At 33.1% G+C, this 71,133-nt stretch overlaps 8 protein-coding genes, 1 long non-coding RNA gene and 2 pseudogenes across 14 annotated transcripts; 7 read left to right on the plus strand and 4 right to left on the minus strand.

Annotated features, from left to right (window-relative positions):
• Positions 1-1,024: 1,024 nt before the first annotated feature.
• LOC128034822 (LEAF RUST 10 DISEASE-RESISTANCE LOCUS RECEPTOR-LIKE PROTEIN KINASE-like 2.7) lies at positions 1,025-1,875 on the plus strand. The gene is made up of 2 exons (XM_052623669.1): positions 1,025-1,781; positions 1,835-1,875. Exons 1-2 carry the CDS (start codon positions 1,025-1,027, stop codon positions 1,873-1,875), a joined length of 798 nt encoding a protein of 265 aa, XP_052479629.1.
• Positions 1,876-3,669: 1,794 nt separating this feature from the next.
• On the minus strand, positions 3,670-8,554 carry LOC128034921 (uncharacterized). 3 transcript variants are annotated; one of them, XR_008191209.1, is made up of 3 exons: positions 8,415-8,498; positions 4,119-8,273; positions 3,670-3,951 (listed from the first exon to the last, which is right to left on the minus strand). It is a non-coding gene; the product is annotated as an uncharacterized LOC128034921 (long non-coding RNA). The 3 variants fall into 3 exon arrangements; XR_008191210.1 differs by having other exon boundaries at positions 8,423-8,494; XR_008191208.1 differs by having other exon boundaries at positions 4,119-8,554.
• A 1,496-nt stretch (positions 8,555-10,050) lies between these two features.
• Positions 10,051-11,775, plus strand: LOC105803598 (PR5-like receptor kinase). The gene is made up of 4 exons (XM_052623670.1): positions 10,051-10,155; positions 10,221-10,293; positions 10,335-10,370; positions 10,652-11,775. The coding sequence occupies exons 1-4, from the start codon at positions 10,051-10,053 to the stop codon at positions 11,740-11,742; spliced, it is 1,305 nt and encodes a 434-aa protein (XP_052479630.1). The 3' UTR covers positions 11,743-11,775.
• Positions 11,776-17,939: 6,164 nt separating this feature from the next.
• Positions 17,940-18,647, plus strand: LOC128034823 (PR5-like receptor kinase; annotated as a pseudogene).
• Positions 18,648-21,805: 3,158 nt separating this feature from the next.
• LOC128034824 (PR5-like receptor kinase) lies at positions 21,806-23,720 on the plus strand (annotated as a pseudogene).
• A 1,560-nt stretch (positions 23,721-25,280) lies between these two features.
• LOC105803589 (chloroplastic group IIA intron splicing facilitator CRS1, chloroplastic) lies at positions 25,281-31,466 on the minus strand. The gene is made up of 8 exons (XM_052624163.1): positions 30,685-31,466; positions 29,869-30,316; positions 29,388-29,518; positions 27,823-28,173; positions 27,402-27,558; positions 26,949-27,241; positions 26,759-26,818; positions 25,281-26,465 (listed from the first exon to the last, which is right to left on the minus strand). The coding sequence occupies exons 1-8, from the start codon at positions 31,405-31,407 to the stop codon at positions 26,424-26,426; spliced, it is 2,205 nt and encodes a 734-aa protein (XP_052480123.1). The 5' UTR covers positions 31,408-31,466; the 3' UTR covers positions 25,281-26,423.
• Positions 31,467-32,179: 713 nt separating this feature from the next.
• Positions 32,180-34,717, plus strand: LOC105803592 (uncharacterized). The gene is made up of 4 exons (XM_012635848.2): positions 32,180-32,399; positions 33,331-33,391; positions 33,734-33,923; positions 34,429-34,717. Exons 1-4 carry the CDS (start codon positions 32,277-32,279, stop codon positions 34,469-34,471), a joined length of 417 nt encoding a protein of 138 aa, XP_012491302.1. The 5' UTR covers positions 32,180-32,276; the 3' UTR covers positions 34,472-34,717.
• Positions 34,718-34,819: 102 nt separating this feature from the next.
• Positions 34,820-41,818, minus strand: LOC105803591 (plastidic glucose transporter 4). Of its 4 annotated transcripts, none has more exons than XM_012635845.2 (14): positions 41,553-41,818; positions 41,150-41,409; positions 40,270-40,384; positions 39,756-39,823; positions 39,211-39,343; positions 39,026-39,125; positions 38,824-38,936; positions 37,835-37,928; positions 37,570-37,723; positions 36,791-36,937; positions 36,554-36,627; positions 36,079-36,167; positions 35,836-35,950; positions 34,820-35,540 (listed from the first exon to the last, which is right to left on the minus strand). In XM_012635845.2, the coding sequence occupies exons 2-14, from the start codon at positions 41,406-41,408 to the stop codon at positions 35,358-35,360; spliced, it is 1,644 nt and encodes a 547-aa protein (XP_012491299.1). In that variant the 5' UTR covers position 41,409; positions 41,553-41,818; the 3' UTR covers positions 34,820-35,357. The 4 variants fall into 4 exon arrangements, with proteins under 4 accessions (XP_012491299.1, XP_012491298.1, XP_012491297.1 ...); XM_012635844.2 differs by having other exon boundaries at positions 41,150-41,418; XM_012635843.2 differs by having other exon boundaries at positions 41,150-41,440.
• Positions 41,819-43,638: 1,820 nt separating this feature from the next.
• On the plus strand, positions 43,639-44,136 carry LOC105801013 (uncharacterized). The gene has a single exon (XM_012632361.1). The coding sequence runs from the start codon at positions 43,639-43,641 to the stop codon at positions 44,134-44,136; it is 498 nt and encodes a 165-aa protein (XP_012487815.1).
• A 1,203-nt stretch (positions 44,137-45,339) lies between these two features.
• Positions 45,340-46,119, plus strand: LOC105803588 (uncharacterized). The gene has a single exon (XM_012635841.2). It carries the CDS (start codon positions 45,340-45,342, stop codon positions 46,117-46,119), a length of 780 nt encoding a protein of 259 aa, XP_012491295.1.
• Positions 46,120-46,421: 302 nt separating this feature from the next.
• Positions 46,422-51,637, minus strand: LOC105803587 (uncharacterized). Its single transcript, XM_012635840.2, has 5 exons — positions 50,835-51,637; positions 50,694-50,758; positions 48,729-50,579; positions 47,697-47,826; positions 46,422-47,433 (listed from the first exon to the last, which is right to left on the minus strand). Exons 1-5 carry the CDS (start codon positions 50,989-50,991, stop codon positions 46,718-46,720), a joined length of 2,919 nt encoding a protein of 972 aa, XP_012491294.1. The 5' UTR covers positions 50,992-51,637; the 3' UTR covers positions 46,422-46,717.
• Between the last annotated feature and the right edge of the window lie 19,496 nt (positions 51,638-71,133).

A 71,133-nucleotide genomic window follows, 5' to 3' on the forward strand; every position in this document is an offset into this window, starting at 1 on the left:
AGTGTGCTCTTTATTCAATTGCAAATCCTAAAGAAATTAGTGGTAATGATGAGTTCAGACCCTAGGATACTTTTGTACTAACTACATTAGGTGACTATCCTTGCTGGTTTATGATAATATTCTTATGCAATAACCCAGTTAACCTAAAGAAAGATACAACAGGTGCTCTTCATGGAATTTTTTTTTTTTTCATTTGAAGCAAAAGATATTCAAAGAAGAGACACCCTTTTAACTCTTCCATTTACGTCTTTATTGAGCATATTATACTTGATTATGATTATTTTGGAAATTTAAATTTTTATAATTATTTTTGGATTTTTTAAAATTAACTCGAATAAACATATTTGATTCGATTCGATTAAAATTTTATATATTTGAAAAAAATTAAATTGAGTTTATTGATAAAATAAGATTCGTTAACTTGACTAATTCGAACTTTTTCAAGCGTTTTGTCTCACCTCAGTCGAACTTTTACCTCTACGGATAAGGTTCTAGGGGAAGGTTGAGGTTTGGCTAAATAAAAGTAATTAAGACTAGAGTAAACATAAGAAAGGAAATTTTAGGAATGCAATTGGAGTTCTAGTTTGTATAATTATTTTTAAAATTTTAGTCAAGTTCCATTTCATTGCTTTGATCTTCATTTAGTCCAACATAAAGAAAATTCTTAATAGAAGTGGGGACTTGGCACCCAATTTCCAAATTATTTTGGTTTAAGTCTCCACGGATTCTTAATTTTAGTTCTTCGATTTGGAATTAGGGTGTTTTTAGTGTTGTCAATTTATGTAATATCCAAAGCATTTCCTGCCAGTTTCCTTCAAATTCTGCCATCGAAGCTTTGGTCTTCTTCCCCGTAATAGATGCCTCCATAGACTTCTGCAGCACTCTAGAACCAATTTTCCAACTCCTGACGTAATTTCCAGATTAGAAAAGGATTAAACGTGTATACTAATATTGTAGAATTCAACGTTGACCATTCCATAATTCATAAATATATTCAACCCATCATCCTTGTAACGTCAACAAGATGTCTTCGCTTTCTCTTCCGATATCTTCCCTTCTGGCCCTCTTCTTTCTCGTTTTCTTAACCAGAGTTCCGACGATTTTATTCGCTGACGATCCGCGGGCCTGCAGGGAAACGCTAACATGCGGAAGCGTATCAAGTATCGGTTACCCTTTCTGGGGAATGAACCGTCCGAGTTATTGTGGCCAACCAGGATTTGAACTGAGGTGCGAGAATAATGTAACGGAAATCCTGATGAATGAAAACACCTTACGAGTTCTTGACATAGACCCTGAACGACAGATTCTTAAGGTAGCTAGGGAGGATTACTGGAATGGTTATTGTTCCACGGAATTTATCAACACCTCAATCGACTTCAACCACTTCAATTACGGCTCAAACTTTAGGAACCTCACCCTATTCTACGGATGCTACCCGCTGGCAACCTCGACATCTCTTCCTAACTGCACCATAAATAGTACACTTACTGATGTGTCATATGCTGTTAGAAACATGTTGGGTGATCCTCGCTATAGCATATGCCGTGAAATTGTGGTAGTTCCGGTTTATGAAGCTGCAGCAAAGGAGCTGGAGGTGAACCCTATGAGTATGCAGGCTGCTTTAAGTGGAGGTTTCGAATTGCAATGGGAAGCGGTTAATGATCAGTGCAGAAGATGCAGAGATTCAGATGGGATTTGTGTATATAAACAAACTTCATATAGTTTCACTTGCTTTTGCAGCGATAAACTTAGTTTAACCACATGTTTTCCAACAACTGAAGGTACGTTATAGTTCTTCTTCCGTATAAGTTTGCTCAGCTGTTTGTTGTTGCAGAACTTACTGTTTCATTGAATATCTCGAACCGTAACTCTTAGTAACCTTCACGGTTTGACTCATTCTGATGTCCAATCTTCATTAGCAGTAGCAGCAAATTGGCCTTTGTTACTTCAGATCGAATCCTAATCTAAATCTCCCCAAGAAGCCAATGACTTCATTAACTCTAACCATTTTGATTGGTTAATACCAGTTCATCTTCAAATTCCATGGTCGCTTGTTCTCTTTCCCATCACAACTGCATCAGCTAGCAGATAAAACGTAGGGTCTTACCAGTTGCTTATAGATTCGACCTAGAAATACTTTCAGCCAAAGTAGTACTATTATTGATTTATTCAATCATTAAAATCAGATGACCTTTTCCAATTACAGCTATCTTCAAGTTTTCACCGAACTCGAACTGAGTTTATACCTTTATGAGTTCCGAGTCCTGAGAGCACTATTATAATGAACTGGGCTATTCACACTTAATAATATATTATTGCCATGGTAGGCTACCTAAATTTCCTTTGACTGGCACTTAATGGTGGCATATAACTGAAGTTGAGAAATTTCAACTTTGAATTAGCCAAATACCGACTATTTTTTTTGGTAAATAAAGTCCCAAAAAGATTACATTGTTGTTTCAGTGTCATCATCCATAAACCTACTATCAAACGTAAATGATCAACTATCGCTTCCGGGGTTCTTGGAAAACTATCGGGGGGGTCGGGACATAAGAGAACGCTTTCATCTTTCCAGTCAATGTATGTGCAGTTGCATTAACTTCTCTTAGAATCTTCCTAATGGTCACCCTCCATGATGGGTGTCGAATCCACCAATATAAACCTACGCCTAATTTGCGATTTCAGCAGTATAGGAAGTAGGGTCGATCCCTCAGAGACTGGGTTTACTGTAAATTGTTCTTCTCTTGACCAGATTTATGTCGGGGCAGTTGTCGTGCCTAAGATATTATGGGGGAGGATAAAGTCGAAAATCTGGAGCCTGAAATAAATAAATAAAAATCGTAAAAAGTAAAAGTTGAAGACAGAATAATAAAAACAGTTAAATAAAATATGTAAAAGAATTAATTAAGATAAGCTCAACCTTAGGCACGGATTTTCCCTCGTCTTTGAACCGATCCTCGAAATTAAATGAACTCCTCTTCTCCAATAAGCTAGTTATAGCTACCAAGGACGCCTCGGACACCAACTCTTCCTTCTGTAAATTAGTTATGGAACGTCCAATAACTAACCCTTACCGATCGAACAACCACGAAACGTTCGTGATTTAGAACTCCGGCAGCTTTGCTTTCTAGAAGAGCCTAGCTCGAACCAGTGCCCTCAACCGCGTGGGGCATTTAAATCCGGTTACTACTTCCCTTGACGGAACCAAACAGCAATCTCCACTTGGCACGCCAATGTGTTCACAGAAAACCGATTAGAAACGTTCCTTTCGGAATTCCAACTGTACGTCTAACCACACTAAATCAAACGACGTCTTTTTTGACTTAATGTTGATCTGACTTTGTGAGTTGACAAAATCATACTCTTAATCCGGAGAAATAATAAGTACTGGAATTTAGGAGTTAAATTGTTCGGGTTCGTAACTCACGGGTTTTGACGAGGTTAATTCCGACCTAAAGCTGAAAATGAGTTTAGTTAACTAAGGTTTGGGGCATGTTGACTATTGGATAAATTAAATAAGATAAATGAGTGGTTGGCTACTGGAAATAAAAAGGGAATTTGAAAAAGGAATTGCAAATTATTTAATTGGGTGGCTAACTAGGAATTAATAAATTGAAGAAAAAGAAACTATGAACAACAGATGCTACGTGAGAAAAAATGGAGAAAAGATTGAATTCAAAGATGAAAATTGATTTATGAATTGATGATTAAAATGAACAAATGTAGTCTCTATTTATACTAGTGGCCTTGCTAAATTAAGAGCCAACTAGTATAGAAAATCAAGGAAAATATTTCATAATATAAAAAATATCCCAAAATAATCTCCCACTAAGTCAACAATATCAGCTAATTAATATTGGAAAAATTCTACTTTGGCCCTCCTTCTTTGCTTCTTTCTTCAATCTAGCCCAATTGTTTCCTTTTTCTTCTATTTAGCCCAAAATTGCATTCCTGCACAAAATTCAATAAATATGGCAAAATTAGTGGTGCATTCTAATAAATCAACCAATTTAAGTTACATAAAATATGTAACTTTAGCATTTAATCACTCCATTGCCTTCTACAAAGCTCTTGAATTCTTGAAATTAGGTCCTTGTACAATTGCCCACAAGACCTACCTAAAATGACTTCCACAGCTTGCGCACAGTTTGTTTCAACTATAATATTGATCCAATTATTATCCCACGCCAAATGGAGTCCACCATAGATTGCCCAAAGTTCTGACTGCATAACACTGCATTTCTCAATGTTTCTTCCAACTCCACACCATAAACCAATATCATCTCTAGCCACAGTCGCTGCTGAAGCATCCCCCGAAGCAGGATCCCTTGCTCCATCTGTATTTAACTTAATGAACCCCACTGGAGGAGGATTCCAAGCTTGATCGCTTCGTTGCTTCATAATACCACCCACGGATATTGCAGGATGATACTTAATGGAATTCACTCAACACCACGTTAAATGAATAATGTGGGAGCTATTTGAGCTTACCCCTTAAAACACCCACAAATTTCTTTGCTTCCAAAGATTCTAGCAAATAATTCCAAAGAAAGACTGCCATTTAACTTTCATAAAAGCCAAGCCAAAGTCATTTTTTAAATTCAACAAGATCCACTCCACCAATGGAGCAGAAAGAAAATCTCCCCAAATCCTTGAAGGGATTACCTGCCTCCACACTTCTCGTGCAAAGACACAATCTCACAGGACATGAATAATAGACTCTTCAACCTTTCCTTAAGAACCAACCAAAGAAATCGTCTTACTCTTTGGGGACCAGTAAAGGACCAAGCGAGCTTCCATATGTTGTCTTCTGGATTGAGACTCATGCGTAAGAAAGTGATAAGCAGATTTGATAGTAAGTTGACCATGGTCAGACCATCTAGAGATCAGTTCCTCATTGCCTAATAAATGATTAGGAGGTGGAATGACCGCAATATAGGACAATATGCTATTATCCACAAAAAAGCTTAGAAAATTCCAATCCCAACTACAGTCAGTTAATGGAATCTCGTTTAAGGTTGTATTCAAATCAATATTCTCCATATGGTGACGAAAGTTTATTAATGGCCCAATCTCTGCGACACAATTATCAGCGCAAATCCTTATAAGACTTTCATCCTCAACTGACCAAGCCAGGTTTGACGAAGGATTGACCATACTTTGGACAAAGATATCCAAACAAAAGAGCACGATCTTCTCGAAATATCTTCAGGGCAAACCTCCATAACCTTTTATTTGGCTCTAAGGATCTTAACCCACAATGCTTGCTTACTAGTAAGAAGATTAAATCCCAGCTTAAGCAAAAAGGATTCATTTTGCTCCTTAAGATTCCGAATGCCAAGACCACCGTTGATGAAAGGTTGACAGTAGTCTGACCATTTAACAAAAGATATCCCATGCCTTCCTGTGTCTCTTACCCAAATAAAATCCTGTGCAATTCTTTCAATCTCGGCACAAATACTAACAGGAATTTTGACAGTTTGCATAAAGTAATTTGGTATCGCCATAAGAACCAAATGTGCCAGAGTAACTCTCCCTGCCGTGGACAACATTTTAACATTCCAACTGTCCAACTTCCTCCTGATTTTTTCCACTATAAACTTGAACTTGCTAGTTGTAACCCTTTGATGCAACAATGGCATGCCCAAAAAAAGCCAAAATCATTCGTCTCAATAAATCTCAGGATACTACAAATACCATCTTTTTCAAGTGGCCGAACATTTTTAGAGAAAAAAACCTCCATCTTGTTAGCATTCACTTTGTGACCTGAAACCGCTCCGAAAACATCAAGAACTTTCCTCACCATCCGTGTTTGATTCACATCCACTTTCATAAACAAGAAAAGGTCATTAGCAAAGAACAGATGCGATAAGGATGGGCCATTTTTTGTATTCAATATAGGCCTCTAAGAATTATCCTCGACTTCTTTGTGAACAAGCTGACCCAATCTCTCCATGCATAGAACAAAAAGATATGGGGAGAGGGGGCACCCTTGACGGATTCCTCTCCTCGGCTTAAACCCCTCTGTAAGGCTTTCATTCCAAACAATCTACATAGATACAATAGAAATGCATTCCATGATGATTCTAGCAAAAGAGAAAGGGATACCTGCATCAACCAATGTGTCTTCGATGAAGTCCCATCTCAGTCTATCGTAAGCCTTTTCTAAATCCACTTTGATTGCCATCCACCCTTTCCTGCCCCTCTTGGTTCTCATTGAATGATTGACCTCTTGGGCAATAATAATATTGTTAGTAATTTGCCTCCCTACAACAAAACTGACTTGGTTCCGAGCAATGAGTCTAGGACACACAAGCTTAAAACGGTTTGCAATGATCTTTGTAATAATCTTATACAAAATATTGCAATGGGTCAAAATTGGGATAAGGACTTCGGACTTTTGACTTTAGGGATAAAGACCAACAAGGTTTTGTTGACATTACAATCAACCGAACCACCTGCAACTATTTCCTGAATCCAAGGGCACACATCCTGGCCAACCGTCTTCCACTGGTTCTGGTAGAATAAGGCATGAAAACCATCTGATCTCAGGGCCTTTAGTGGACCCATACTAAAAAAAGGAATATGAATCTCATCAACGGTTACAACCCTAGCCATATCCTCCAACCCCTCCATATCTAACCTTGGAAAAATCCCACGCAAAGGAAACAACACATGCCTTTGGTCATTCAGAGAGTACAATGATTTGAAAAATGAAATTGCTTCATGTTGAAGAACTTCGTCATCAAAACACCAATCACCATCAACCTTTAAAGCATAAATTTTATTGAAGTTCCTCCTTCTCAAAGTCTTGGTGTGAAAATATTTCATATTACAATCCCTTTGTTGGATCCATTCTATTCTAGATTTCTGTCAACATAAAGATTCTTCTTCATCAAGGACCTTTTCATACTCAATTCTTAGCTTCAATTCTAGATCCAAAAGAAATCTAGAACACTTTCTATTAAGCGCGGCTTGGATTTTTCCAATATGACGGGCTAGGCTTGCTTCCTTCTGCCAATGTGCCCATACACTTCCTTATTCCATTTTTGAAGCTCCACGGAAAGATTGCTGACACAGGTAGAGATCTCCTGTCCACAATTCCAATTCTCACGAACAAAATTTCTGAATGATGAGTGTTGAACCCAAGAGGCCAAAAAGCGGAAAGGCCGACTTGGTCTATTGACCATAGAGGAATCCTTTGAAAGCAAAAGCGACCTGTGGTCTGATTTCAAACGAGGAAGGTGAAAGACTAAAACATCTGGAAAAATTTGAAGCCAATCAAAGTTTCCAAAAGCCATATCCAATCTCTCAAATGTAGTCCCCCTTCTCCAAGTAAATTGAGGCCCCTTAAATCCAAGATCTTAAAGACCATCCACCTGGATAAAACTTTGGAACATTTACGTCCCGACGACACTGATCGTCCCCCTCTTTTTTCACCCGAAGATAAGTAGGCATTAAAGTCTTCCACCAATAACCAAGGCCCATTAACAGGACGAGCAATTAAAATTAAACAATTCTACAAATCCCTACGCTTTCGCTTATCCGGACTACCATATACGAAAGTCACAAAAGCACCCTGAACCTCCATTTCATTCTTAATGTAACTATGAATAAATTGGGGGTTATTATTCAGCACTTGAATCTGAATTCCACTCCTCCAGCAGACCCAAACTCCCCCAGAAAATCCCTGTGCTTCGACTCTATAGGAAAAGTCAATACCAAGCTTGGCAATAATTTTTTCCGCCTTAGGACCACTAACCCAAGTTTCAAGGAAAACTGCTATCACAACTTCATGTTCCACAAAATAGTCATTAACCACCTTGATGAATTTGGGACTTGCACAACCTTGGCAGTTCCAAACAAAAATCTTAGGCAATAACATAGACAAAAATGGTAAGAAAAGCAACCCCACCTCACAGAGTGGTTATATACCATCCATTACCAGCTTGCTACCCTCCTTTGCCTCCGAAATGGAATTGGTAGCCACTCTTTCAATATCATCAACAATACGGCTCATTGCCTCCGAAATAGGTAGTCGCCTAGACCCTCGGCTCTTAAATTTGTTGCTCTTGCCCCTTAAGGAGATTGATTTTTTTTACCACGTTTGGGTATCCCCTTCGTATTAAGAGTTATCCCAGACACCCTCCCCGACACCACCTCCAGCTTTTTATTATTCCTCCATGCATCTTCTAGTCAGTTACGGTCTTGATTTTCAACAAAAATCACAGCCAAATGATTATCCTTGTTGAGCTTGGTTTTCAAAGCTTTTTCTATCACCAAATTAGAAGCAGGTGAATTTAGATGGACAGTACGCTTATCAATTAGTGTAAAAATAATGGTAATTATAAAATTACATATTATAATAATATTATAATATGAGATAAAAATAAACTAAATACATTATATCGCACCTATTTACCTATCCAAACTCATCTTTAATGTCGATGGATTGCGCTGGTCGGTAGACTTTTCCTATGGAAGTTCAATAGCAGCAGGTTGTGTGAACGATTCCAAGTTACTTATGGGAATCGAGTCATTCCTGTTAGAACCCATTTCACCCCCTAAACTTGAGGCTCTTATGGGCCCGCCAGAATTAGTTGAAGAAATACCCATGACCTAGCCTCCCAAATTGACAAAGCCTGACCCTTTAACTATTCCACGCGGCCCAGCATCTTTCCCAGTCCCCATGGTCCAAAATTAAATTATCAACACCTAAAGGTTCATCGTAAATGGACAGTCCTTTTCCCTTTGATTTAGCATTAAAACCAGATAATATTTTGCACAGCATCTATCCCATTGTTCCTTAAATTAAGCAGAACATTAAAATGAGATCCCATAAGGTTAGCACTTTCCTTAACATCCTTGCCAGAACCTTTACTCCGATCAACCTTCCTTAACCGTCGGTCAACTAACATCCAAGGGCCAAATTCCTTAGCTTCTTCATGATTAACCTTAGAACCACTGGAGCGTGTACCCAAATTCAAGTCAACATCATCTCCTATTCTTTCCTAAACATGCAATGTCGGGCATGACTCTTTCATATGTCCATAGTGGCCACACGTAAAGCAAACATTTGTAAGGGATTCATACTCTACCCTCTACACCCAACCATCCACTTTAATTTTAGAGACTAAAGGTTTATACAAGTCAACCATAATAGCCAGGCGAACAAACTTACCCCGCAGTGCACTTCCTGTGTTATCATCCAACTTGATGACTCTACCCACCATCTCCCCAATGGTTTTGATAACACTTTTCCTATACATAGACCCCGGCACACTTGGGAATCGAATCTAAACGAAAACACTCGACGGGAACGGTTGGCTTGTGGAGAAATATCTAGACCAAGTTTGCACAATAAGATAATACCCAAACACTATGCATAGATTTTATTAAATTTTTAATTAAGAGTAGCATAGATTTTATGCATAATTTTATTATCTAATTAATATAAATAAAATAAATTCAGAATATTGATTTAGGGCTTAAACAAAATATTTGTACTTGAATTTGGTTTTATTATTGTTGACTCAACTCAAACTTAAACACAGATAATTCAAAGCTTGACTTCAAACATGAATTTAAGTTATTCTTTACTTGGTAAACGAGTTTAATAAGTAAATTTGAGCAGTTCAATTTTTATCTTTTTTTTTAATAGACTGGTTGGATTTTATTAAAAATAAAACAGAGCCCAAAGATCTGTAAAGGTCCAAAACACACAACAATAAACTTTAGATATTAAATTTTAATCTTAGTTTGAGTTTTTCGATTTGGAATTAGGGTGTTTTTAGTGTTGTCAATTTATGTTATATCCAAAGCATTTCCTGCCAGTTTCCTTCAAATTCTGCCATTGAAGCTTTGATCTTCTTCCCCATAATAGATGCCTCCATAGAGTTGTGCAGCAGTCTAGAACCAATTTTCCAACTCCTGATGTAATTTCCAGATTAGAAAAGGATTAAACGTGTATACTAATATTGTAGAATTCAACCTTGACCATTCAATATTTCATAAATATATTCAACCCTTCATCCTTGTAACATCAACAAGATGTCTTCGCATTCTCTTCCGATATCTTCCCTTCTGGCCCTCTTCTTTCTCGTTGTCTTAACTAGAGTTCCGACGATTTTATCCATCGACGATCTGCAGTTCTTGGTATGCAGGAACCTCACCCTATGCTACGGAATAACTAAATGTTTATTTATTTTTATTTGTTTTAGGGTAATGTATATATTCTTCTTCCAAACCTCATAATCTTGGTTTCTGTTGAATATTTAATGTTGGAATTGAAGAGTATCCTCTTTATTGATTTTTGCTGTATATTGTATTCACAGGGTCGAATTCCAAGTTGCAGCTGAATCTAATCATAGGTATGAAACAATTTAATGGGTCATAATTAACAAAAGTTTTATTATTCCTTGCAAAATTCTGTTTATTAATTAATATTCGATGTCTATTGAAAACAAGATAATTTTTTAGGAAATTTTCAAAAATTGCAAGTAATGGGGCGATTATATAATTTATTAACAACGTGCGAATTTTATTCACTAACAACATATGAAATATAAATATAAATTATATTAATTGATTTTGTTTTTGTGAAATTAATTGATGTGGAGACTGTATTAATCTTCATTCATATATATAACAGGATTGACAGTTGGTGTAACCGTTGTTACTATTGTATTAGTAAGCTTCATTGTCTTGAGGTTCAAAAGAAAATCATGGTCAAATCATCCCCGCCAAGGAGACAAAGCAACAATTGAAGCCTTTATAAAAAATTTTGGTTCATCTGCACCAAAGCGATATTCTTATAGAGAAATCAAGAAAATAACAAATAAATTTCAGGATAATTTAGGTCAAGGAGGATTTGGCAAAGTATACAAAGGAAAAATGTCTGATGGTCGTTTCGTGGCGGTTAAAGTCCTAAATGAATCTAAGGGAAATGGAGAAGATTTCATGAATGAAGTAGCTAGTATTAGTAGAACTTCTCACGTTAATATTGTGACTTTACTTGGTTTTTGTTTCGAGAGATCGAAGAGAGCTTTGATTTATGAATTCATGCCTCATGGATCTTTGGACAAGTTCATTTATAGTCAAGGATCAAATAATCAAAGTCGTCGATCGGAGTGGAAAACTTTGTACGACATTGCACTCGGCATTGCTAGAGGACTCGAATACTTGCATCAAGGTTGCAACACAAGGATCTTGCACTTCGACATAAAACCTCACAATATCCTTTTAGACAAGAAATTTTGTCCCAAAATATCAGATTTCGGTCTATCTAAATTATGTGAAAGAAAGGAGAGTATAATTTCCATGGCTTGCGCAAGGGGAACAGTTGGATATATTGCTCCAAAAGTGTTTTGTCGAAACTTTGGCGGAGTTTCTTATAAATCTGATGTCTATAGCTATGGAATGATGGTCCTTGAAATGGTGGGAGGAAAAAAAAATATTGATGTTGGAGTGTCTCAAACTAGTGAAGTGTATTTTCCGTCATGGATTTATGAGCATATTGATCAATCTATGAACTTGAATCTCAAAAGAGTAATAGCTGAAGAGGAAGAAGAAATAACAAGGAAGTTGATTATAGTGAGCCTTTGGTGCATTCAACATGACCCATGTGATCGGGCTTCAATGACTAAAGTGCTAGAAATGTTGCAAGGAAGCCTTCAATCATTGGTAATTCCACCTAAACCTTTTGTATCTTCTCTTTTACGATCCCCTGTAATCAATGAATAAAAAGAGACTTGGACTAGATTGGTTGAATCAAAATCTAATGATTAGTATGATGGGTATAGAAAAGTGACTGTTAGGATCATCCCGATTAAGCAACGAACAAGTAAAAATAGTAGAAGAAATTGAGAAGATGAACACACAAATTTAACGTGGAAAAACCCCTCCAAAGAGGATAAAAAATCACGGGCAAAGATAATTTTACTATAATGGCAAAAGAACGAAGAGTACAAAAGATGGAGACAACAACTAAACCCCGAAAACCCAAAAGCAAAGAACCCTCAAAATGTAAACACAAAATTCTCTGAATGTGTTATGAGTTCTAATCTAATGGGTGTGTTTACTAAGGTTGTAAAAGAGCCTATTTATAGGCTAAATTCATATGTTAAATAATAATAAAATAATATAAACTAATCAGTGTTTGACTGAAACAAATAAACAGAGTTTAACTAAAAGATTATTTCTCAAATTTGACTGAAAATAGGAGTCATACTTAACAAATCTCCACCTTGACTCATATTTCTACAACGCCATCTTTGCCAAAGCCCGCCACGAACCTATCTTGAACTATGCAGGGAATTAACTGAGTCGAATCTGTGCTTAGAAACTGGAAGACTTCTAGCCTTCGACTTGTACACTGCCAAATCAAAACTAACCCGGGTCTGATTTTCACGAACACAGTGCCCTAACTTTTCAAAACCTGCATCCAAAAGAGAACCTCTCTTCAACGAAACGGTCATACATTTTTCCCTCCTATGACCAAGTTGCCTCCGCTCCAAACGAGTTGACTTCGACTCAGAATGCATTTAGGACGTCCGATTTCACCGGTCACTGTAGAACCTTCCAGAATATAAAGACTACCAATTCTTTTACCTTTTAACAAAACGAGAGCTCCATGAGATACTTTAATACCGCTCGACTCGATGTTGATTCTGTATCCTTTCAAGTCTAAAATACTCAAGGAGATGAGATTCTTTCGTAAATCAGGTACATACCTGACATTTAAGAGTGTCCTAATTGTCCCATCGTGTGTCCTGATTTTAACAGTTCCAATACCAACTACCTTACTAGATGAATCGTTTCCCATGCGCACAACTCTACCTTCAACCGAACTGTATGTAGAGAACCATTTTCTATTGGGACACATGTGGAAAGAACATCCGAATCTAGGATCCACTTGGACGTGAGCTTGAGTTATCGCCGTTGACACTAACAAGAAATCATCACCGCTTTCATCGGCCAAATTAGCACCACTACATCTTCCTCGTTACTCTCGCAGACTCTTTTATTTCGCAGATTTATAACAATCGCTTTGGACGTGACCCTTTTTACAATAGCGGCACCTTTTTTCTCGTTTCTTTGATGCTACTAAAACGGAAGCTTGCCTATCTGCCTTGCTATCCAAATGAAGCTCATTGTCGAGTTTGTCTCTACTCAACAAATGACCCTTCACATCTTCGAACGAGATTTTGTCTCTGCCATAAATCAGGGTCTCCCTGCAAGACTTGTATGAAGGGGGTAAAGAGCACAATAATAGCATAGCTTGATCTTCATCATCAATATGAACCTCAATGTTCTTTAAATCATTTAAAAGAGTAATGAATTGACTGATGTGATCTCTAAGAAGCTCATATTCGTTCATGAGAAACGTAAATAGACGTTGTTTCAACACTAAACGGTTAACCGAAGACTTAGTTGCATAAAGAGTTTCTAACCTTTTCCACAATGCGGATGAGATCTTCTCCATCAATACCTCCTGCAATACCGTATTCGCGAGGCACAACTGGATTGCAGACAAGGCCTTTTCATCAAGTTCTTCCCATTCTGTTTTATTTAGATTCTCAGGCTTTTTCCCGGTAATAACCTTTTTCAAACCGGATTGAACTAGAATTGCCATCATTCGAACTTGCCACAGATTGAAATTTGTCTCACCATCGAACTTCTCAATTTCAAACCTTGTTGTTGCCATATCTGAATGGGCTGATCTATGAAAATTAAACTAGCTCTGACACCACTTGTTAGGATCGTCCCGATTAAGTAACGAACAAGTAAAAATAGTAGAAGAAATTGAGAAGATGAACACACAAATTTAACGTGGAAAAACCCCTCCAAAGAGGATAAAAAACCACGGGCAAAGATAATTTTACTATAATGGCAAAAGAACGAAGAGTACAAAAGATAGAGATAACAACTAAACCCCGAAAACTCGAAAATAAAGAACCCTCAAAATGTAAACACAAAATTCTCTGAATGTGTTATGAGTTCTAATCTAATGGGTGTGTTTACTAGGGTTGTAAAAGAGCCTATTTATAGGCTAAATTCATATGTCAAATAATAATAAAATAATCTAAACTAATCAGTGTTTGACTAAAACAAATAAACAGAGTTTAACTAAAAGATTATTTCTCAAATTTGACTGAAAATAGGAGTCATACTTAACAGTGACTAATCATTGAATCGATCAAAAAGCGATTCAACTGCTAAAACCTATATTGGACCAATAAAAATATTTTTTTATATTTTCTTTTCAAAGGTGTGACCAACTTGATACTTGATTCAGTTCAACATAGTTCAATTAATTAAGTTCAACTTTTAACATTTATTATATATATTTGTATTCTTCATGTCTATTTTATGAACTATTTTTGGGGTTTATAACTATCCCTTCCAACAATGTTGCCTTCAAGGTTTGAACATGTGTCTCTGTTGGTACGTAGGGATAAAAATAAACATATGAGAAATTAACAAAAGTTTTAAGATGTGTATCAGTGTCACTTTCTTTAAGGTTCTATCACCCACCTATATTATAGTATGCAAAACAATTACTAACAAATAAACATCAATGATGCAATAAAGCCCAATGACTATCTACATTTTGCACTGACGGAAATAGTCCACTGAGTAGAGCATAGCGAGGATATTAATGTTTGTAAAGAATTTCTACAGTAATTCTTTATAGAATAATCTAGAAATAAAAACAATGGTTGGAGAATAGGAAGAAACTTTGTTTTCTATGTTTTGGGTGTGTTATGCAAAAGAAATTTCGCTCCTATTTATAGGAGGTCTCATGTCTCTTCATATGGACATAATTACCCAAATAGATAGTCAATCTTTAGCAATAAACATAATTATTTAATAGATATCTACTTGAATAATTATAACTATTTATTAAAAACCAAGTGATATAACTTTTGGTTACTTATAATTTTTCATTTGCAACTCTTTGGAACACTATATATTTTAAAATGTTCCAACAGTCTTCTCTTAAAATGTAATGTGTTTTACCATTACACCATCACTTATTGATAACATTTATTATATACTTTATTGTCTTTATCATTTTCGTATGATTAAATAAAATTGACTTAATTTGGTTGATTTCCTTAGTTTATTCGGAACTTTTACATAATGTATTCGAATTTGATGGTTTGTAACAGACTGTTGAATTCAGAGGATTTTTTGCATTATTTTCAAAAAAAGACTAAAGGGTAAATTGGAGGAAATATGAAAAGAAAACATTTTTAAAGAAAAGATTGGATATTATAATGGTTTCAAATGGATCAGTTAATCAAACAAATCGTATTAAATATCTATCTAGAGAGAGGCATCAAATTGATTGACTTACGAGTTAGCATCGATCAATTGAATCAATTTTTAAATTTTATAATTTTTAATAATTTATTTAACCGAATTAATTAAATAAGCGATTCCACCCATTTTGAAAATATAAAACTATTCATCTCACTTAAGGATTGGGTTAAGAGTTTAGCCTAATGACCTTAATTCACTTGGATCATAAGACAACTTCATTCATTAATCTAAAACAAATTATTATTTTAGTAAATAAATAATATTTTATTTATTTTTAATTACAAAAATATGATGATAGATAAATATTTTTAATATCTTATCTTTTTTTTTTAAAATGCTAAATTTGAGCTCACACAAATGAATTTAAATAGAATTTTAAAAAATAGAGGTAGAACCCAATGGTAGAGAACTTGACTAAAGGTGGTGGAAGTTTGAACACCAGAGGAAATTTCCTAATTAAAGAGCTTTGCGGAAAAATTGCAACTAAAACTTGACTGAAAAGATAATCAACAAGAGCCGGGAATGAAGAAAATGGCAAAGTTTTGGGTCCTCCGCATGTGTATTGACCAAACTTGATAATTTTAATTACTACGTTAAAGCTTTTTGCAATATATTAACTACATTACATAGATGTCCTTTTTCGTCAATAATAATAACATAGTCAAGTGTTGCAAAATTTAGTATTCATTTACTCATTTGATTTTCTCTCTCATTTAACAAGAAATTACAACGATTAAATGAATGCTTGCGGGTCAAATTAATTAAATATTGGCCCCATTTTGGGTTCAATGACTTGTCTTTGTTCACTGAGCATAAAAATAATTAAAATATGAGGAAATTGGATAATATTTTACATAATTCTAGTTTCAATATTGAACACCCAAATTAAGTAGAAAACATTAATATTAAATTAAAACTACTCATAAATTTAGCAAATAACACTACTAAAATTAAAAGAGATAGAAAATATATCAAGTGCAAATTATGCTTTATTTAATTAATCACACTTTTGTATTTTCTCCAATATATTATTTTTGTCTTATAAATAGACATTATTAGGTTAAGGCTACAGAGATTGAGACTTAGTTATTTTTAGTTTTGTTTTGTTCTTTATTTTATGGATTTTAAACCCTATTTTCTTGTCGAAGTTTTGTCGAAGTTTGATTTAATAAATTTGTGAGATTTATTTGCGCTTTAAATATTCTTTGTTCTTTGGTATTCATGTATCTTCTATTTTAATTACATCTGCTTAGGTTGAATACTCGGTCGGTTTTTGATAGTTTAGTACGGTTGCCTTATCAATTAAAATAATTAAATCTATAATTGTTTAATCCATTTTAATACTAGCGACAAACTGCATAACTTGTTTATGTTGTAATGTACGTTTATGTAGTGTGGATGTGTGATCTAGCTTAAATAAACATTGTTGAGGTGAGTTTGTTGGTTAAAATTAAATCTTTCTCGTTCTTAATGTTGCCAGTAAGTTAAATCTTGGGTGTTGAGTTACAAGGTTATTTATCCATTAGGGAAGTAATTTCAAAGAAGCAACCTCTTGGTTACCGAACAGGTAATGAGAGATTGGTTGCCTGATGCTGAGTCAGCTACTAGAACTAATTTATCAAAGGCATTGAAATTATCATTAGGTCGATAATCGAATCTATGAATCAAACGGAGATTTTACTTTGGCTAGAGTTTCTTGTTGTTGATTTTATTTTACTTTTAAAAAAAAACTATTTCATTGAAAAAAATTATAATATATATGTTGAAAAATTATCTATAATAAATTTTAGAGAATAATAGCTCAATTTTTTTCACTAAAAGTCAAAATTATAAATTGAGTCACTATATATAGTTTAAAATACATTTTGGTCACTGAATTTTAAAAGTTACAATATGGTCACTAATGTTATCAATATGTTACATTTGGATTACTAAGTTGTTAATTACTGTTGATGGTGTAATGGTAACGACATGGCATATTATATCATCATTTCGGATGAAAATTTTAGGTCAAATTATACTGAAAAATAAAATTAAAATAATTAAATTCTCTCTAAAAGAAAATGTGTAGGGAGTAGTTGTTCAATTTGATGCAAAATTTTGTCTAAAATAACAACATAATGTGCCATATTAACTTATTGTTATAATGTTAATGATAGTTAATAATTAAATGAGAAATATAATAAATCAATAATATTAGCTTTGTGTGGTATATTGTTTGTTATAGGTAGTTGAAGCTTACATTAATAGGTATGAACCAATTGTTTGGATAATAAGGTGGTTTGATTTAACTATATATCTTCTAATCACACACAAAATACATAATTAATTTAATTAAAATAATTTTAAATAAATATATACACTCTTTGTATAACTTGTAATGCTTTTCTTTTAAATTAACAATCATACTTTTAACCAAACTTTTATGATTTATTTTCAAGGTTTTTCTTTAATTTTATTGGCTGCTTTCTAATGTTTTTATTTTAATTGAATCTTTCCTACCGAGTTAGCAAAAATTGATTAATAATTCATAAACTGGATTTGTATTGGTTTCTACTATATGCTTCATTGTCCTAGGGTTTAACGAAAAATCATTATCTCCATCAAAAAATATGAATGACGATGCTAGGATTGAGTCATTCAACAAAAGTTTCATCATTTTGCTTCAAGGCGGTACTCTTACAAAGAAATCAAGAAAATTACAAGTAAATTGTCAAGGAGATTTTAGAAGCGTATATAAAAGAAAACTGCCCGATGGTACTTTTGTGGCAGTTAAATTCCTAAATGAAACGAAGGGAAATGGAGAGGATTTTATGAATGAAGTAGCTAGCATTAGCAGAATTTCCCATATTAATATAGTAACTTTATTTGGTTTTTGCTTTGAAAGATCAAAAAGAGTTTTGATTTATGAATTCATGCCGAAAGGATTATTGGAAAGGTTTATTTATAGTCAAGGATCGGATAATCAAAATCGTCAATTGAAATGGATAACTTTGTATGACATTGCACTCGGCATCATTAGAGGACTCTAGTACTTGCATCAATGTTTGTAACACTAGGATCTTGTACTTTGACATAAAGCCTCACAATATCCTTTTAAATTAGATTTTTTGCCCAAAGATCTTCGATTTTGGCTTGTCTAAATTATGCAAAAGGAATAAGAGTATTGTATCAAGGATAGGTGCTAGAAGAACTGCTACATATATTGCTCCAAAAGTGTTTTTTCGAAATCTTGGAGGAGTTTCTCATAATTCGATGTCTATAACTACAAAATGATAGTACTTGAAATGGTTGGAGCTAGAAAAAATATTAATGTTTAAGCGTCCCGAACCAATGAAATATATTTCCCGTCATGAATTTATAATCATCTTGGTCAGTCTATGAACTTGAATATTAATGAAGAAATAACAGAAGAAGAAAAAGAAGTAACAAAAAATTTGATTGCAATGAACCTTTGGCGCATTCAAACCAATCCATTAGAAAGGCCATCAATGACTAAAGTATTAGAAATGTTGTAAGGTAACCTTCAATCATTGGAACTTCCTCCACGGCCCACTTAAGATGTTACAAACATTTGTTAACTTGAATAATTTGTTCATGTTGAATCAATCATACGTAAATTTAATAAGTTATTTATTGTGATCGCATAACCTTTTTTAATATTTTTAAAATATATCTTAAATGTTAATTGTGTAAACATAAATGTAACATAAATGATTAAAGGTGTCAAAATTTTAAATATATATGTGTTTATCAATATTAACTTTGTGTTCATTAAATGTCTCATGTTTGGATATTTAATAGAGGGTAAAAGTATTATGGAGCTACCTATATTAAGAGTTGGGTTGTATTTTGTTTCTCTCATTCAAAAATGGACAAACTAGTCCATGTAAATTAGATTAAAAAGTAATTGGTCCTTCCTATTAAAAATTTCATCTATTTGTACAATTAAAAATTAGTATGGTTGATGGAATAATCAGACAATAGCATATGACATGTCACGTGTACCTCATGTTACAATTAATCTCGGATTCTATGTATCTAATAGTTATGCTACTATGAATTGCAATTAAGTTGGTTGAGACTTGGTTATTATATTATCATATTTTGATTTAATTAGGAGAAATTTAGCTAAGGAATGATAATGAGAAGTTATCTGATATGACTTTGTTTTATTCAGACATGAAATCAAGAAGTTCAAAAACAATTAATTGTGATGAAATTGTAGAAGTCTACTTCCATTAGGTTGAATTAAGCTCTTTTAGTCAATAAAAAATGAAGTCGAATGAGACTCCACTAATGCCCAACCTGAATTCAAGTATTTAGCATAAAGGTCTGGCTTACACCAATCATCTCCCTGCAGTTTCCATCTAAGTCTCCATTTCAACTTTTTGTCTTCTTCCAATTTCCTGTACATATTTCCAGACTTGAAATATCACTATCATTTACTTTAATAAAATGGTTTCAACATAGACCAATGAAAGTTCCAAAATTCTATCTATCTGATTGCAATTCACTGCAATACCGTTAGTTCTGGGTTGTCTAATCCGCTTTGAACATCCTTTCATAAACTTACTCCAACATGCCTCTCTTCTTCTTTCTTTTTGCAATACCTTTAGTTTCATACTTGAGGTCACTTAGACATATATTTATATTGTACTTGTAACACTTTAAAAAAAAATTATCCTATATGAATTTAGTATTATTTATCAAGTAACATTAATTCAACAAAAAATAATACATAAAAACCAAATAAAAACAAATAACAAATCTTTATGAGACTATTTTGGTGTTTTAATTTTTTTAAATAAAAATTTATCTAATTATTTATTAACTCTTTTTCTAGATTTCTAACAAACTATGCATGTTGTCATTATTTCAGTGTTTTCCACTGCTCTATTATTTTACTTTCTCCAATTAATTGTTTCTTTGACCCCATTCATACTCCATGAGCAGAATTGGCAGTAGCTATAATCATTGCCATATGCTTCGTTGTCTTGTGGTTCATCAAAAAGTTCTGGGTTCCTTTTCTGTTCTTACTTAAAACTTAATGGGTTAAGCTAGCCCAATTACTAATTTTTATTTAAATAGGATAAATATAAAATTATACATTATTTTTTATTTAATGTGTAATTTGATATTTAAACTTTGATTCGATACGATTATACACATGAAATTTTAATTACAATTCAAGTGTATAAATGAAACTTTAATTTTAATTCAACTGTACATATTTGAATAAATGAATACATCAATTTATTTTTATATTCAAATAAATATAATTATTTGTGTATGCAATATGTTAACCCAAAATGATGTTATATTGATAATTGTGTTAGTACTTTTGAAAATTGAATCAACTTGACATTTATGTATAAAATTATAAAATTTATAGATTTTCCTTAGTGTAAATCCATTCACATCGGACGCTCAGGCCTCTCCCTTAAATGTGGATAATATTTTTGTCAAATTTAGGTGATTCTTTTTATTATATATACTAGAAACTCTGTCGCACATCTATGCGTGTGGAAATAATATATTTAAAACACAAATATGTGTTTAAATTGTAAATAAAATTAAAATAAAATACATGAATACATCATATTTATAAGAATATTAAATGGATACAATTATTTATCATAGTGTTGCCATCAATCCTAAGTAGATGTCGAGTTAATTCGTAATACTATCTCAAATCTCAATCAAAAACATTATCAATATACACAACTGATAGAGGTAATAAAATTTGCATAATAAATTTAAAATGTATAAATAATTAAAATAAAGTATTATTGAGTGGTAGTTTTAAATTTTTTTCTAATATAATTGGCATGGGTTCAAATCCCACCATATGTATATATTTATTGTTTTTAAATTAAAATACCCTCAAATAATATTATTTATTTTAAATACAAAAAGACATTTTCGTAATTTCTCTAATCGAGTTGGTGCTCGCCTGCCTGATTAGCCCATGACACCAATTCAGTCCAGAGTTTAAATAATAGTAAGTGTATATATATACAATTGATGGAGGCAATAAAGTATACATAATAAAATTAGAATATAAAAAAATAAAAATAAAAAGTTTTAGTTGAGTTGTAAATTAAAATTTTTACTAATACAATTTGCATGTGTTCAAATCCTACCAAATACATAAATTTTTTGTTTGTTTTTTAAAGTAAAAATATTAAAATACCCTCAAAGAATATAACTTAATTTAATAATGAAAGGGCATTTCTATAATTTTCCTAACCAAGTTGGTGCCCAGTTGACTCGTGATACTAACTCAGTCAAGAGTTTTAATTTTTAACGAAAACACTAACTAAAATATTCATTTTTAATGTTGTTGGCGTGACAACTCGCATGACAGTCCATGTACACATCATGCTGACATAGCGCCATTTATCTTATATGTCACACTAACAAATAATTCAAAAATTATAAAATTTAAAAAATGTAAAAATTCAAAAAAATTAGCATGAAGTACATGTGAACTGTCATACAAGTTGTTGTGCTTAAAATTTAACATTTTAGTTAATATTTTCACTAAAAAATATTATTTCAGCTTTTTTTCAAAAGGTTAATGATCAAATTTGATTTTATTTTTTAAAGTTTAGGATCAAATTTAGCTAAAAGAAAGAAATAAAAGTCAAATTGATAAAAGGTATAAAGATTAAGGACTAAATTTGATATTATGGATAATTTAAAAGTGAAATGGAAAGAGGATGAGTGATTATTGGTGAACAAATAACGTTGAATCCGGAGAATTTCTTTGTAAAACTTTGAGGAAAGATTAAAGTATGATATGATTTGGAAACAGGATTTATGATACTAACAAATATAATAACTTTATGTCTCACTTTGTGGCTTCATTTTCAACACTCTTTAAAATATCAATACCAAAAATATATGCAAACAATTGATAAAATTGAAAAAAAAAAAAAGTTTAAAGTATCAGTGGAAATTTCTTATAGCTTTGAGTTACTCAAGCTTATATTCTCGCTTACACGGGTGCTTCCCTTAAGGCGGAATGTTCCTCTACCAATGCATTTTTACATCCCACAACTTCGGCATATCGCTTAGTCTTGTTCATCATTTGCTTAATTTTATTCATCGGAAATAAAAGAAAAAGAAAGAAATAATCTACATAATTCTGTAAAAGTTTGGAAACAGAAAAAAATTATTTTGAATATAAAGAATTCAAATTATGTTTAGATTTGATTAAGAATATGGTTTTTTATATTGATTAGTTAGATCCAATTTAAGTTTCAAAATTAGGTTTTGTTTTTGTGAAATTAATCGATGTGGAGAAGTTAATTTACCCTATTGATCTTCATTCATGTATATAGCAGGATTGACGGTTGGTGCAACGTTGTTGCTATTGTATCACTAAGCTTCCTTGTCTTGAGGTTCAAAACAAAATTATTGTCAAATCATTCCCAAGGAGACAAAGCAACAATTGAGGCATTTATGAAAATATTTGGTACATTTGCACCAAAGCCATATTCTTACAGAGAAATCAAGAAAATGACAAATAAATTTCTTGATAATTTAGGTCAAAGAAAGTATATAGAGGAAAAATGTCTGAACACCGTTTCGTCACGGTTAAAGTCCTAAATTATATTAGGGAAATGGAGAAGATTTTATGAATGAAATAGCTAGTATTAGTAGAACTTCTCACGTTAATATAGTGACTTACTTGGTTTTTGTTTCGAGAAATCGAAGAGAACTTTGATTTATGAATTCATGCCTCATGGATCTTTGGACAAGTTCATTTATAGTCAAGGATCAAATAATCAAAGTCGTCAATTGGAGTGGAAAACTTTGTACGGCATTGCACTCGGCATTGCTAAAGGGCTCGAATACTTGCATCAACGTTGCAACACAAGGATCTTGCACTTCGACATAAAACCCCACAATATCCTTTTAGACAAGAACTTTTGTCCTAAAATATCTGATTTCGGTTTGTCTAAATTATGTGAAAGAAAAGAGAGTATAATTTTCATGGCTTGTGCAAGAGGAACAATCGGATATATTGCTCCAAAAGTGTTTTGTCGAAACTTTGGCGGAGTTTCTTATAAATCAGATGCCTACAGCTATGAAATGATGGTCCTTGAAATGGTGGGAGGAAGAAAAAATATTGATGTTGGAGTGTCTCAAACCAGTGAAGTGTATTTTTCATTATGGATTTATGAGCAAGGAAGTTGATTATAGTGAGCCTTTGGTGCATTCAATGTGACCCATCTGATTAACCTTCAATGACTAAAGTGCTAGAAATGTTGCACGGAAGCCTTCAATCATTGGTAATTCCACCTAAACCTTTTATATCTTCTCCTTTACGATCCCCTAAAATCAAGGAATACAAAGAGACTTGGACTAGATTGGTTGAATAAAAATCAGTGATTAGTCTGATAGATATAGAAAAGTGAATAAACATTGAATCAGTCAAAAAGCGATTCAACTGCATGAACTCATATTGGACCAATAAAAATCGCTTTTTTATATATATATATATATATATTTTTTCAAAGGTGCAACTAATTCGATCTTTGATTTTGTTCAACATAGTTCAATCTAGAGGTGTTCAAATTTCGATTAAAATTGAATTAACCGACCAAACTGATCTAATTCGGTTAATCGGTTGGTTAACCGATCTAATTCGGTCGGAGGTCGATTAATGATTTTTTGGAAGTTCGGTTGTTGGTTAATTCGGTTCGAAATCGGGTAATTTACTGAATTAATAATTAATAATGCAAATTATATGTAGTTTTAATTCGGATAATTTGGTCAAATGAACACTATCAATTTATTTTTTGATATGTTTTATACTCGTTTTAATAAAAAAAAACATATAAATTTCAGTTAATTCGGTTAATCGATTGAATCAACCAAAATATTTCAATTAGGTTAATTTTTTAAAAAAAATTTGGTTCGGTTAATAGTTAAAGGATTAAAAAATTCGGTTAATTCGATTAATACTAGCTCGGTTTGGTTAACCATTTGAACACCCCTAATTCAATCCATTAAGTTTAGCTTTAAACATTTATTATGTACTTTTTTATATTCTTCATGTCTGTTTTATGAACTATGTTCGAGATTTATAACTATCCCTCTCAACAATGTTATTTCCAAAGTGTACCATAACAACCATGATAACATTTATTATATACTTCGTTGGCTTATCATCTTCCTATGATTAAAAAAATTGACTTAATTTGGTTAATTGCCAACTTTTACATAATGCACTGTCATGAGTTATAACTTGGATTTGATGGTTTATAACATAATGTTGAATTCAGAGGATTTTTTGCATTACTTTCAAAAGATTAAAGGATTAATTGGAGGAAACATGAAAACATTTTTAATGAAAGGAGCGGAAATTATAATTGTTTGAATCAAATTAATTAATTCGTCAACATGAAACAATTGAACTAATTTTTAATAATTTATTTAATTGAATTGATCAAATAGTAACCCGACCAATTAATTATTAATTTAGTTTTAAAAACTTTAAATGATATTTGGGTTAACAGTTTAGCCTAATGAGCCTAATTCACTTGTATCATAAGAAAATTTCATTCACAATACAAGTTCATCTAAAGCAAATTATTATTTTAGTAAATAAATAATATTATAAAAATATATTCATAGGTATTTTTAATGTCTTATTATTTTTTAAAATATTAAATTTGAGCTGACTCGAGCCAACGCAAATGAAATTAACTAGAATTTTCAAAAATCGAGTTACAACCCAGTGGTGGACCTTATAACTCCAGAGGAAATTTCCTAATTTAAGAGCTGAGCAGAAAAATTGCAACTTAAACTTGACTAAAAAGATATAATCAAAATTTAGTCATAATCCAAGAGCCGGCGATGAAGAAAATGGCTAAGTTTTGGGTCCTCGGCATGTGTATTGACCAAACTTGATAATTTGAGTTACCACTCAAATATAATATCAAAAAATAATTAAAATATGATAGGATACTTTAAGAGCATGATTATAATATGTGAAAATATACATACAAGACTTCCCAAATCTAGCCTCCAACTAAAACTAGAGACTGAAACTTCGACTAACTGCTAAGGCTTGGAGTATTATTCCCAGTTATGGTTAGAAATATACAGAGCATGAATGTGCAACAAAGACTAATAATAAATCATAAATATGGGAATTTTCTTCATATCAACAACTGGTTCCGTATGAAATTCATACACCCATTTCTAGTAGGACCATAGCCGAAATGTTTGAGGTCTGTACCTGCAATTGTTTGTTAAACTCCGTGTTTTGTTGTTTTCCTTGCTCACTATTTGATGCCACTGAATGTTGACGTTGTACTCTTGCACTAAAGGCATCCCAAATTAGACATGTTTCAAAACTTTTGAAATAGTTTGCTGCAAATGATACCGTCATGACGACTTAGTGGCTTCCATCAAGGGGGCTTATGTGCTAGAGAACCTGAAAATCAGAAAAGGCCGAATACAGTCCTCTCAAGCATGGCATTATAACACAAACTATGCAATTCAAAACCTGCAAATCTACACATGCTCGTCCATAACAGTTATAGTTGCCCCAAAGGATAACTTGGTGACATTAACCCGGTAAGAAAAACCTATTGGTTGGGTGACCTTCAAGGATACATGACTGATATTCAGGGCTCAAGAACTCCTGCCATGGATTCAGGATAATGTTGTAGGTCATCATCACAGTGGCATTCAGCACAGTTTTTCATGTGTAGCAACTAGCATCCCAAGCTTAAACTGTCTGAATCATACTTGCAGAAGTAATAAGCTATCTCATTTAAGTTTCCCCACATCGCAGTCAAAAGCTTGGATAACTTGCCATACAGTTCTGACATCAATGCACAAAGGGACGCTCATTCTTTTGGCTCGTGCAACTGCCTCATCTAGAATTCACTCCTTATTTTTGCCGGTATACATGGTAAACTTGAATCAAAACCCTAGCAATAGAAAGTTCCATGATTTCAAGATTTTCAGTTTGCAAGATACCATGAGCCACAGTCATATAATATGATGATTGACTAAAGAGGGAACTTCCAGAAGATCTCATGATCCATAGAACATAAGTCAGTGGCTTATCACCCTTGTGGACTAGCAACTCCTTGTTCCTCCAACTTGGCCTAAAGTTTCAATAAATCAGTTAGTCTAATAGGAAAACATATATAAGCTTTGCTTTAATGGAGTCTAGAGAGTATCACAAACTATTTTAAGAAAACATAGGCATATGACTGGTGAGAATAAAATTTGTTTGGAAGCCAGAGTTTAGCTAGGTTGGTTCATGCAGTTATCATTTAGAGGTGCATCAAGCAGGTTTGGATTCAAATCCTGACATTTCTATCCCTTCCCTTACCCCCACTCTACGGCCTCCTTTATAGTTTATACCAAAAGAAAGGAACAAATATTATTTTCTTACCAGTTTGAGTTTCAAATCTAAGATTGCCTGTCGTCGCTGATATGCAAAAAACTTCAATGACTGTTAACCAAGAACACCGAAAAGAAATCATGGTTAAGCCTAGAAATATACAACAGAATAAAGTGGAAATTTTCAACAAAAGGGTAAGAACAGAAAAGTTGTGATTAGCAAGCAAAAACAAAGAGCTTACTCCGATTCTCTGTAATTCAATAGACCTTTGTAATGCTTCCCTCTTAGTTAGGAGATGATCAGTCATTAGCTTCGAAGGGCGTCGATAGTTTTTTCCTCGGTAGATGATTATGGCATGACCTTCTTTTAGCTTCTCCACTGAAACCAAAATCCCACCACTCTCCGCTACTAGCATTTTTGCAGTATAGATAACTCGTAGGAACGCTCTCTGCATTGTGATTACCTTGACAACTTCTCTGTGCTTCCAGTGTTGATGTACTCCTTCTATGACGCCATTAAAGACCCCACGCCTACCTGAACCATATTAAAACAAAAACAAAACAGAGATATTTAGATCCAGCCAAGGATGCTGAAGGAAAACCAGCAGAAAAGCTATCTAAAATTTGAAAAACCAAGGATCTGCAAGATAAAGGATTGATTGGGAACTAGGAGAGCTTCACAGTCTTTCCCTCACCAAGAAATAAGCAACTACTTAGCTTCAGTCCGATCTTCCGCAAGCATTCTCTCTCCTCTTCAGTAATGGTTTCGAGATCCAAATCTGGCTCAGCAGTTTGCCATGAAGAATTCAACTTTGCTAGCTTTGTAGCCGACTTCTCTATCTTTCCATTGAGCTGCAGAGAGAGAATTAAGATTGTGTCAACAAACGGCAGTCCAAAGGATATAATATGATCATACGCAGGAAAATGATGCGTTTGAAACGATATGATGTTGGCCAACACCAATGCTAAACAAATGGTTTTGCGAAGGGATATTTGAAGGGAAATCCCCTCCAAATACATGGAAATCTAACAAAAATTTGAACATACCTTCGTCAGACTAACACCCGATTCTAACATGGGTTTAAAAACAGAAATATAATTGGAAAGGGATCTTACAATTGCAAGTTTGCGTTCTTGGTTTCTCAATTCCCTCTCTAAGTTTTCCTTTTGAGCTTCTATTTGAATTTCGAGTTCATTATTTTCTTTTTCCAGGACTCCATATTTGGTCTGAATATCCTGAAATTCTGCTAAAGTTCCTACAGTGCTAGTCTTCGCCAAAGGTTCATTAGCAACCTGAAAGGTTTCAGCTACTTTGACTCGAGCATCTTCTTCAATAAGTTGGCATCTCCTGAGTGCCATTTCTCTCTCCATTACAGAATTAGCAACACCTTGAGGAAGGAAGTCCTTCCCCCGGTAGAATATTATAAGGAACTTATTCCTTAGTAACAAAACTCCCCCCGTGAGATCCTGCAGAGTCAAGACTTATTAGTCATAGTAAATATACAGTTGTTGATAATCATAAACGCGCATGCATGTCATGCGGAAAAACGTATACAGAATTCCAGGCTTGGTAGGCTACGCAGTGATCCTTCTGAACTAAGTTAGTCGGACTAGAGTATGAGCAAGGTTGAAGCCGGAAATATTGATTTGGGAGCTGGACCAACTTCGAACAAGGTCTTTTCAAATTCCGAATAGTTTGACCCAACCCAAATTAATATTTAGAAAACAGAAAAATAAATTAAATACTCAATTTGGATTACATACCATAATTATTTAATTTCTTTATTTTTTACCTTCTTAACTATAGAATAAAAATGCTTAACACAATTATTAGTAAAATGTATTCATTTAATTGATTGAAAAGATTAATAGAGAGAATCAAGCTAATAATAATGAATGGATTTAACATAAAAGTGTTACCAAATTAGTTATATCAAACAAATTCTACAAATGAAATCAATTATTTTTCAAAAAAAAGATAATTTTACTTTGTTTTAAAATGATAATGTAAAATATTTCAAATTACTTAAATTTAAGGGGAGCAAACATAATTTTTCCTTTTTTTACTTGATAGTATTTAGAATACTTAGAAATTTTGAAGGGGGGAAAGGTACCTGCCTGCCCCAGGTAGGAGTGACAGATGAGTATATTCTAACACAGGTATGGTCTGATTATTAAGTTTTTCCATGTATTTGGAGGGCCTTGAAGGTCATATCCTTATATCTATGTGTTGGACACATGCGTAGAACATGGATACTTCAAGATAATTTTTTCCTTAAATCGAGTTAAGTGTAATGCTCACAACGAGGTGTCTCATGCTGTTCCCTTAGTTTAGACATTTATACAAGCCTGATACAACTTAGATATGTCATATATGATGCTTCTTGACAAAATAAAAACAGAACTACCCTATGTTTCTCCGACTCTTCATTTGTTTTGAAGTACCCATGTCTAACACCCATGGCTAGTACATATTCAAACATGAGGATAAAGATACGATTCTCCAAGAACCCTCCAAATAAATAGAAAAACTTGGAAATTTTTTAAAATGCCCATGTCAGACACACATGTATCAGACACTCGCATCCAAGTCCGAGAAACCTAGGATCTGCCCATGGTTATAAACAGAGCAAATTTCAGCGCAATGTGTTCATAACAACTTAAAAGAATTACAGGCTTACCTTGAGCTCATTAGCCATTTGCTCATTGTCAGTATTTTGTGCCCCCCACTTTATAGCAATCTTTGCTATGAGACTCTTTTCCCATAATTTCAAGATAGCATTAGCCAAGCCTTGAAGGTTCCTATTCCTCCCTGCAGCAAGAAGAATAAACCGGTATCAAGAATTCTGAAAATTGCAAACACAAGTGGAACACAAAGCGACTAAGCATACCCCAGTATATGTTTTGTTATGCAAGATTTAGATCATCAAATTCTTCATGTTAATACTAATGTTGAATGCAGATTTACCCTTGAAATAATTTCTCAATAATTAACAAGCACATTTTTCAGTTAGACTAGAATAGATTACTTCCCTGTCCCTTAGTTACTTAAAATGGTAAGGATACTACATGCATATGCCACAAGCCTAAAGTACTGCACGTATGCCATGCAAATGTGTGTGTAAGTTCTAGCCGATAAGTTTATAATAGGTAAGGTGGTACCAAGAGCAAAGTGAAAAGGTAAAGGATGAGCGAGCTTCCTCAAATTTGTCAACTCCTCATCTGTCAATTTTGGTCTAGTTTTAGGAGGAGAAAGTCTTGTTGGAGGCCTAAAGCCAGGAACCACTTCTGGAAGCAAGTCAGCATCAACTGGTAATGGCTTTCGCATCCACCAGTCAATAAAGCGAGGTCCTAAACCATCCAATAATCTATCAGTTTCCCTCTCATACAGTGATCCAACTACTGGTTGATTATTCTCATCTCTGTCTTCTCCATTCAAACTTCTCCCCCAAGTACTTGCATTAGATTTTTCTTGAGACATAGTAGTATTATTGTCTGAGGCCAAGTTATTGAATACTCTTCGACCATTTGAAGTCAGCCAGTGGTTCTGTCCTCTATAAACAACAAGAACATCTTTCTTGCACCATACAACCAAGCCCCCAGTCTTCATCTGTCATGTAACGATATAACAGTCAGAAACTTCGACAAAGTTAAATCCTGAATGTGTTGATGTTCTAGACCTAACAAACAATAATGTTAAATGAATATTTATAATCTTTAACAACAACATCAAAAACAATATAATTTGTATACGAACAGAATAGCATGGAACCTTTCATCACACATTCCAAATATTATGAAATTGAATTCTATAGTTTAATAATTAGAAGGCCAAATATGAGAGTTCTTAAACGAATTCTACCCTGAAATCATTTGTCTGCATAAATTTATTCATAAAAATACAAAAACATGATTAACAATAAACATCCTTGAAACTTCTTATATAAAATGCAAAAGGAAATTAGCAGAAAAACAAACCTCAACAATTTCACTTGCTCTATCCATATTTCTACACAAAGGAACACCAAATTTAAGCATAACAAGCTCATTGTTCCTCCAAACCAACCTTATCTCATCAACAACAGCCTGAGTTACACCAGCTTTCATCACCTTAACCCATTTCCTCATCCTCATAGCCTTTTTTCTCAGTCTCTCAAGCAAATCGTTATCAAGAATAATCTCAGCCTGTGTCAAAACTTTCTCCTTTTTCATCCTCCTAAACACAACTTTCTCTTCTTCTCTCACCCACGGCATTTTCCTATCAAATTTTTTCACTTCCCCATCACTTCCAATCTCCTCCAACCAATTCCCGATCTCAAATTCTTCAAATTTCCCAATCTGGTTATCGTCTAAAACTCCATTCCCTTGTAGCTTTTCCACGTCTCTGATGATCTTTTTCATCACTTTCTTCCCTCTCACCCCGCTTTCCTTTCCAAACAATGCCTTTTCAGGTGCCTTTGAATTGTTGTTTGAGCTCCTTTTAGTAGTGGGTTTTAACACTTCATCGGGTTGGAGAAGGAGAGGACCCTTCATCCATGGAGGTGTTGGCATCTTAATGGGGCCATTCCTGTGGGTTTTTGAGACTGAGAATTTGGAATTTTTGTTGAAAGAGTGATTTCCTTTCTGGGTTTTGGAAGGGTTTTGGGTTGAGTTGAAGGAAGAAGAGAAAGGAATGGGAGATTTTAAGAGAGTGGTGAACATGAGTGGTGGATGGTGATTCAATAACAAGTTAGCAGAACTTGGACAGCTCTGTATTTTGGTTCGTTGGTTCTGTTTTTTTATATCTTTAGAATTTCAATATATATAAAATAAAATAAAGAGTTAAGGTCACTAAATTATTACTAAACTATTAAAATGTATTTTAATCACTAACCTTCAAAATGTTACAAAATGATTACTAAACTATTTAAATGTTATTATTTAAGTGACTGGGCTATTAAAATCATTATTGTATGGCTTATACTAACTGAAAACTCTCTTTTCCTTTCTCTTCTACAGTTTCTCCCTCTCTAGTACAGTTCATTTTTTTATATAAAACAACTTTAAGCATCATGTGAACCAAAATTCATATAGTTGTTTTCTTCGATCTCCAAAATTAATCATCAAATTGACTTGAATCTAAGGTATGTTTTCAACTTAATATGGCATTGACGATTAATATAGTAAAGTGATTATGGTAACACCACATTTTAAACAATTTCTATAAAATTTAGTTGATGAATTTTTATTTTTAATTTTAGTGTTTTAGGTGAAAAATCACAACTAAAAGAAAAGTATAAAAAATTTAAATTATACAATATGTAAATATTGAAGGTTAGAAATTTTAAAATAAAAATTAAATTGACATAATATATTTTTAAATTATCACACAATTAAATTATTAAGTGATAATTTTATAATTTTTGATAGATAACTTTTCATAATTTGCGAGGAAAACATGTTTAGTGGTATAGCAGCCCGAATTGAAGATTATATATTTTGTCCAAAAACCGGCCTGGACAAGCCGAGTTTCAACCCAAACGCCTTGCGGTTCTAATAGTTGGGCATAGCGGAAAGGCAGGAGAGAAGACATGGGAAATCAAAAGCAGGAAGAAGAAGACAATAGAAGAGAAACAGCGATCGCTTCTACCGGTTCTTTGCAACCCAACTTCAAGCCTGTTGGTGTTACTCCTCAACAGCTTTCTAAATTCCAAGTAATTTCTTAATATTGATTTTCACATGATTTTGCAGCAACCATTTATCTTTTAGCAGATTGTTTTTTTAATGGAATCGAGATTAGGGGTAGTGAAATCTTGGGTTTTGTTTATGATTGAAGGAACTGAACCCTAGACACTTCTCATGGATTTAAATTGCAGTGGCACGTTTTCAATCTTTCGAACTTATCTTAATTTGTTGCGGGTGCGATGAATTGTATTTCAGTAAATATTGGTAATGAATATCAGTGGCGGAAAGAAGCAAAACCTTGACCATTGTGCCTAATATTACATTACGATTGCTATACGAGTCCCCAACCCTTTTACCATCTTTGGCAGATACGTCATGCGTTTTTAGTTCATCTTGATTTCGGGTGTAATAAATGTAAATTTTGTAGATAGCAATGATAATCCATAAAAAGCAACCATAGAATTGCATTACGATTACTTTTCAAGTCCCTGTAACTTTTTATGGAATTTAGATGATGGGCAGTGAAATCTTTGGCTTACTTGAGATGATGGCTATATTGCTCTGACTCTTCGTTTTTCTTGTAGATGATGACAGAACTTTGACATTGATAGGCTTTAAAACCTGTTAATTTGGTATGTTTGTTTAGGAGTTGAATGGACAATGTTGTTTAAAGTTAATATGCTTTGGGATATGTTTGCTTCCTTTTCATGTCCGATACATATCCAGGATATAACCCTTTAAGAATTTCCTAAATACTTGGAAAAGCTTTTAAAAAGTTAAAACATTCGTATCGAACACTCATCCATACTCGACACTCACACTCAAATCCGAGTAATCTAGGATAGAAGGATGTCTTCTGGTTTTTGAATGTTCCATTTATTAGTTATCTCTGATATTCTCTTAATCTTTCTTTTCCACTGCATAAATTACTTCTAACCACCTGAACATTGCATGTAATAGGAGCTTCACAGGAGGCGTCTACAAATAAAAGCGAAATCAAAGATTCACAAGAAACCAAAAGGTACCCGTTGTTGTTTATATCATCCATGTTGCTTGTCTCCATTTTTCTTGGAAGTATTTGTATTCTACACCCATGTTCAATGGATATCTGAACATAGTCTCTAAGAACCCTGTAAATGCATGGAAAAACTTGAAATTTTTTTGAATATATCTGTTTCAGATCCATACTTGTGTTCGACTGTTCGGTAATCACAAAAATAGTATACTATAATCAATAACTTTCTATTGTTGGATTTTTGGTTCATCACCCATAATCTCTTGTTCTATTCGTAGATCAAACCAAAAATTTTCATGCTGAATACCTGAATAACTCATCATCTGCAATTGTTTCTTCTAATTATAGATCAAGCCAAAAGATTTTGTGCCAAATACATGAATTCTGCATGTTCTCAAGAATCAGATTCAAACACCAAAGTTGAAGATGAAAGTGTTCCAAACTCAAAGAGCCATAGTGAAGATGATAATCCCTTTACACTACAAGACAATGATGTTGTGCAACTTGCAACAAAAAAGCGGCAGAAACTGCATTGGGGGTATGTTTCAAACTTTCACCTTAGACTGATCCTTAGCATCAACTCATTCATTAATCAAAAAGCTATGTCACCTGGACATTCTTTTTAACTTTCTACTTTCCAAACATGAGTATAGGGGTATGATCCTCCAATTATATGAAAAAACTCAAAGTTGAGCATAGCGTGTTGGATGCATATCATATCTGATATTTAGGCCCCGAATCTAGACAACATTGCAGAGAAATATATTCATAAGCAAGAATTGCTGCTCCACCTGATGTGCTTATATCCTATTTACCTTACCTGAATTATTTTTCAAAAATACTCGCGTTTGACGCTGCATCCAATATTTATTCAGATATGGATATGAATATAGAGATATGATCAAATATATAAAAAAATGTAAATTAAGTACACTCGTGTCAGACATATGTCCATATCAAAAATTCATTCTTGAGTACGGATAACATAACTCCATTTGACATATTGTCTAGTATATTAACAATATGTTATGGTTTGTTCACAGGCTTGATACAAAGGAAAGATGGGAAAGGAAAGCCAACATGTAGATTTATTTCTGAAGAAAGTACAGCTTCTTTGAGTAATTATTGTTGCGACTCTTATTTCCTTTTCGGATTACGGCACCTCTGAGGCATATGCTAGTTGTGCATCCGAAAATTCTTAATTTGATGAATGTAAATAGCGCTAGGACTATGAAACAAAGGATAACGTAACACAAGTAAATCCTTTTATTCTAACTCAAGTAAAAGGTTAAAATCAAACTAGAAATATATCAAGTCTAATTTCAGAATGAATCAACCATCTCAAGATTTGAACGTGTTTTCTTGATTATTGAAAAGTTGCTACAATGTGTATTATATTGCTTAAAATTGCAAGGAGCAGCAACCTTCAAAATATAGAGATATAACCTTTCAAGAATTTTCCAACTACATAAAAAAAATACTTCAAAATGGAACATTTACATACTCATATCCAACATTTCTGAAATCAAGTGCTGAAATGAGATTAAAAGGGATGAAAATTTTACAAAGCAGGAAAATTAATCTCGACAACTTCTTGGAAATGACGATTTCTTGGAGGAAACTAAATAACATATGCTTGCATCTGAATTCAATTTATTTATATAATCAACCTTACGAGGTAAAGTCCAACAGGTTTCCCATTCTCTTATTCCCAAGTCAATACCACTTTTTGTAAAACAAAACCATAAGCTTGCATATTCTTATTACTGAGAGACCAAACCAAGAAAAATCCTGTTCCTAAATCTCAGACAGCTTCTACCAAGCGCTAGAAGCCTAGAACACCAATGCAGGTTACTATCAGAGCGTACCCAAAGATCTGTGGAAAAAAAGTCTTACCAAGATAACGGAAACAATCCATGTGACTGCACTTCATGGGATGAACATTAACAAGTCGCGGAGATTATTCTCTGAATCAAGTTGTCGGATTAAGAGCAAGCTCAATTTCTTCCAATGATCTCCCCTTAGTTTCTACAACATTACCAGCCATAAACAAGACAGCAAGAAGACAGACGGCGGCGAATACCAAATACACTACACTGATTCCAAACTTGTCCACAACACTCAGGAAATACAGGCCGATGACAAAGTTTGATATCTGTTACAGCAGAAAATAAAAAAAAGGTTCCAACATGAAAGCGAGAAATACCCAATTGAAAGATGAATGCAGCCATAACATCAAGAATACTAGATAAAATCGGCAAAAAATTTCATATCATGTTCTTTTAAAGGAAATCTATGCAATGGAGAAAGTCATATTTAGAAAGAACCATTGTCACATTATGATTATCGTCTCATATCAAAGTATCTATATGTGAATTTGCTTGCAGGGATATACATGCCAATGTACATATGTATCAAAATGTTTGGGCCAATTTTTTATCGCAACTTACCCAATGCATGCAAAGCGATAAAGCCACTGCTTTTGCTCTAATTCTGGAAGCAAATATTTCCGGAAGAAGAAGAGCAGGCACAGGACCAGCGCCAAGTGAAAACGATAAGACATAACTGTGTAAAAGAAAAGGAAGCCAGCTTTAATTCTCGCTGGTCATTTGGAGGCAACAATGATTGGAGGTATCAAAACAATTAGAAGCTTTGAGGAGATTCATTAATTGCAAGAAAAGGTGTTAACTCACAGAACAGTCCCAACAACGGCTAGAATGCCAGAGTAGGGGGCAAGAACCTTCCAAGTGAATGACAATGAAAGCAGCAACATTGAAGCACCCTTCACAAGCCAAATGGAAACCGAAGAACATGACAAGGAAAAAAGAAAAGATTTGTTAGTTATAAGAGAATCTGATGAGAAAACCATGCATCATATCATTTTGTAATTGTGAGCTTCACATTTCATCTCAACCAAATTAATATCCCCATCATGTTTTAAACTTTAATGCCATCAATATTGGCAGAAACAACATCAATAATAACAACACTGTGTGCTAGGATCTCTAGCCCAAAACTTGATTACATCAAGGTAAAATTAATTGCAGTTTAAGAAACTTGGTTATAATGTAGAAGAAAAAGAACCATAAGCAATTTAAGAGTTTAACAATAGAACCCATACTCTCCGATTTGAAAGAATGAACCTTTACAAAAAAATGAAAAGCCTACCATTCCAGAAAAACTTGTGATTAGAAGACTTTTCCTTCCTTGTCTGTCCATCAGAGAGGATGCAATAACTGTGCCTGCAAGAATTTCACATGTCCAGATATGTTTTAAATAGAGGTGTCAAACATGGGTACTTCAAGAGAATAAAGAGTCGAAGTGACATACATTAAATGTCCTACATGAACGTCGGTCCCCCCTCCCCCAAAGAACATATGCTTTTTAAAATGTTAAAAGACTTACCAAAGACATTTGATGCACCAACAAGAGCACTTGCGGCAACATCAGATGCAATTCCAGCACTACGAAAGACAGCTGTAGAATAATAAACTACAGCATTTATCCCAGCAAACTGTTGGAAGAAGAAAAGTGCAGCGCCAACACTCACAACTGCAGCAGGAAATAAAGTTGAGAATGAAAATTACCATGATAAAATAGAAAGTATATGAGCTGTGATTCAATAACCAGAAGAAATCCATACTATTTCAATTTAAGAAGACATAAGGTTCAAATAAAAGGAATTATATTACCTCCTCAGCCCTTATCACGGCATTAAGACAACACTACGGTAGGACAAGGAAGGTGGTGATGATGATTAAACAGAACCTAAGCCCATTAAGGCATTAAGACAAAACTATGGTAAGGCAAGGAAAGTGGTGATGGTGATTGAACAAAATCTATTATTTTTCAATAAAGTTTTAAACAAAACCCAAGCCTTAACATTAATTATTCATCATCATTCAGTAACCAAAAAGAACTAGATTGACTGGTGCTGTAACAACTCTTCAGAAACAAAGAGTATACTAATTGCCAGTATGTTTTGAGAACATAGACCCTTCAAGTTCATTTTTTATGTGCTACAATATTTTTAAAATGAAATACTATAATTTTCAGAGATTACCATCTGATCCTACTGGTAGTGTCCATTAGCAATACTATTAGGGACATAGTTATCTATGGGCCTTATAGCACTACAAATATTCGATATTCAGTTACAGTTAGCTTTCAATATTCACGCATACCTTTCCAGTATCGCTTACTAAATAGATCAATCCATCCTGCCTCTGGTTCTGTAGAACCCTGACCTGCAGTCCTTAACTCATACATAACCTCAGGAACTCTTTCTTTCCCATATAGTGTTCCTATAGATTTTTCTGCTTCAGAAATTTTCCCTTGCTGCAAAGTTGATGTATTTAATCAATAATAGTCGATATTATAAAAATATATATAGATATCAATGTGAGATGAACAAAATTCTAAAATAGACTGAATAGCCCAATAAGAAACCTGGAACAGCCACCGAGGACTTTCTGGGGAATATGTCATTCCTAGAGCCAATAAAATTGAAGGGATAACAGCAAGACCAAACATTCCCCTCCACCTATAGGAAAATAACTAAAAAAGATCAAAACAGTTATGGTAAATGCTTAAGCAGACACAAATTTTAATTGCAAAAGAAATCCAATGCACATAATACATAAAATTAATGCATATAGTGATGAAGGCATTACGTTGACCTATTAACTCAACCTCATGAAGACAGAAACAGATAGAAAATAAAGATTGATCGGAAAGAATATGAAAAAACTAGACATTCCAACTAGTAGGATGGAGCTTTCTTTTATTACAACTTTTTTGGGGAAGGGGGATTTGGGCCAAGCAGTTTTGAGGTATGCATACAAATGCTCAGGGTCGCACAACTATTATGGTATAATGACAGTAAATGATGGAAGACGAAGAAGCCTAATCCCACACCATAGACCACATGAATCATATTACACCATTGTGTTTTTTTTTTCCTTTTACCAGATTACCAAAAGAAATATTACTTTTTATCCTTTCCACCCATGACTTATTGGTCAGGCATCATGCCTTTGCACCAACAAAACGTACGAAGGAAACAAATTTAATATATATATACATATATATATAAATGCAGCAAAGCAAGTAAATCCTCCATAATTTTCCATCAACAGGTGCAAATGATAGGGAGAAAGGTATTCAAGACTAGAAAGGGAAAATTTACAACCAAATATGGTTATGTAAAAGAAAGAACTTTCAAGTGTCTCTGCATTTGTACCAAATTGAAGCACGGATTTTAGACACTTCACTAAAATTCTTAATAAAAGTTAGAAGAGGCAATCTCTCAGGATGCACATGATATTGCATGCTCAGCAGTTTTTAGACATATAGTGAAAGAAACAATTTAACATAGCAAATGCCAAATGACGATATGTTCATAGCAAACATGTTATAGAAGTGCTAGGATAATATACCATACTGGGCTCCGTGATAAAGGTAATCCAGCCACCAATGCTGCAAGAATCCCAATACATATAAAAAGTTGGTTTACAGATCCAAGTGCACCACGGATATCAGTTGGTGAGATCTGACAAATAGAAAGAATGTAAGCAGCTGTTTCCAGAAAGCTAGAAAATCAAAGCAATTAAGCAAACAATAAAGATCAGAAAATGTTACCTCAGATATGTAAAGTGGCACAATAGCAGATGTTATACCAATACCTATACCAGCCAGTAAGCGGCCAATTATCATAGTCTGGACATTCTGTGCTATAGCACTGAACATTCACGTCATTTTGAAATATTAGTTTGCAGCAAAGTTGTGAGAGTTAAGAAGCTAATAGTTAATGAAATGACACGAACGTAAGAACTGCTCCAATGATTAGTGGAATGGCATCTAATTGAAAAGTCCTTGTCCGGCCAAACTTATCTGCCAGTGCTCCTCCAGTAAATGAACCAACTGCAGCAGCAGCAAGGAGGGTGCTGACAACCCATCCTATCCAAATTAACGTAACAGCATTATATGCTAGTTGGTCATTACAAAAGTTGGACAACTTAAAGAGTAGGCATATAATCAAAATAATCAAAAGTGAAAAGAAGAGGGAAAAACAGCAAGCCAACAACTTGTGACATTGCATGAATGATTACATGTGAAGCCACTTCACTGTTATAAACAAAGGACACCAGAAGAGATGGATGGAATGCGTTAGTTGAATGACCTTTATTTCACTTAAATTTCACTAAATGATCTTCGGCACTAAATGTGCTATGGGAATTTGACTTATCAGACACCAGAATACACACGTAAAATATTTCAGGAAAAAAAAAAACAACCAACAACAACAAAGAAATGTAACGGAAAAGAAAGCAGAGATTGAAGCATGGTAACTAAAGATCATGATGCATGCCTTGCATGACAGCATTTTGAGCAATTCCCAGATCCTTAGATAGATAATCAAGAGCACCATTTACCACCCTGTAGAAAGAAAAACAAAGGGGCAAGATTACACAAGTGTAGCATTATCAAAAGCCATGCACAAATCCACAAACATATAAGCATAAAAAATGTAGCGGGCCACCTGCCAAAATATTGATTATGAATTCTTTGCTTAAATTCCAGTACAAGTATTATTTTCTAGAATATAACCAATGGAAGGAGTCAACTGCAGTGTTCAAATATTTACAAAATACTGGAACATTCACAACCATCCATCATTGCAGGCACCACAGAGTTTTTGGGACTCGCATAAATAAACCATAATCAACCTCTGTGAAGCTTTGATATTACTGGAGAGCATACTATATGTCTCCACAGCACAGATTGCTGAAGTATATCACTTAGATGCTAACAACAGTAAAATGACAAGTTTAGAACCCAAAAGAAAAAAGAGGATGTTCCTTCTCAATTTAACTGGAACATACCCTAGATGGTAACCAAATAATATAGCTCCCAAGCAAGCAACGCCAACAAATGGTAAAACCGTCCCAGTAGATGTCTCATGAGGGTTGATTGGTGCCAAATCCTCAACATCTCCACCTGCAGTTTAGTGTTCCATTTGACATTTGTACAGATGCAGAGAAGCAATTGTAAAGACTAACTTCTTTTGCAATTATTATAAAGAGTCTCAGATGCATAGAAAATGACCCATGCATGGGAGATAAATTTTAATAGGAAGTACAGTACGTCTTCTTCCAACAACAGACAAACACGCCAGTTAATCATATCTAGCAGGAAGCATCTAACTAGTATACATCCATCAATACCAACATAACCAAGCACAGATTAATGTATTTTAGTGGAAAGAATAGCTTTGGACATAAGAACAAGTCAGTTAATACATCTGCAAGATAAAAAAATCTAACTAGCTATCCCCTACAGGCCTACACCATCTTCATGGTGCTATAGAAAATATATGGCCACCTCCAACCTCATGAAATAAAAATTTGTACGATTTACTCATCACCAGCAAAAGAAACAAAATTCACTTTGGCTTTGCTTTGGCCATTGTTTTTGCGACTTCAATTTTATGTTCCGAATCACCAAGCACTTTTTGATGCAAAACAAAGTTATACTCCAAAAATGTCAAAGTTAAAATTTGGCTAAATACTCAAAGGGGAGCCAAACCTTTTAGGGGTTGCTCAAATAAGGACCAAACTTGCGTCCAAAGTTCATTTTTCATATGCATAAAATATTTTGAATATGTGATTAATAACATTTTTTAAAATGTGGGGAATTCTCGGGAGCAAATTAGAATATTCTAAATATGTGATTAATAACATTATAAAAAAGAGAGAAAGAAACCTGAAGCTTGAGCTTTGACAGATCGAAATTTGATCAAAGAGCGAGCGACGGTTTCAACATTATCTCTAGCACGTGCGAGCTCAGCTCCCATTGAAACGGCACCAGAGGTTAAACCACTGCAAATAGAACCCCTTCGGATGCAAAGATTACGAGTCAAAGTTGACTTCCTTTCCTTAAATTCACGAAAACAAGGCAGATCTCTCCGTTTTGAAATCTTAACCTCTAAATTTCCTTTGATTAAATGTGTTGATGCCTGCATTCTGAATTAGCTAATTCACCAAACGATAAAGACTGTTCAACCGACAAGTAAAAAACAGTCCGAAAAGGCGAAAAGGAAGAGCATTAAATCCAGAAATAAATATAAAAAAAAACCGAATAAGTGAGAAATGAGGATGAGATTTACCGAATCCAAAGATGAGCCAGTTTCTGAGTTCTGTTTGGATGGTGGAATTCTGATGGAAACCCTCGGAAAAATCCGTCGAACAAATTTGGTGGAAAATTCAATTGATTATTATTCTCTTTCTTTTACTTTTCATTTTTTTCCTTTCCATTTCTAGAAAGCTAAATTAATTTGAATTTATATTCCAGAGAATCGAAGTGTAAAAATTGAAGAAAAGAAAAAAATGCAGATGGAAACTGAGTTCAGTGGATGTTTGTTTGTTTCCATTGAACTGTGATTACGTGGCAGGGATTTTGGATTTAGATTTTCAGTTGCGTTGGCGACGGCTTTGGCGCACGTGGGGCCCCTTCCTTCGGTGACCGTCTATGTATTTTTTTTCTCTTTTATTTAACTTTAGAATAAATATTAAAACTACATATTTTTATTTAATATCTAATTTAATACTAAACTTTTATTTTATGTAATTATATACTTCAAACTTTAATTATGATTTAAATGTATATGTAAAATTTTAATTTTAATTCAATTTTATATAATTAAAGAAATAAATGCATTATATTTTGTATGTTGAATAAATATATTTATATATGCAATATATAAACGTAAAATTATATTATATAAATATTTATTTTGATAATTAATGAAAAATTAAATTAAATCAAAATATTATGTATAAAACTGCATATAATCAAATTTTATATATAATATTATACGTTTTTTCTAACTTTTCTTTATTTAAATTGAACTTAATTAAAAAAATCAAACATGAAATTCCATAGATGAAACACGGAAAAATAAACACACATACAAAAGAGCATACGGGACGAAACACCAAATCAATCAACAAGACTCTAAGTGATATTGTAAATAAGAGTTAATATATATTTGGTCCTTGAATCTGTTTATTTATATTTAGTTGGCTTTTTTTTTTTTGGATCTAATTAATTCTTGAACTTGTATTCCATTAATTAAGTTAGTACTTTAACACTAATATTGTTAGTTGTGCTTACGTGATATTACCCAAAGGTCCACGTGACAAACATAAATTAAAATATATATAAATTATGTTTGCCACGTTACATTTTAAGAGGTTGTTATATGCTATAATCAGATTGACTAAAAATGTCACATCAATATAAATTAACGATGTTGGTGTGAATGGACCAACCTAGTTGACAAAATACAAGTTCACAGACCAACTAGATAAAAAAAATTTAAGGACCAACTAGGTACAAATAAACAAATTCAAAGGCGAAATTATATATACTTTCAAATGGAAGAGAGAGCAAAGGGGCAACACCAGTAGAGGCTTGAGTTCAATCCTCTTGTCTTCCTTACTTTCATACAAAGACTCGAACTATTTGGAATCCATGATGCGAAGTCTCACTTCCTTTCTCAAAATAAACTTGAATAATCCTCTCGTCTTCCTTACTTTCATACAAAGATTCGAACTATTTGGGATTAATGATGCAAAATCTCACTTCCTTTCTCAAAACAAAATTGAACAATAAAAGGACGAAGACCTCAAACCTATGTTTTATGTCAAATTAATATGTATATATATAAAACTTCAAATTTGAATATAATGACAAACAAAATTTGATTAAAAATTTATTTATTTACCTATCGACAGCCAAATTGATTATATAATATGATATTGGAAATGTAAATATGATGAAAAAACTAAAATAAAAATTTATAATGTGAAATAATTTGAAATGTTTTTATTATCGTAAAAATAAAATATATTATACTTATTAATTAATGAATAATAATATTGTATAAACGTAACTTTGCACGTAAGATTATCATGCAAAAACATAACCTTATATAAAGTTAATTTATAAAACAATACAACCCTCTGAAAGAGTATCTCGTTAAAAGATACATTATATTTTACAAAAGATGCATCTATATGGTATTTATATAAAGGATTTTTTTATCTTCATTTTCACAATTCTACTTGGATTTTGTTGCATCTTGGAGGCATATTAAAGCTTTAAGGAAAGTATTCTACATGTTTCAAAGGCATTCATATTTTACTAACATTATTTTCACTTGTCTTATTTTATTTTTTTCTAACAGAAAAATGTCATATCGTCAAAGAGGGAATCGTCGATCAAGTTACTATAGACAAAGAATCACTCATCCCAAACCCGAACCATTGCCTACATGGGAGAAAAAATTCTGCATAGAAGTGGGTGCAATGCCATGGGAAAGATTTGTTGAAGCAAAAAAGAACTTGTATGAAAATGACAAAGTGTTCGAATGGGATGATTCGGCTGGTTTAACAGCTTTCCAAGAAGCTAAACAAAGATTTTGGGAAATTTATCATGGTTTTCCTTGCGAGAACAAGTTACCAAGTAACGTAGCAGATTTGTATATAGATAATATTGATTGGAATTCTAAAATTGACCCTGAACTTTTCTCGGAAATAAAGTCCCTTACAGATAATGAAAATGAAGAAAAAGACAATACTAAGGAGATTGATTGGTTTTCGATTCCGCTAGAAGAAATCCAAGCCACTGGATGGGATGAATATGAAGAACCCTCACCCCGCTTACCTAGTATAGTTGGATCACCATAGTTGGATCAAAGAAGAATAAGATCACAATAAAATTGGCAAACTTTGGCTAAGAAATTTATTATTAATATTCAATATCTTCATCATATTCTTAAGGACTTATTATTATTTTTGAAGCAGATACTTTTTTTTTTGAGTTTATTATGATTGATTGAATAATATTATGCATGGTGGTGACTAGTTTGAACACTAATGACCATTATCATGTGATGGAATAATATTATGCATGGTAAATCAATATATATTAATTTTATTTTGTTTTGGCCGGTAATACTATATATAAATAGAAAATAGAAAAGTAAATATATAATAAATAATAAATAAAAGGTCACTCCATTTCGGTGAAAGACCCACGCCCAAGTTCCATAGCATTGGGTCCGCTATCCCGATCATGATTTTCCTACCCCCAGAGGGAAAGGTCCTTCCCTTTTGGGCCAGTTGTGGACAAGGAGGGATTCAAACCCCTGACACCGTGGTTTGTAGCCACGTGCTCTAATCCTCTGAGCTACAGGCCACACCTCGTCTCCACTGGTTCTGTTCCCAGGAGTACCTTAAAAAAAAGGAACATTTCCTCGCGTTCCGAGGTGTGAAGTGAGAGAGAGGAGATTTCATAATTGGAGTTTTGAATAAGATGACTTTTTATTTTTCATTCTTATTACTTAATGATCATTACAATGTGTATAAATTAGTTTTGTTTTACTTTGCTCATGCTTGGTGTATAAATTTAGTAGGTTGAAGAAGCACGGGAGACTATCATCGCATACATCTTGTTCCACGGCATTTTTCAGGTAACTTTGATTTTATAGTTGCATACTATGCCAGAGAGTTCTTTTGTACGGTGATAGTATCAAATGATATCATTTGATGTAGGTTGCTTGTTTCCCGTGATTGAACAACCAAAAACCTTTATGCGGAGAATGAAAGGGTCAATAACTTAAAATGCGTGTCCTTGTAAATAAATGAAAATGATTCATTATAGAAAAGAAAAAAAGAAAAAACCAACAGGTGGCTGATTAATATTCCCTAACCCCAATTGGGACCCACGTCAAAATCAGAACGTTGGAAACCATGTTAATAAAATGACTCTTTAACATTACAATCAATAAATCCTCTTTCTTTTTCTTCTTTCTCTTTTTATTTGACCGTTGCAAACTCAATATCTCTCTTCATTTCATTTCTGCAAAAAAACCTTCAAGTTCATCAAAAATGGCCGACACAATCGATTCTCTGCACCAAACCCATCTTTCAAATCCTTCGTTTCAACCAATTTTCTATTCCCTGGATCCTATTTCTCTCATTCACTCACTGAATCATGTTATGGAAAGAGGTCCCAGATACCAAGCATATGCAGATTTGAGAGAAAGCAAGCTCAGAATGAAGTTTGAGAAGCTACAAGAATGGGAAGCAATGGAAGTTAAACAAGCCCCAGTGAAGAAACAAGTGAAATTCAGTTCAAATTCGGGGGTTTCCACGAAAAGGTCCTCTGTCTTGATTCAATCGGTGCCTGACTTTTCATCCGCTTTACGAAAAGAAAACAGGAAGCCGCCGGTTAACGGTGGAGTTGAATTGACGCCGCCGAAAACGGAAAAGAGTTGGTCGAAAGCGAATGGGGTGTTTTCGAATTCGAAGCAACTACAATGGGAAGAAACTGAAATGAAGCGAACCCCAACGAAGAAACAAGTGAAGTTCGGTTCAAATTCAGGGGTTTCTAGTAAAGAGCCCTCTTTTTTGGCTCAATCAGTGCCGGATTTTGCCGCCGTGTTAAGGAAAGAGAACCGGAAGCCGCCGGTTACCGGCGGGAATGAACTGACACCGCCTGCAAGTGGAAAGTATTGGTCAAATTCGAAAGGGAGTCAGTCTGCAAATGCAGGGGAGAAGAAGAAGGCACGGTTGGCGATGGCGAGGAAGAGTTATGCAAGTATTGAAGAATTGAACGCCATTAATGGCGTAAACAGGGGAGGGAAGAGTAGAGCCAGATTAATGTAGGGAAGAAAGGAAGTAAGAAAAAAAGCTCTGAATTTCAAGGTTTATCGGTACTTAGTTTCCACGTTTTAGAGAGATTCGAGGTTAAAAAAAATTCTTTCATTGCTTGGTTTGTTATGTTTACATGTTGAGCGCAAATATAAGAAGAGCTTTTCTATTCGGTATTATATTGCTGATATTTCTTTGTGGATTATTAAATAAGATATATACTTGAGGCTCGCAAGCTACTAAAATACAACACAAATCATAATAGTCCTTAACAAATAGACCATTAAATGAACGGATCTTGGATCTTTACCTCCCAATTTAGGCAACTATTAATGAGTAGTTCTTCAGGCTAATCATTTGTTACAGGAGTTAAAAGTTACATTGAAGATGAAAGATTATACAGGTACAAATGCTCATACAATATTCCAATACTCCAATGTTACTCGGACACAGATAATTCGTGGGAAATGAAAAAGTCAAAGAGTAACATGGTCCCATTTTTACAAATTTACCAGCTTGTTTTTTTATCAGAAATGGAAAATATAATTCAGTGAGATAGCATGTCAACATGATTTACAAAAGATACTCACAGATCATGCGGCATGTATGCAATTCAAGAGGAAACCAGGTCGTCTACCATTTCATCAACTAAAGTTTGAACAATATCCCAGCCCATTTCAGCACCAGTTTCGTATGCCTCGATATCAAAATCTGTCCATTTCCCAAGTGAATAACTCATCTCCCATTCTATTAGTTCATCAGGTACCATCCCAGCCAGTTTTGTCCACCTTCTAACTTCATCTGCAACATCTCGAATCAGCTTTCCTGAGTTCATGCAATATGGAAGACTTCCCCATGCTCTGAATCCGGAGTTACAATAACGACTGTATTTGGAATCTATACACTCTATTGCACAGTCAAAAAGAAATCCTCTAAGCTGATAGTTTTCTTTGATCTGTTCAATACCAAGAACAGATTTAAAATCTACCCGCATGGCAGCTACAAGAGTTTCAACTTCTTCGTGTATATAGGGTGCCAAGAAAAAATCATCTGTCCCATCCAAATCCCAGGGAGTCAAATTTCCGAACAACAGTTCAGCTTTTAAGATAACCTCCTTACAATGGATAAGCTTGTCATCGGATAATCCAAGAGCAAAGTTACTGACAACATGCATCAAAACAAATATTCGGTTGACAAGATCGATGATTATCTCACTAACATTTGTCACTTTGTCCAATGAAGTTGCAGAATCCAGAAGATCCGCATCGGGTTCCATTGGTTGTGGTTCATTGTACAAGTAACCCATGGAATCTGGTTGTAACCTATGTCCTGGACCAAGAGGTAAAAATGAAAAGGCACTAACATGAATCATCTATGATTTTCGTAGAGGGGAACAGAAAAAACACAGTATTAAGGTGGTATGGAAAATAAATTATCAAGCCGATCTAATCAAAGAAGTGCATGAACTCATATTAGTCTGCATTTTCTACTACTACGATACCGAACAAGTTCCTTGAATAGCATACACATTTCTTGACAAACGAAAAATATAAGGGTGCGTTAAAGGCTTAGAATTTGGTTTTTTTCCTTACCTAAGCTTTCGTCAAGGCTGCTGGAAACACAACTATCATTCGAAAATGAAGCTTCAAGAACAGAACCAGGACTAAAATGATCACCATGGCTAGTATACCCGACTAAAGTCCCTTCAGCCTTTGCTTCAGTCTAAGACAAGAAAATAAATTTTAAAAAGAAATATAAATGGCAACAATAGCTGCTATCACATGCACAAACCCTCAAGCAAAACACAAAAGCTTCAGATAGGCATAAAAAACACACTAATATCCAAAATAAAATTATTCAAATTTTGAGTAAAAGCAACATAAAATATACAGATTTGCAAAAAAATTAGGGGTCATCATATTTCTGGAATAATTGTCTATCAAGTAAATTAAAAACTAGACATATACAATATAAACTCTTTGACAGTTGCATGATACCTATCAAATATGAACATCCATAAAGATTACAGGGAAGGACTCAAGTCAATGACCGTCAATCTGAAACAACTGTAGCTATGCTACATCAATCTTCTTTTATGGAGGAAATATGCTACACCAATCTTGCTTCAATTCAAATGGGTTGAATATGAGGAGAAGTTTTGAGTTAAATTGCGGAATTGACAGTTTTGAGTTAAATTGCGGAATTGACAAACTCCAATTAATCGAATTCATAAAGACAAAGCTAATTCTTAAATTAATTTTACCACTTCAGGAGCAACATGGTAGTTTATTTATCCAAATGTAATACCATGAAAAAGGTCCTTCAAAATCTTAACTATCAGTACAAGACAACTTTGTTTTTGCTCTTCCTACGCAGGGTGGGGTTATTATACCCTGGATCGGGGACACTGATCCTGCTCAAGGAATATAACTGCTGAGGTTCTTACATGCATTTTATTGGAAATATGCATTACCCCAGAATTATTGAGGCACTTTTCGCTGTAACAGACATAAAAATGCAAGTTGTGACCAAGAAAACATCAAATTCGAAAAGATTATACATTTCATCGAGAACCACATAAACCAGTGGAAGGAGATTTAACTGCCTCAGCTATAAATACCAACCTTGGAACCAATATCTGAACTGAAAAGGTGACCATTCCGAGAGTTAGCCTTCCCTGAAGTTAAAGCAGAAATTAGCTCCTGCAGAATCATGGCAGTGGATCTCTTTGGTAGAGTACAGCCGGTCTTCTGCTCATCCTCCTCTTGAGAGGTCAATTCCTTCAACTTTTGTTCCAAAAGAACACTTAAAGCATCTCCTGTTAGTGTCATGTTCTTCGGCAAAGATGTTTCTCCATAATTGTTTTCCGTCATTTCACTTCTTTGGAGGGCAATGCTTTCATTTTGGTCCTTTCTTTTATCCTTCAGTTTTGTGGAAATGCTGTGCTTTTGCTTTAATGGAGAACTGAATGTGAAAGAAATAATATCTGTATCATTTTTGTCCTTGGCTCCCTTACCAGTTTCTCGGCACGTTGATCTGCTTTTAGAACATGTCTGATCTACACTACAAGCTCCATGTACCATTTCTCGTCTAGTCACCGGTTTGCATTTACTGTTTCTTTCTTTTCCAATTGCTGGATTGATGAAACCTTCAGTTTCAGCTTGCCCATTAACAATATGTGTTCTCCTCTTTCTTACCGGAGACCTTAACTGAGACAAGGAATCATCTTGGCCACTGCAAGATTTTCTCTCGATGTCAACAGGAGAGCTATCCACTTTGACTGGCACTCTATGTCGGGTGTGACTACTTAAGCTTCTGTTCAGGGCAACAAAATCTTTGACCCCACCAACAGCATTTGCACCAGAAGCAGCTTTCCTACTTCGAAGAGTACTTAGTTTAGCCTTTGCCGGGATTCTATCCCTGTCTAACGATATATGATTCTGACTTTGATTCCTCGGCTTGAAACCAACAGGAGACTTTTCATTCTTTTGAAATTTGCCAGGTTGACTTGTTGAATGCCATTGAGCTTGAGCTCTAGGGTCTTTTCTAAATGTATCAGGTTCATTACCAGACTGAACAATGTCCTCTTCTTGACCAGTAAAAGATAATGGTTGGTCGTGGCTTCTCTGAAAAGTTACCTCTTTCCCTTGATCGAACAAGGTCGGGGAAGACCTTGGCCAACTCTTTTCTAATCCATGCAAAGAAGCATCTACAAAATTTGGCGCAGAGGACAGACAAACAAACTGCTGATCCTCCAACTTTGCTCTAGACTCCACAACATCGAGCAAATTGCCACAGTTCTTGCATGATGTTGGGCCAACCAAAGACTTACCAGCACTAGCATTACAAGCAGATTGTTCCAACATATCTGGTGAAACAATTGCCTCAGTTACAACCTCATTCTTACTTGAATAAGAAGTAGGACTCGGATAAGCAAGAGTATATTTCGATCTACTAGTAGCTTGCAACCCTGGTTCCAAAATTTTTGCAGCTGCATCGATCAACCTCGATGTCCTAGAGGCATTGCGCGCAGAAGAAATCCTTGGACTCTTAATCGGAGAAACAAACTTTTGATGATGATGATGATGATGCTTCTTCGATCGCAACAGAACACTCTTAATTTGCAACGCCTCAGCTCCAAATCTAGTGACCATCCGTCTATCATATGGCCCTATTTTCTGAATCTTCTGAGGTCGAGGCTCGATTTTCGAGCTACCCTTAGCTAAATCCAAATCTTTCCCACTGTTCCCACATTGAGAAATCACAATTTTCTCATCTTTAGCATCAGGATTACTACCTAAAATCTTGGACTTCTTATGAGACTTATCTCTATTCAAAGCTGGCATGGATTCTAATCCCATTAGCCTAGCAATCAAACCAGGAGCTTTCATTTCATGCTTTTGATCCACTTCACTACTAAAGTGTTTCCCATTTTTCTTCACATTTGGAAAACCCCCACTGTTCTCATCAGCAATCTACCAAAATCCATCATAAACATCAAATTTTCCATCATTATGTTAGCAAAATAAATGACTAACTTATGAACTAAAATACACAAAAAAAAATCTAATAAATTTCCAAGAACATACCAAATGCAGCTTGGATTTGGGCATTTTTTCATCTCCTCCAAAGCTCTTTGAAGCTTTGGTACGAGCTGAGAAACAACGACAGTGGTTATAAATTCAATTAAAAAATATAACTTTTTAAAAGATAAAGAAAAAAAAACTTACTAGGAGGGAGTAATTTTCTCGAGAAAAGTTTCTTCTTCGCAAATCTTTTGTTCCAATCAAAGAGTTGAAAGAAAATGCCAACACAACCACCAGACCTATGAGGCTTCTTCTCCGTTATAGCCAGAGATGACGGCGTTTTCCCCGTTTGTTCATTCATTTTTCTTACCACCGACACTCAAAAAATAAATACCCAGAAAATTATTAAAAATCCAAAAAAAAAACCTAACAACCAGAAAAAAAAAAGTTTATGTTTTAATCATCTTGACAAACAATCAAAACCAACCCCATTCCAAATCCAACCTACTAAAGAAAAAGCTAAACCTACTGAAGAACAAAGAGAAATGGAAAGAGCCATTAAGTTTAACAAAGCAATGAAAAGGGTCCGACAGTGACGAAAAAGGAGCAATGCAGCAAAGAACAAGAGGAATCTACGAAGAAAAAACAGGAAAAAAGGCCGTACAATAATGGAGTGCCAAAGAAGAGCAGCGAGAAAATGACAGGAAAGAGATGAGCAGAGAAAAAGAGGAGGTTTTTTTTTCGCTTTCTAGTGTTACTATTTACATGTCTTGACGCAAAGGTAAAATGATTCGTTTCAGAAAAAAACGAGAAGGAATTATAGGATAGAAAAGGGGGGTGGATTATTGGATTTGAAAAGACCAAGGAAATGGAAGGGATTTTGGATGGAACTGATCAAAGTGTGGATTCGGCAGTGAAAAGAGAGAGCTCTGAAAGCGCCTAATCTGCGGTCGCTGCTGCAGATCAGTTTCACGCGCACTGCTAAGGGGCCTTCTGGTTTGTGGTCAATTTGTCTGTCAAATCCAACGACAAAAAGTGTTTTTTTAAGTAAAAAAAGACATACATAGTTACCAATACTATTTATAAGGCAAATAACTTTTTTTGTCCTCCAACTTTTAAAACAATTCATTTTAACCCTTTTAAGAATTGTCAACATTTCCTTCTTTTTCAATCTGAGTACTTGTTTTCCTTTTCAAACCTTATTCAATAATATTTTATTTTTATCATTAATTTTTCATTCTTGTAAAAATCTTTTCATTTGGATGATTGACCTTAGATTTTCACAAAATCTCTTCATCATAAATTATACTTTCACTTTAATTTAAATTATTCAATTTTAAATCTTGAAAATTATCATTATAAAATAGATGTGTTAAATTTTAATATTTTTATTTTCATTCGAAGTTTAATTAATGTTTGAATTTTTTAATTTTTTTGTTTATATAGTTTAACTATGACCTGCAATTTATATAATCTGTTTTAAATTAGTTACACGAAATAAAATTCTATCATTTGTTTAATTAAAAATATACGCATAAAATTAAATGCAATGTGAATGAATAATAAATTAAATATTATTATATAAAAAATTTCTAGTATCCCCATTACAATTTTATTAAAAATACCAAAAAAATGATTTTTTTTTTTAAAAAACGAGAATTTAAATACAATATGATTAGATAATACACATATATCCAAAGTATAGTAGCACACAAATACATAATAATAGTAAATATCCAACTCAGAGTAACAAAAGACAAAAAAGGAAGGAAACAGAGGGGACAGGCTGTGTGTGATGTATAAAGTCTACGTCTCTCTGTCTCCCTATCTTCCGCTGTCTTTACGGAGTTACACTCATCTCTCCCATTTTTCTATTTTCTTTTACTTAGTGATTTTAGGCTTAATATAAAAAATAAATAATTCCTTCTCTCAACTTTGTCCAAATTTACGTGGAATTAGCAGCTTAAAATACTACATTGACAAAAATAGAAATAAAAAAATTAAGTGAATCTAGCAATAATTAGAAAGCGCACTCAATCATATAAATCTACTTAATACTTATAATATCAAAACTAACCTTCAAAATTTCAAACTAATAAAAGATATGGGGATGCATACACAGTGTGAATGAAAACAACCATGTCAATGATATACAAATTCAAAATATCACTTTCACTCAACTGGTTTGATGGAAAGGATGTTTTAGATTTAAATTTTTTTATATTCTCATTTACTGCTTTTGTGTGAATAATAATATAGATAATATAGATGCTCTGTTTACTAGTAAAGGACTCAATCATAATAATAATGGAGGTGTGAAAACGAAATGTTGCTTTCCCTAGCAAATATCATCCTCATTATTTTTATTTGAGTTGTATTATTACAGTCTATTTTTAAAATGGCGAACCCCAACATTCTCCCATTCGGTCATAATGGTGGAAGATCTTTCAATAAAGTTTATCGCAGATCGGATGAATCCCTTGACTCGGACGACCCCATCATGGATGATAAGGGGATATAATTGATTGATGAGAATGCAACCAATGGTTCATGGATGGATATGTTATTGGGCAACTCTTTAGGATCGATGGAAACATAACAAGAATAAGACTTTGAGTTAGTTGATGGGGACGCTAAGAATGAGGTCATTCATGGTATTCCGAATATTTCCTTCTCGGATCGGGTACATAGTTTCATTGCCAAGTGCATGGCGTGGATGGTGATTGTGAAATTGCTTGGGAGGAGACTGTCGTTCCTATCTATGTCGAATAGGTTATAGATACTACGGAAGACAAATCCTTGATTTAGAGAACGATTATTTCTCAGTGAAGTTCCAAGACAAAAATGATTATCTTTACGCCTTGTTTGGACACCCTTGGACGATCCTTCGTCATTATCTCAATGTGAGGCCATGGACACCTTCTTTCTCGACTGATCAAGCTTTGCCTCATATCCTTTTAGTTTGGATTCAACTACTGGGATTACCTAAAGGAATGTACGCCAAAAGTTTGTGAAGGTTCATTGGCGATGCTATTGGACCGGTGGCTAAAATTGACCGGAACACTGAGAACAATTCAAGAGGTCAATTTGCGAGGCTTGTGGTGTATGTAGAATTGGGGAAACTGCTAGTTTTAAAAGTTAAAATAGATGGTAGATGTAATAGCCCGTTTCTGAGTTTGATCGGAACAGTAGTTTCAGGACCACTTAACCAAGTCAAAATATTTATTTTATTATTTTAATAAGTTTTATAGCATGAAAAAATTATTGTGTGAAAATTTCGTAAAGAAATTTTACCGATTAAATGGTTAATTCGATAAAAAAGACTAAATCTCATAACGCGTAAAATATGAGTTCTATTAGTAGTAAAATGGGTTAAATGATTATGGAATTAATTATATGAGTCCTTGCATGGTAAATATACCATTAGTTGCATGGGTGTACAAATATGGGCTTAGTGGAAATTATTTTTATGGTTTATAATAAAGGTAAATTTGGTAAAATGGTTATTAATATTAGAATTAAGGTAAAAACAAAACAAAATTTGGAGTGTTCATCTTCACTCCACCGATTTTGAAGCTTAGAAAGCTAAAGTTAGGGCTTTTACATTCGGCCAAGCTTAGATCCTCAATTAAGGTACGGTTTTTATTCCGTTTTTAATAATTTCTACGTTTTTGAGCTTGTTGCAGCTCAATCTAGCTAGCCCATACTTTATTTTTTAAAATTATTGATGATTTTTGAGTTAAGCCATTGTTGAATGCTTGGTTGTTTGGATGTTTAATGGTAGAATATTGATGGTTATTAATAGATATACAAGTTTTATAAAGTGATTTTTGACAAAAATGTAAAAAAAAAGGGATTAATTTGTAAAAGATAGAAATATGGTGGTTAGAAATGTGAATAAAATGAAAATATGGGCTGCTATGAGGTTAAGTGAAATTCGGCTATAATGGGTTTTGGTTTAATTGTGTAAAATTGCCATTTTGTGTGAAAAGGACTAAATTGTATAGGAGTTAAAAGTATAGGAGCAAATGTGTAATTTGCCAAATATTTGTGAATTGGGTTAAATTGAATTGAATAATTACCGAAAATATTGAATTGATACTATATAGATCAAGATAAGCAAATATTGGAACTTGATCGGGGGAAACAAAAGTTAGACGGGTAGACGAAAGTATCCGAGCAAAAAAAAGGTAAGTCCGTATAGCTAGAATCAAACTATTAAACAATTGTAATAGTAATTAAATGTATGTGTTTAATTGAATTGATTATTTGTATATAATTTGAGAAAGTATGTGAATTGAGTAATTAAATGTATGTATTTAATTGAATTGATTATATGTATATGATTTGAGAAAGTACGCGAATTGAGTAATTAAATGTATGTATTTAATTGAATTGATTATATGTATGTGATTTGAGAAAGTATGTGAATTGAGTAATTAAATGTATGTATTTAATTGAATGGATTATATGTATATGATTTGAGAAAGTATGCGAATTGAGTATTTAAATGTATGTATTAATTAAATCGATTATATATATGTGATTTGAGAAAGTATTCAATTGAGTATTTAAATGTATGTATTTAATTAAATCGATTATATGTATATGATTTGAGAAGGTATGCAAATTGAGTATTTAAATGTATGTATTTAATTGAATAGATTATATATATGTGATTTGAGAAATTGAATTATTGATCATTGAATACTTAAATGATGAATTTGAATAGTTACCGAGTCTCGTTTGGACCGTAGGAAGTTGTTAGATACAAGTGACATGTCACTAGGGTTACCGATTTGGTCGAGCTCCTACATTTGTTGAAGACTCACCATAGCTCGTATGGGCTTACCGATATTTCAGCTCGTATGGGCTTACTGTTCAGCTCATTAGAGCTTACTGTTTCAGCTCAATAGAGCCTACTGTTTATCAGCTCAGGAGTTTATCGTTCATGGCTCGAAAGAGCGGAAAGGATAATGGATTGACAGATTACCGAATAAATGCACTTAGTTTGTATCACCCGAGTATCTATCAATATTTTACAAAGTTCAACGGGCATAATTACTGTTAATGGTCATATAAATAAGATATGTGTTTATATGGATGAATTATTATTTATACGGATAAACTACTGGTTATATGAATGAATTACAGTTTATATAAATAGAAATGAATTGTTATAATGTTATGTGAATTACATGGTATGGATGATTTTATATGCTTATGCATTTGGCAAGAAAAAAAATTTGGTTGGATTGTACTGAAATGGTAATATAAGTTATAATGACGTACGAACGAATGTCATATATGTGAACAGGCTTTATGGACAAATGAGTTGGTTTTAATTGCTTTAATGATTTATGTTAAATTGAAAATTTTAATTTTACATTATATGGGCTTACTAAGCTTAATGCTTACTTTGTTCTTTTCTTATGTCCTATAGATTTCAAAAGCTAGCTCGATTTTGGACGAGGTCAGAGATTTGCTATCACACTATCCAGACGATATTCGGTACTTTTGGATCTTATTTAAATAATGTAAATATGGCATGTATAAGCTAGTTTATGGATTGAATTATATGGTCACTTATGTTGGTATAAATTTTGGGGTTTGATCAAGTTATATGATATGGCTTGAGTTGGAAATGTTTGGTTTGGTATGTGTTACTTGTGAATTTGGTAAGATTTTGATATGGTTTAACAAGGTTTTTGGTATGCTTTATAATGTATTGAAATGAGATATGAACTTGTGTTTGGATATGAAATTATTATATGAAATTGACATTGAATTTGGTATGTTTGAGATGATATTTAGTAAATATTTAATGTTTTACTGTTCCGAATTGAAATAAAGGTCCTGTAATGCCCCTTACCTATTCCGGCGATGGCTACAGGATAGGGGTATTATAGTAGAACACAACGGGTAGAGTACGAATCCTTACCTCTGGTATGTTTTAAAGGTGGACAGTGGGGGCATACTCGTGAAAATTGTTCTTATAAACAGGAACATGAAAATACATCAGAGATGGAGAAAAGTCAGAAATCTGAGCAAACATCAGGTTACAGAGGCATGTAGAAATGGAAGATTTTGGTCCTTGGATGATTGTTAAGCAAAGGCAAATGAGGAAAAATCGTCTATTAGAACGGCGGAATAGAGGTAGTGATGGTGGCGCTACCGATGGTTCAAGATTTGATGTCTTAAGCGACAATCATGGCGAGGATTCTGGGATTTTAGAGATAGAGATGATAATGGATTTGGTAAGGGTGCAAACTGTGGAACTACAATCACAACAAAATTTATTAGGATGGTGGAGGCTATTAATAAACCTAGAATTAGTAGAAATGGGACGTTGAAATCTAAAGGGAGGGGATTCTCTTAGAAAAAAGGTCGAAAGCTATAGTTAATAAACCCAAGCCGACTAATAAGGTGGGGGCATCTACATCGAGCCCATAAGGAAATCCCTTTGATGATGGGTCTAAAATGGGCACAATTATTTTGGATGATTCTTTGTTTCCCATACAATTCTAAGTTATTAGCCCAAATCTAAATAATAAGAAAAATATGGTTGTTAAACTAGGAAACAAAACGAGGACTCTAAACATAAGTGAGGCAGGTGGCTGTGAACCAACAATTGATTTGAATCAGGGTGTGGAAATTGCCATAAATCAACAGATATGAGAAGTTACAGGAGATAGATTGGGTGGAAATTCGAGGCAAGATTCGTCAAAGTTCATGGGAGACGACCCTTCATCGATGTCGATAACTCTTGTTATGGAAACCATTCTCCATGGACTGAACAAGGAGGTTGAGAACGATATCTCTATGTCAGGTGAATCAAATTTGGCGATTGAAGTGGCGAATGGTTCTATAATGGATGTCGAAGCTGCCTAATAGTTGGATTTCTGTTCGTATCTGATCTTTTTTTATGGTTACGGATTTGAATCTAATGTTTTGGAATTGTCAAGGGTGTGGGCATCCACGATTTCATAGTTTTTTTTAAAGGAATATAGAAGAGAGTTTTGTCCTGATTTTGTTGCTTTGTTTAAAACTAGAATCAGCGAAGGTAAGGCAGATTTGGCTATCTCTAAGCTGGGTTTTGATAACTCATCTTGTGTTGAAGTGAATGGATTCTCGGGTGGCATTTGGATTTTTATGGTAGGATGATGTTAGTATGGGAGTTCTTAAAGTTCATAACCAATTTATTCATATGCGTATTAAGAATTAGGGTATTCAGTTACTGTTCCTTTACTCCGTTGTCTATGCTAGCCCAAAACATGTTCAAATGGTACAATTATGGAATTTACTAAGTCAATTTGTGGAATGGGTGAAAAAACCTTGGTTACTGATAGGGGATTTTAACACAATTATGTATAGTGAGAAACAAAAAAAGGGTTCTAAATTTTAACAAGAAAGGTTGTAATCGATTTTGTTTACTCGTTTTCGAGAATGGGTTGCATAATATGGGTTTTAAAGGTCTGTGTCTTACTTGGAACAAGGGGACTCTTTATCAAAGACTTGACTGAGGACTTTGTAATGATCTTTGGCTTTCTTTTTGCACCTGGTTCAACTGTGAGACATCTTCATAAACTAAAATCTGACCACCACTAGATTCTTATTACGACCAATAAGGTGATTGCGGAGAGAGTTGTACAACCCTTTCATTTTCTTACTAGTTGGTTGATGCATCCAGAATTTAAGGACGGGGTCAAGGAATTATGGCGAATGAATGACGAGGTTGTTGGTAATTTTAAGTCTTTCACTCAGTCGATATAAGCATGGAACAAATTGGTGTTTGGAAATATTTTCTCATAAAAGAATCGTGCTACATGAGAATTGAAGAAAACCCAATGTACATTGAAGAGAAGGAGTACAATGAGACTTAGGGAACGTGAAGCAGTAGTTTGTTTGGAAATAAAAAATATCATGAATCAAGAATAATTGTGATGCTTCCAAAAGTTTAGGAGTGAATGGCTTTTAAATGGTGATAGGAAAACAAATTTTTTTTCTTAGTTTGACTTTGAAGCAGCGGAATCAGAATAGAATTGAGGCATTGAATATTGATGATATCGGATGGTGCTATGACGAGGAGACATTGAAGAATCATGCAGTTGGATTTTTTAAAAGTCTATACTCTGTGGAGAAGTATGTGATTGGAAATTCCCTGTTAGGGGACGGTTTCCATAAATTACACATTTGTTTATCCAAATTATTGAGTCCGAGGTTTCAATGAAGGAACTTACAACTTTATGTATAGTATGGCGCCTTTTCAAGCGCCAGGAACAGATGGGTTTTATGCGAAATTCTTTCAAGCAAATTGGGACATAGTTGGAAGTAGTATGTACAGGATGGTACGTGATTTCTTTTGTTAGAACGTCGGTATTCCTATGGCGCAGCAAAAATTAATAAAAATATAATTTCGACGATCCAACCCGTGGATCCATGTGTGAGGAATGAATCGGGATGAAATAATGGTTTTGAAATTACCGAAACTTCAATTTGAGTAGACAGCAACGCCTTGGTAACAAGAATTTTGATCTACTTTCGAACCAAGTCGCAACCTTTTTATGATTCCGACCTCTACGTAATCCACCCAGTTTGAGAATGAACGGAAGAAATCTCCAAAACTGTTTTTGGAGAATTCTTTGCTTGACGGCTGCTAGACCTCACAAGTAAAGTTTTTAAGGTTTTATTATCTACACAAAAAAAAACTCTATATCTCACCCTTTTATAATTGGTATATATATAATAACTTTAACCGAAAATTATAACTATATTAATTATAACAAGGATTTCGGTAAACTATATTTATTTAAATTTATATACGAACCAGATTCATATATTAATAGAACTATGTTCTCATTATGTGTACAATATCCTTGTACATATAATATGTTCGATATTCGATTGCTCAAGTGACAACCAAACACAATACCAACTATGTTTTATTCCGTTCATTTCAACCATAGGGTGTGACCCTGTAGGTTCTTGTAACGTTAGCAGTAATACTAGAACGATTCTAATGTTACAAACAATGTGTGGCATCTAGCAATGCATCATTGCTACCTAAGTTACAAGAAGTCATGATTCGACATAACCTTTTTGTGATTAACCTTTCATGCATTAATCCTTAAGTCCTTTATCTCTGGAATGGACACAAGTCATAGAATAGTCACACTTGCATAGTCCATCCCATGTTCCTTGATGTCTTGAGTAGACTATGATATACAAATAAGTATGACATCTCATATCAACTTATTTGAGCATGGCCATGCATTTCTAATCTCACTCAATCAAGTAGCCTAAGATATTACCCCCATTATGTAGGAGTGACTTATCCTATATTGATAAACCATATCCCTCTACATAGGTTGTGGTATATACAACATCCGCCTTTATAGAACAACCAGTTATAGTGTACGTTTGACTATGTTAAATTGTACAACTTACGATGTTGGGAGAATGATTATCTCAAGTTTGAGGATCATATACATATTAATCACTATGAGTAATATTGTGACAATTACATAATAATCCAATAAACATACTCATAGCCGGTCAGTCTAATAAGTTGTTCTCTATCACACATATTCATGCATTGATTTTGACACTCCATACCAATGACAACTCTTTATCATCAATCAATTACATGTTAGTCTTAATGCATTATTGTTGTCCTAGTCAACAATAATACTTGACTAAGGATCTTTTAAGAATAATCATATTATTCTCAGGACATTATTATAAAATATTTTATTTATATACACAGAAAAGAAACTGAAATAATAATGGCAACGCCTTATATTAATAAACATGGTAAATCAAGTATGTTATTACAACCATCTTATGATTGATCTTTGGGCATACTCTTACATCTTTTTGGGGCAGCAATTTGATCCCAATATTAATCGTACTCTCTTGCTACTTACACTAAAGAAATTTGATGCAGAGTCCATCCAACAATTCAGACCAATCAACTTATGCAATGTCTTGTACAAGGTGATTACAAAAACAATCGTCATCTGTCTTCAATAAGTATACAAACTCTAGTAAAGCAAATTCAATCAAGCTTCATATTTTCATGTAATATTTTCGATAATATTATTATCGCACAGAAAGCAATTCATACTATGAAAACCACTAAGAGTAAAAAGGGATGGTTGGCGGTTAAAGTGGATTTAGAGAAAACGTATGATAGAGTTTGATGGGATTTCTTAGAAGACACATTGCAAGATACATGTCTACCTATTACTCCTATTCATACAATAATACACTGCGTAACTTCTTCATCCATGCTGTTACTTTAGAATGGAACACTCACTGATAGTTTCAAACCGACAAGAGGGATTAGACAAGGGGACCCATTATCATCGTATCTCTTTGTTTTGGGAATAGAGCCCCTTGATTACTTGATTGAAGTTGAGTTGAGGATGAGAGTTGGGAGCCTTTGTTTCTATCACGCCTAGGGTCTGGCATATCACACTTATTCTTTATTAATGACCTCATCCTTTTTTTTTGTAAAGCTAATAAGAAAAATGCATGTGGAATGTCTTCAACATGTCTTCAACTCCTTTTGTCATTTCTCTAGACATTGTGTGAACCGTAAAAAAACTTAAGTATTGTTCTTGAATAATGTTTCAGATGATGTCTCCGTTATGCTTTGCAACATTCTTAGTTTCACAAAAATAAATGATCTAGGGAACTATTTAAAGGTTCCCTTGTTTCACAATTGTGTTGGGGTTGGAACTTTTCTTTTTATTTTGGATAAGGTTTGTAATAGACTTAATGGTTGGGAGGCAAGAAAGCTTTCACTCGCGGGTCGTCTTACGTTGGTTAAATCGGTGCTACTCACTATTCCAAATTATTTCATGACAATGGCCAAAATATCTATATTAGTGTATAATGAAATCGAGAAATTAGCTCGCGATTTTCTGTAGGGTTCAATTCAGTTTGGTAGAAAACCATCTTTAGTTAATTGGGAAACTTGTTGCAAATCCTAAACAAATGGTGGTTTGGGTATTCGAAGATTGCAATACCAGAATAAACTATTCCTTATGAAGTTGGGTAATTAGCTATTGGTTAACACGGAAAAATTATGAGTTCAGATATTGAGAAACAAATGCAAAGTCTATGGTTTGTTTCCGGATGTGATACACTGGAGTAATTGTTCGTATATTTGGCGCTCTGTAGCTAATATATGGGATAAGGTTAAGAATGAAATTTTCTAGGCAGTGGGTAATGGCAACTTGATTAATTTTTAGAATGACGTTTGGCTCAAAGAAGTGGGCATCATTCGAAATCACTACATGGACCTTGTAGCCATTTAAGATTCCATTCATGTTTGTGATGTCATGGTAGAAGGGATATGAAACGTTCAATGGCTTGTTTCGGTTCTCTCGAAAGAGATAATAGAGTGGCTATTGGTATATAATACTTCGTGGTTGGAAGTAGGGGATGACCACTTATCATGGAGATAACTATCCAGAGGAAAATTCTTTTTATCAGAATCATATAAAAATTTAAATAGTATAAGTGACCCAGTTGGAATGACAAACGATGAATTCACATAGAGAATTTAGGCACCACAAATGGTTTAAATATTCCTTTGGTTATTACCCAAAGACCAACTATTGACGAATGAAGAACAAACCAGGCGAGATATGTCCCATTTTCCTTACTTTGATTTATGTGGATTGGATGTTGACTTAAGTTTACATGCTGTTAGGGATTGTGGTCTCTCGAGATTGTGGTCCCTCGAGATTGGTTTGGAAATCTGTTGTACCTAGAAGCAAATGGGATGTCTTTTTTTAGCTTACCGATTGAGCAATGGATTATTTGGAATATTGTTAATAAATATAGTATTGGTTCCTAATATGGTGAGTGTCCCACTTTATTCTCTATCACGACTTGGTTTCTATGGAAGAGTTGAAATGATTTTATTTTCAATCAAATGAGTCATAACAACCATTCAATCGTATCTTCTGTTAGAACTTGGACGAGGTCTATTTTTATTAAAAAGGTGGCTGGAAATTGGGCATGTAATTCCATGACAAAGGGTCATTGGCAATTCCCATCTGAAGGATGGGTGAAAGTAAACATTGATGGTTCAGTGTCAACTTTTAAACCAAGAGCAGCCATAGGTGGAGTGGCAAGAGGGTTGGATGGTAGCTAGATAGGGGGTTTTGAAATGGTGGTGGGTTTATCGAATATCTTTCAGATTGAAGCCCGAGCACTACTTGAAGGCTTAGAGTTTGCTTGGGGGAAGGGGTACCATAGAGTGGAGATTGAGAGTGATAATTCAATATTGGTAACCATTATTCAGAATGGTCAAGCAACCAATAAGAACTACAGTGAAGTTAAACTCATTCAAGATTGGTGCCTTAAGAGTTGGGAAGTGAAGTTTTGACGGATACTGAAAGAGAGTGATAGGGTGGCAAATTGTCTCAGAAAAAATACCAGAAGCGAAATGGAGTAATTGATTATTCATAAAGAACCATCGATGAGTGTGAGGAGTTTATTAAACAATGATAACCATTGCGCTTCATATCCTTGGTTTGAAGTTGTCTAGTTTAATTTGATGTAATTTTAACTTAATGCTTTTCCTTTTTCACCAAATAATAATAAAGGCGTTTGCATTTTAAGAAGTAATTTTTTATTTTGTCATAACATTTTCATGTTTGATTCATGAAAATGATATTATGTTAGTAATATTGCATTTCTAATAATGCAAAAATTAAATTAAATACAAGGGATAATAATATCACTTTATCCTAACTTCATTTTATGACATTTTACCTAGTTGTAATCATTTTATGAATTCTTTTATATGAATCATTTTTAAATTTATTATAATATGATGTTTTAAGTATCGGTTAGCATGTTAGCATGTTTTAAAATTGATATGAAATAATAAAATAAAAGAAATGGAGATTAATGTATTCAACTAATGGGTAAAGTTGATACTTAATAACACCAGGCTTTTGTAACAAAAACCATACTTTCAAAGGAACTAAATTTATTTTTAAAATATAGTAAAATGCTCTCATAATTTATCAATTAAATAATAAAATAATTTATGTGCTAAATAATATCACATTCTTGAAATCTATGAATAAATAATTATGGGAAGTGTATAAAATCATGAATGTGAGAGTTCCCAGGTTTTTATGTCTCCTAAACGACAGAATGGGTTTGACCACATTTTGTCTTAAGCAGTAATTGAAAATCCAAGGCACGTGACTCTACAAACTACTCAACAATTCACCTAATCTCTGCATTCAATTTCAAATAAGTCGGTCCATTTTTTAACTTTTTAACTTCAACTTCCAAACTATATTATACTAAATTTTAAATATAAATACATCTTATTATGATACACTCGCGATATATTTATAAAAATTACGCATAAAATTTTAAATTTTACTATATAGGCATTTTATAAATTAAATATAAAAATAAGAAAATATTTTTAATCATTTACAAATTAAGTTCGTGTTTGACATGATTTTACTATAAATATAGCCCCATGTCTTATTGAAGGATATGGTTTTAATAAAGGAAAGGTAAAAGAAGTTGGGCCACGGCCTCTATTTCATTTTGGGTTTCTGAAGTTCATTTTAAAAACTAAAATTTCTCTCTATATGTAATATAATATTTTTAATTTAGAGTGTGTTTGATAAACTAAAAACTTATATTGTAAAATCTTACTAAAATTAATCATAGGATATAATTGTTTTTCTTAGTTGATTTTATTTTTAAAAAATCATTATTTCACAATTTTAATTTTATTAATATGGTATGATTTTTTTATTTTGAATAATTTTGGATAAAAATTAAAACATTCTAATTTAAATATTTTAATTTTAATAAAATGGAAAAACATTTTACTTCATTAATAATATTTTAAAAACAAAACCAAACACTTTTAAAAAAATTCAATCACATTTATTATATTTTTCTAGATTTACTCAAATATAAAAAGACTTAAATAGCCTCAAAAGAATATTGGTTCCTTTCTAAAAGGAATATACTTTTGGTAAAATCATAATTAAGATAATATCCGGTTAATGAGTGACACCAACTCAGACAATCCCTTAATATCTACTAGATTATGGTAAACTCGTGATGTGAATGAACATATTTATGTAGCAAATTCATAAAAAAACATATATATAAATCAAATGGGACTGTAGTTGAAAAGATAAAGTTAAGACGGTGAAGACCAAAATATTTTGAGCTCAAATATTATAATTCTCATAATGTGTATATATATATTTAGGTTTATTAAAATAAATATATATATATATATAAATACTCTCAAAATAATATTTTTATTTTGTAAAATGAATGATCTTTTGACAATTTCATCTTGAATTAAGACCTAGTTGGTAGATGACACTAACTCGATCAAAACCTTATTATATAGTGTAAATACTATATATAAGGATTGAACTCAAGCTTAAAAACATTTATTCATATGCATTTTACCATTTTATTTATAGCCAATTGTTAATTAATTATCTATAAATATAAATTTAATATTACGTTTTTCATTCACTCACATCGTGAATGTAACAAAATTTAAAATAGTATAGATCTACATAAAATATGAATAAGCAGGAATGAATTCAAAAAATTGCTTTAGGAAACCAAAGATGAATCATAAATTAAGGGCCAAAGTACAATTTTATCATTACTAATATGTAATTTTATAAGAACTTAAGGGTCTAAATGACAAATCTATCACATTTTCGGGGGCCAAGGCCACTACCTATCCCCTTCGTCTTCGTTGTTGTGGATGAGAAACACAAGAGGTTGATACAATTACTTTTGTAGTGGTGAGGGTTATATAAGTTATTTACACTATTATTTAAAGTTTGACTGAATTGGTATCACCTTGGTGAGGGTTATATAATTTATTTATACTATTATTTAAAATTTTGATTGAATTGGTATCACCTTTTACTCAATTAGGTTGTGAAATTATGAAACCTCAATATTTTATAAGTAAAAAATATAAATTGAAAGGATAAAAAAATGCTTAAGGGGTAAAAAAACTCTCAAACTTAAAAAAAAAAAATTAAGCCCTTACTTTCTTTTTACACTCAATTAGGTACTAGAACTTTCAACATGCATCAAAAAGACCTTTAAACTTTTTCAAAAAATAAAAAAATTAAGCGCCTGTTTTTTTTTTTTGCACTCTATTAAGTATTTGAATTGTTAAAATGCATCAAAAAGACATTTTGACTGTTAACTTTAACAGTTGACGGGTAAAGTTAACTGCCCCGAATTTTTTTTCAATTAAAGTCACCTTGTGCCACAACCATGGCGTGACATGTGGCAAAAAAAATTAAAAAATAGAAATAAATAAAAGTTATAAAAAATATTTAAAACCTATTAAAATTAGAAAAAAATTTATAAAAATCATAAAAAGAATTATAAAATGCATAAAAAAGCCCTTTAATTATTAACTTTAATCGTTGACTGTTAAAGTTAACGATCCTTTTTTTTTTAAGTTAAAGTCATCACAAGTTGCAACACAGTGGGACATGTGGCGAAAAATGATAAAATAAAATAAAATAAATAAAAGTTATAGAAAAATTATAAAATACTTCTTTTTATACGATAATTTTATAACCTTTTACTTAATTTTATATTTCTTTACATTTTTATAATTTTATTATGACTTTATAAAATTTTACAATTTTTTCTATATTTTATAATTTTTTCTAATTTTAATAAATTTAAGTATTTTATATTTTTAATAATATTTATAACATTTATTGATTTTTATTTTTATCATTTTTTTTGCCACATGTTACGTCGTGGTTGTGACATGCAGTGACTTTAATTGAAAAGAATTAGGGGCGGTTAACTTTAGTGATCAACTGTTAAAGTTAAGGTCAAATGACATTTTTGAAGTATTTTAAAAGTTTAAGTACTCAATTGAATGCAAAAAAGTAAAAAAAAAAACAGAAGCTTAATTGCATGCTTTGAAAAAGTTTAAGGACCTTTTTAATATATTTTAAAAGTTTAAGTACCCAATTGAGTAAAAAAACAAGAGTTTAATTATTAAATTAAATGGCTTTAAAATATAAATTTCTTTAAGAAAACATCAGATTTGAATCCAGTAGTTGAAAATATTGTGTAATTTGGTGGGAGTGAGATAGTATAAAGGGAATGTCTTGATTGCAGCACATGGGTTGCCATGCACGTTTTGTCTCAAGTTTCATAAATTTGGTCTGCCATGCACATGCATTATAAATTCGAAAATGTTATTTTAAATTTAGTTTGCATGCATTGTATGTGTGAAATCAAAGTCAATATTTACTTTCATGCCATTGCCATCAATCATTTCAGCATAAGGATGGAAAATTTGTATTCTTCAATATATGCCTTCATTTTTCTTATGTATAGTTGTTAGTTGTTAGGGGTAATTTTATATGGTATTAATTTAATTTAATTTTCTAATTATTCGTATATATATATATATATATATTCATAATTATACTCTATTTATAATTGTTTTATATTTATACTTATAAACCCTAAAAAAACTATCTTTTAAAATAATTAGATACATTTGTTACCAAACAACATAGATTTTGCAGCTATGAAACTGAAAATCTTTAAAAGGAAAAGAAAACATGGTCTAAACTAGAGGTGTTTAGGGTGGGATAGTTACTCAAAGTTTTAAAAATTAGTTCTATAAATTTAATTGATCCAATTTGGAAGCTTACTTTATTACTAGAAGTGTTTATGGTTGGGTCGGGTTTAAACATTATATTAATATACTATATGCTTACTCAAACTGGTTCAATTCAAAATATGAACTTAAAATTTAGTCTAAACTATTTTAGTTTTATCCAAAAATACTATATTATATTAAGTAAATAGTTAATCCAAACTTATTTCGTGTTTTTTAAATTTTAAAAAGTATTTATATTATTTTAGACTTAATAATTTAATAATTTTCATTTATTAAAATTATATATATATATATATATATATAAGCATCTTGACAATTTTATCTTTATATTATAGTATTATATATTACTATAAATTTAGTTTTTATGTGTTATTAATTACAATATATATAACATAATATAAGATATTATAAACATTGAAAATGGATCAGGCGTACGCCTTAAATATTTGAGCCTGATCTATATTTTAAACAAATCTAGGTTTTTTGCCAAAGCCTATTTTTTAGACCTAATATTTTTGTCCAAACTTTCTCAAACGTTGGATTTCATTAGATAACCTGACCCACGAATAAATTTATTTATTACTATAAAAAATTGAATAATATTTTTATACTTAAATATAATAGTAAATTGTAATTTAGGCGAAAGCACATCCAGTTGAATCAAAATTACCAAATTTTCCAAGTACACGTTAAGAGTGAAGACACACAGCTCATGGCCAATTGGCTATGCATATATATGCGAAATTTCATAAAATTGAACTTTAGTACGGTCGGCGCTCTGTTTGTTATTTTTTAAATTATAATAGTACACATTAATTATATACTTTTTAAAATGAAACAAACGTTAATTTATTTTCATTTATTTTTTTATTTTTAATAGAAAATAATATTCCTTTTAAATCAGTGAAAAGAAATTAAAAATTGATAAACCAAAACCAGTAGAATTCAGTTGAAATTGGTTCAATTATTTATGACATTTGGTTAGATTTCAATTCCTTTTTCTAAGAAATAAAATAATACTAACTTAATTGTTTTTGGTTAAACTACTTAACAAGTCCCTGTACCTAGGTTGAAGAGAAAATTAATCTCTATATTAAAAATATGAGAATTTTTATCCTTGCATATTTAATTTTGAAGTAAATAGATAACATAAAACGGCTAATTTAGCCATATATGCCATTTTTTAATTGGTCTTTTAGGTCTTTTTTTTTAAATTAAGAAAATAAGTCGATTTTTGAGAGAGTGTGTGAAAGTGTGTCTAACTCAGTCTTCTTTTTTTTTTTAAAAAATTTTTGTTAGGGTTAGGGTTTTAAGAGTGAAACCGTGAAAGTTTATAAGTAGATTTGAGAGGTCGGGGATACGATAACGCGTCTCAGAACAAATACATATCATATGTCATACCAGGATAGAACCATTACCTTAGAAACCCATCCTATGGAAGTCAGGTTTCGAGGTGGTAGTGCTTGATGCAGTCATAGGTCGAAGCCTAAGTGGAGGTCTCAGTCGGCAGCCGTAATGCGGTCACGGGTTTGAGTATAATCGGGGGTCAGTTCACGGTCGTTATGCGGTCACAAGTTCAAGCTTTTTGGATACCCGCAAATGATGCATTATATATACCATACATAAGATTGATGTCATAGTCAAAGGGAAAAATGGAAGGATTTCTAGTGTAAATTCTATTGTGTACGGAATTTTAAATTACAAATTATTGCATAATTATTATAGGTTTGAAAAAAATCGGTAACTAACCTCGGCTTCTGAGCGTTGATCTAACAATAGTCGGATATCTTCGAACTGCTCCAGTAGTAGTCCCACCTAACTCTGTCCATGGTTCCACCTATTCAAGCGATATGTTAATTCAAACATATAATAAATAAACAACATTTACTATATTAACTATATATTATTATCAAATGATTTTTACCTTATCATCAATGGGAATGTATAAGGGTCGTTCACTCAGGAACATAGAAATGGTAGTCGCCACCATGCCCATGATTGCAGCAAAATTATACAATCACTGATTGACATCTTATTTGGTTCCGTCGCCCAACACAACTCCCCAACTCAGTCGTCCGCATTCTTTAAAGTCGACTAGATGTAGTATGCAACGACCGCATTTTGACTTGGAGTTAGGTATAGTGATGGATCAGGTCAGGAAATAATGGAGAATTTTTGAAACAGACTAAATAGGGATTTTTAGTATTAAAGTAGGAAGTATTTAGACCCAATAGGGATTAGAAAAGATTTATGAGATAGAAAAGATTTAAATAGAAGCTTAGACTAAATTGAAAGAGTATAAAAATTGTTGTGGTAGAAGTAGGAATTTAGAAAGTTAGGAGATACATAGTAGTAGTAGAAAGGAAGGAAGGATTAAGAATAAATTTAACCAAAGTGGAGTATGAGTCATCCTAGGAATTATAAAAGATGAGTTGGGGTAAAATGGTAAATAGCCAAGTAGATATTTTAAGGTGTAATATGATGGGTAAAAGTGTAAAGATGGATGACTTGAGGACTTATTAGCAAATTGACCATTTAATAAAAATGCGAGATATTTTTAGTGGAAATGTGTAGAAAAGTGGAGAAAAGATTATCATCTTTTCCCAATGCACCAAACCATCACTCACTAGGGGTGTTCATTCGGTTAACCGACCGGTTAACCGACCCGAAATAACATTAACCGAATTAACCGACCTTTCAAAATTTTTAACTGTTAACCGAACCAAATTTTTTCGGTTAATTCGGTTGGTTAACCAAATTAACCGAAAATTGTATGTTTTTTATTTTTGGTTAAAAATTAACCGAATTAACTAAATTAACCGAATTACCCGAATTAACCGAATTAACCGAATTACCCGAATTAACCTAATTCATTCATACATAATTAAATTATTTTTAGACTTTTATACTTTAGTTTTAGTTTTAGTTTTAGAATTTTATTTTTATTTATTAAATTATTTGTAATTTTATGATTGGGTTAGGTTGGGTAATTAGATTGGGTAATTGGATTGAATTGAATACTTGGGTTTGGATTGGGTTTAGGTGAATAGTGGGCCTACTTATATATTATATTTTTATTTATTAATTTTTTCGGTTAAACCGAAAAAATTCGGTTAACCGACCGGTTTCGAACCGAATTAACCGTTAACCGAAAAATTAAAAAGTAATTAACCGACCCCTGACCGAAAAAATTCGGTTAACCCACCGATTAACCAAATTCGGTCAGTTAACCGAATTTTTTCGGTTTTACCCGAATTTTGCACACCCCTATCACTCACCCCCCCAAATCCATCCAACTTTTATTTTATTTTCTTCCATGTCCTTCCTCCATTGTTGAATCATCCAAGCTTCAAACCTTCCTTTTTCTTTGGAATTTCTTTAGTAAAAGCTAAAAAGAAGACTAGTGAGCAACTTTATTTCATGAGGAGACTTCCATGGATGGGTTAAAAGAGGGAAATACATGAGTTAGGGTTTTGAGTTTTGAAAGAGTTAAGGTAAGAATGATGGAAACTCTCATAACATACATGTTTATTTTCATAATCTAGCATAGAAAAGTTATTTGATTTTAGTTTTAACTTATAAATGTTATATGTTGTTATGAAATTGAAGAAAAGAGAAGAAGTTTGAGGACAAAAGTGAAGGGAAATGAAAAGAAGTGGCCAAGGAGTAGAAGAGAAGAAAAACTCATCATCCAAATTTTGGATGTAAGTACTTCAAGTAGTAATTTCGTTTAAGTTATGTTAGTTAGATAATTATGTTAATTAAGTAGTTTAATCACTAAATTAATGATATCATAAT

This window comes from Gossypium raimondii, chromosome 11, assembly GCF_025698545.1.
Source record: "Gossypium raimondii isolate GPD5lz chromosome 11, ASM2569854v1, whole genome shotgun sequence".
NCBI lineage: Eukaryota > Viridiplantae > Streptophyta > Magnoliopsida > Malvales > Malvaceae > Gossypium > Gossypium raimondii.

Coding starts and splice junctions, on each gene's coding strand:
- LOC105801013 (XM_012632361.1), top strand. CDS start 43,639: ATGTCATATCGTCAAAGAGGGAATCGTCGATCAAGTTACTATAGACAA.
- LOC105803598 (XM_052623670.1), top strand. CDS start 10,051: ATGTCTTCGCATTCTCTTCCGATATCTTCCCTTCTGGCCCTCTTCTTT. Junction 10,156..10,220: donor TCGACGATCTGCAGTTCTTG/GTATGCAGGAAC, acceptor TATTTGTTTTAG/GGTAATGTATATATTCTTCT. Junction 10,294..10,334: donor TTTAATGTTGGAATTGAAGA/GTATCCTCTTTA, acceptor TTGTATTCACAG/GGTCGAATTCCAAGTTGCAG.
- LOC105803589 (XM_052624163.1), bottom strand. CDS start 31,407: ATGTTCACCACTCTCTTAAAATCTCCCATTCCTTTCTCTTCTTCCTTC. Junction 29,519..29,868: donor ACCTTTTCACTTTGCTCTTG/GTACCACCTTAC, acceptor TTCTTGCTGCAG/GGAGGAATAGGAACCTTCAA. Junction 26,819..26,948: donor TTGAATTACAGAGAATCGGA/GTAAGCTCTTTG, acceptor CTTGGTTAACAG/TCATTGAAGTTTTTTGCATA.
- LOC105803592 (XM_012635848.2), top strand. CDS start 32,277: ATGGGAAATCAAAAGCAGGAAGAAGAAGACAATAGAAGAGAAACAGCG. Junction 32,400..33,330: donor AACAGCTTTCTAAATTCCAA/GTAATTTCTTAA, acceptor TGCATGTAATAG/GAGCTTCACAGGAGGCGTCT. Junction 33,924..34,428: donor CGGCAGAAACTGCATTGGGG/GTATGTTTCAAA, acceptor GTTTGTTCACAG/GCTTGATACAAAGGAAAGAT.
- LOC105803588 (XM_012635841.2), top strand. CDS start 45,340: ATGGCCGACACAATCGATTCTCTGCACCAAACCCATCTTTCAAATCCT.
- LOC128034822 (XM_052623669.1), top strand. CDS start 1,025: ATGTCTTCGCTTTCTCTTCCGATATCTTCCCTTCTGGCCCTCTTCTTT. Junction 1,782..1,834: donor ATGTTTTCCAACAACTGAAG/GTACGTTATAGT, acceptor TTGTTGTTGCAG/AACTTACTGTTTCATTGAAT.
- LOC105803591 (XM_012635845.2), bottom strand. CDS start 41,408: ATGCAGGCATCAACACATTTAATCAAAGGAAATTTAGAGGTTAAGATT. Junction 40,385..41,149: donor TGTCAAAGCTCAAGCTTCAG/GTTTCTTTCTCT, acceptor ACTAAACTGCAG/GTGGAGATGTTGAGGATTTG. Junction 36,938..37,569: donor TAGTAAGCGATACTGGAAAG/GTATGCGTGAAT, acceptor TTCCTGCTGCAG/TTGTGAGTGTTGGCGCTGCA.
- LOC105803587 (XM_012635840.2), bottom strand. CDS start 50,991: ATGAATGAACAAACGGGGAAAACGCCGTCATCTCTGGCTATAACGGAG. Junction 50,759..50,834: donor GAGAAAATTACTCCCTCCTA/GTAAGTTTTTTT, acceptor GTTGTTTCTCAG/CTCGTACCAAAGCTTCAAAG. Junction 47,827..48,728: donor GTTCAGATATTGGTTCCAAG/GTTGGTATTTAT, acceptor TTCTTGTCTTAG/ACTGAAGCAAAGGCTGAAGG.